Below are 72,089 nucleotides of genomic sequence, written 5' to 3' on the forward strand. Positions count from 1 at the left end.
TGTTCCATTTACTCACCACTTCAAAGACTTTGTTCTGTCTCCTGACGAACTGCACCCGGTTCCCAGTCGGGGAACGAGCGTTTCTTTTCTGGAAGGGGAAAAGGTTATAAGGGGTGGGAGTTAGCTTATAAGGCTGTTCGTATCTCGCTGTGTTCCGTTTTTGTAATTTGATGGCACCTGCAGAATGTTACGGGCAACCATTTATTAAACTGGACATTTGACTAATCGTGACACTGTTTCCTTCTATTTTATTTTATTTTGCTTTATTTTATTTTATCTTATTCTATTTTATTAAAGTTTATTTATTTATTTTGAGAGGGAGAAAGAGAATGAGTGGGCTGGGGCAGGGAGAAAGGGGGGCCAAGGATCCAAGGCAGACTCTGTGCTGACAGCAGAGAGCCCGACGCAGGGCTTGAACTCACGAATGGTGAGATCACGATCTGAGCCAAAGTCAGACGCTTAACCGACTGGGCCACCCAGGCGTTCCCCCTCCTTCTATTTAAAAATTTTTTTTTAATGTTTATTTATTTTTGAGACAGAGAGAGAGCATGAATGGGGGAGGGGCAGAGAGAGAGGGAGACACAGAATCGGAAGCAGGCTCCAGGCTCCGAGCCATCAGCCCAGAGCTGGATGCGGGGCTCAAACTCACAGACCGTGAGATCGTGACCTGAGCTGAAGTCGGACGCTCAACCGACTGAGTCACCCAGGCGCCCCCCCCTCTTCTATTTTAAATAAATGAGCATTTACTCTCATAGAGTCTTAGCTGGGGCCACCTTCGAGATGGTCTCTGGGCCATTAATATTTTCTTGGGGAGTCTTGAGAAAAATACAATGCCCACGCCGCACTGCATACCCACCGAATCAGAATCTCAAGGGGTGGGACCAAGGTGCAAGGCTAGTTTTAAAGTCCTACAAGTTATTCCAACGCAGCCAGGACTGAGAAACTGCTCTAGTCTCACTATTTTGTTTTATGGATAAAAATACAGAAGTTAAAGAGATGAAGTGATTTGCCCAAGGTCAAGCTGCCAGTAAGTAGATCTCATCCCTAACTTTTCTGACTGCCCATTCACTGTTCCTTCCACTGTGCTCTCTCGTCTCTTCTAGAGCTTAGAGTTTTGCTGAACATTGCAGTTAGGTGATTTTTTTTCTTTCAAGATTTTACTAATTTAACTAATTTAAACTCAAGTTAGTGAACATATAGTGTAGTATTGGTTTCAGGAGTAGAATTTAGTGATTCACCCCTTACATTAATACACAGTGCTCATCACAAGTGCCCTCCTTAATGCCCATCACCCATTTAGCCTATCCCCTCACCCACCTCCCCTGCAGCAACCCTCAGTTCATACTCTGTATTTGAGCCTCTTATGGTTCACCTCCCTCTCTGTTTTTATCTTATTTTTCTTTCCCTTTCCCTATGTTCACCTGTTGTGTTTTTCAAATTCCATATATGAGTGGAATCATATGGTATTCGTCTTTCTCTGACTGATTTATTTCACTTAGCATAATACACTCTAGTTCCACGCACGTCATTGCAAATGGCAAGATTTCATTCTTTTAGATGGCTGAGTAATACTCCATTGTGTTTGTGTGTGTGTGTGTGTGTGTGTGTGTGTGTGTGTATACACTTATATAGCACATCTTTATCCATTCATCAGTTGGTGGACATTTGGGCTCTTTCCATAATTTGGCCATTGTTGATGGTGCAGTTCGGTGATTTACAGTTGAGGGAGAAGGGACAGAGTCCATCAGTTAAAGATGGGTGGGGAAACATCTAAGGACTCAACTCAGTCAAGGGTTCTCCAGGACATGGCTCCTGTCTAGTCTTATTGGTGGTGGGACAGTCGAATGAACTTTCATTGCTAAAAGCAGTACTTAATACTATAGTATATGTTAGCTCCTCATAGAGCAAGTCAGTTGCTCCTGACTGAGTTTCACCCATGAAAGAATACATTCATGAATAAGTGTTCTCACGTTCAGGAATTAATCATGCTAAAGCAAATGATAGGGTATATCAGTGATTGTTCATATTTGAGCAGGGGTGGGTGTTAGGGTGAGGACTCACAGGTTCCATTTGAGAATTTGTAAAAGCTATAACATGCTCCCTCTCCCTGAAAAATCCACATACATAAATGTTGCATGTAATTTCTGGAGATTCACAGACCGCCCCCCCCCCCCCCGCCACCCCCCGGCAAGTTCATCCATGGTCACCAGATTAAGATCTCCTGGACTAGAAGCTTTTGAAGCTCTATTTTTTTTTTTTTTAGTGTTTCTTAAAGTGTAGTTCAGGAACCACAGAAATCAGAATCACTTGGGGGTGCTTGTTTAAAAAAACGGATTCCAAGGACAGCCACAGAACTACTGTTTCAGAATCTCTTACGAATGAGGTATGGGAGTTTGTATGATAGTAAGCTCCCTAGATGATTCTTTGGGACACTAACATTTGAGAATTAGTGCTTTATCCCAACGTGAGATTTTTACAGTTTTTGAATGCTTTCATTTGTTTGCTATTTTAGGTTTCATCTATTCAACTGTCAAGATACCAAATAGTATGCTTAGTCTGAATTCATTAAAGAATAGTCACATGTGGATATGCATAGGAAAAATAGCTGGAAGGGTAGATCAATAACCATCTCTCTCTGGGTCTTTATTTTTCCCCTTTACCCTTCTATTTTATTTTTTTATTTCCTATTATCTTTCTTTCTGTATTCAAAAAAGGTTTTTTCTCTTTCTGAGTTTAACTCCTCCATTTGAAAAACAGGGTGTTATAACTAGGGCGAACTTCGAGGCCACGTCTTGCTCTGGCTGTCCGTGACACCATACTACCCTCAGCGCCCTTGTGCATTTAATAACACGAACTGCAGAGCTAACAACAGTGTTTGGAGTAATAACTGGGTACTATTTTTATATATATTATGTTGTGATGCCTAGCAACTGTTTCACTCCAGTAAAATTACTCTCTTCTTCCTCAAGGAGTTGGAACTGAAATAAACTCTACTATCTGTACCCCCCAAAAGTTAATTCTCTCTTTTAAGCCTTAGAAAAAGCCGTCCGCGCATATCTCTTAGGCGCATAAGAATGATTGTGAACCAAAAAGCCAGGGCGTGGTCGCCCCGCCCACCGGCTCCTACGTCACCACCCTTCTCGCGGCTTTCAAGCGTGGAGATTGGCTAAAGGCAAGAAAGAGCCCCGCCCCTAGTCTTATGACCCGCGCTGAAGCGCCTGTCCTGGCGTTTGCGGCACTTGTGGTCGGTGGTCCGCCCTCCTCTTGCCCGGGTTCCAGCAAGCTTTTTCCCTGGTGTTGCTGCTGTTGTTGCCACCGCCACCGCCACCGCCACTGCCGCCGCGCCGCCGCCGCCGCCTCCTTTGCGGAATCATGGTGTGCTTCCGCTTCTCCCCGGTTCCGGGCTCGGGGCTCGTTCTGCTCTGCCTAGTCCTGGGTGAGTTGTCGGGCCCTCCTGCTTAGTCCCTCAGCCTGGGCCCGGGGCGCCCAGTTCAAAGGCCACAACCTGCAAGACTGGTCCGGGGGGGTGGGGGTGAGAACCTGAAAGGCTGACACTGGGCGGTGGCGCTTGGCCCAGGGAAGCGAGCCGTGACCTAGAGAAGGCCTGACCGAGGGATGGCGGGGAAGAAGGGCCCGTGAGACTAAGAAGGGGCAAGTAAGGGGGGGTGGGCGCCGAGGGAGTAGGTGGGGAAGAGGGAGGAGTGGAGCACATCCGGGTAGAAGGAGTAACTTGGGGAAGATACTGAGGAGTGAGCGTAGGTACGTGCGATTCTGGGGTGGCAGAGACAATCAGGGGAGCCTTGGTTTCTCAGGATCTTAGGGGCGAGAGCAAAAATTGGGGAGGGAAGAGACTATTGCCTGCGTGGAGAAACTTGGGGGAAGGGGGGAGGGTAGGGGCAGATATGACAGTAGAGTCTGAGGGGGCAGTGAGAGGGCTGGGGGCGGTTTGTGGGCAGGAATTTGAGGCTGTGGAGGAAGGGTGATTGAAGAGACGAGGAATGATGCTGTATTTGAGTTTGGTAGCTCGAGTTTGGAGGGGTAGGGACCTCGGGTGGCCCGGGGCAATTTCCAGGCAAGAAAGCACGGAGGTAAGGTCTGGAAACGAAGGGGATGAGGGGGGACTTTGGCGGGGAGTGAAGATCTGACTTGGAACTGTTGAAGATGTCGATTTTCTACCAGTCGGCTATTTCCTCCCGGCCAGATCCTGATTTAAACAAACAAACCAAAAAAGAAAAACCTTAAAAATCCTTTAAAAAAATCTCCAGCTCTTTCAGCCGGGAGGGTCTCCTAGATGTGAGGTTTTGGAGTCTTCGTATACTGCCTCTTTGCCTTCAGAAGGTTGTGTTCGTAGCCACACAACTGGCCTTTCGCTTCATTTTCGGAGGAGGACCATAGGTAACTTGCTCAAGATTGGGGTGTTACCAAGTCCTAAGAATGGCTGGATGAATGTTGGCTGATTGAGTTCTACCACCCTCCCCCAGTGATTGCTGAGTCCCTGAGGGCCTTAATGCCTGAAAGGTGAACCTTGACCAGAAGGTCTCTTCCTGACCTGATTCATCCTGTGCTTGCTGCTATCCACTGACTCTTGCTGTTTGTGACCAAATAAATGAACAGAAGGAACAGACCCAGATGGGAGTGGGGAGGAAATAGACATAATAGCGGTCTGAGAAGGCACTGAGAGGTACACATTCTAACTCCCATTTCAGTGGAATAAAATCAGCACCTGAAAATAGTGGATTTTCAAACAGTGGACATTTGGCAACATCTGGAGACGTTTTTGGTTGTCAGACAGATGTTTTGGTTGTCAATCTGGGATTGCTTTTGGCATCTAGTGGGTAGAGGCTGGGATGCTGCTGAACATCCTATAATGCACAGGACAGTGCCCCCAACAAAGACTCATCCACCTCAAAATGTCACTAGTGCCAAAGTTGACAAGTCTGGCTCCAGAGTGATAGTATTGGAAGGGTTCTTGATGATCTAGTCTAGTGATTCTCAAGGATCTTTTTGAGGAGGCGTATGTCAGATACAAACTTATTTCTAAAGTAATACTAGGAAGTTACTTGTCTTTTTCACTCAACACTCTTCACCAGTGTACAGTGGAGTTTTCCAGAGGCTACATAATGTGTGGTGACATCACCGCTCTGATGGCTCTGATGTTGTGTTGTATTCGCTTCTCATTTTTGATTTCAGATATGGCCAACGCCAGTAGCCATAACTCATGTAAACCAAAGCTGTTTCAAGTTCTCAGTGGATAAGAGAGTAAGGGGTCCTGACACCAAATGGTTCAGACTCCCTGCCCCTAGTGCAGCTGTCCACACAGGGCAGGAGACGCCTCCATAGCCCTTGTGAAAGGGGGCCACGGAGGCTTCGCTCGAACACAATTCAAAGCTGTCACGTTGGAGTGAAGCGCTTACTGAGGGGCCAGTGACCCTAAGAGAGGATTGTTTACAACGAAAAGCACCTTAGCAGTGATGGAACACATCTGACCAAGGCATCCGTTAGTCAGTAGTTCACTGCCAATTGAATCTGCACAAACACAACGCTGTTATTGTTTAGAGAAAGTGAAAAAAAATAATAGTTGTCTTACTTGTTGGCTTTTGTGTCATTAGATTTCTTTTTTACTGAAAGCTTTTTTGTCTTGTTTTTACAAAAGCAATGCTTGCTCAATGCAGAAAATAAACAGGCAAAAAGAAGCACATAAAAGAACCCATCAGCTCATCTGCTAGTTTGCCATTTATTGATTGGGACTAACTAGATTCATCTTCTTGGAAGATTTCCAAGATCGATTTCCTCCACCTGCAGGTTTAGAACAGGATTTGGAGAAGTAAACGTTCATAATGTACCTAGATTAGATTTTTAGAAGGTATCAGGATGAAATGGGAAGCATTTCTTGTATACAGCTGCTTTTTCTGACAGCTGTTGGTTCAGTGTGGGGCTCAGACTCCTTCATGTGGCTTTCGGTCTAAGAACTGAGCAGATCTTGAGTTGCTTCATGGGTTTGGCACATTGCCTTTTTTTTTTTTTTTTTGAGCGAGAGAGAGTCAGTCAGTCAAGTGGGGGAAGGGCAGAGAGAGAGGGAGAGAGAATCCCAAGCCAGCCCCAGCTGTCAGCATCAGTGCAGAGCCCGGCGAGGGGCTCTGACTCGCTAGCTGACCAGTGAGACCGTGACCTGAGCCAAAACCAAGAGTCCGACACGCAGCTGCTGAGCCACTTGGGCGACCCCGTGTACATTACTTTTATATATCGGAGTGGATACCAAAAATTTTTCAAGCAGTCAATAAATACTCATAAAAGACCTGTTGTGACTCTTGTGCTGCTCCTGGGTTCGAACGGAGGGGAGGTTCTGTCCTGAGTTTATAGTCTCATTAGCTTGAGCACTCAAGCTGTGCCAGTTTCACTCTGTAACTATCCTGGCTCCAGAGGGTAACTCTTTAAAAAACAAAACAAAACAAAACAGCTGCTTTACAGCAAGCGGAGAAAAGAGTTTGAAGGGTTTATGCGTTGGTCCTTTTCACAGAGATTACATTGTGCTGTTTATTTGAGTGAATTCTAACTGACTAGGGAACTTTCTGAAGAAAACCTATATGATTTTTCTGAAGAAAAGCTGTGTAGATGCATTATAAAGAGAGTAGTAGGTGAAACTCATTTCTGAGCATCATTGTCTTAAGGGTCTTTTCTTTGAGACCTCAGAGATTTCAGAATTCTTCTGTGGTTATTGATTTTTGTAACTAGTTTGACTCCTGGTTTTGATAGGGTTGATGCTTCTCAGGGTGGGAAAAACCTCCTATAAATATCCTGACTGTGAACTTAAGGGGTAGGAGCCCCTCCCTCCCTCAAGTGTTTATCCATTGCCTGGTGAGCAGAGACCTGAGTGTTATGGTTGGGGGGGGGGCAGCCAGGTGACCATCTGAAGGAATAGGAGTAAATCTTGTCGTTCCCAAACTCTCAGGTTTTTAGACTAGCCTGTTTTCCACTTTGTTTATTTATTTTTGATGTTTGTTTATTTTTGAGAGAGAGAGAGCACAGGAGAGGGAGAGGGCCAGAAAAACGGAGACAGAGGATCCTGAGCTGTGAGATCATGACCTGAGAGCCAAAATCGAGTCAGATGCTCAACCGATTGAGCCACCCAGGTGCACCCCCCATTCTTTTTTTTTTTTTCCTTAATACCATTGCCAGTCAAGTCTCCCCTATGGCACTGGTCTCCGAGAGTGAAGACTCTTATGGACTGTCATTTCCCATTGCCTACTTAGCACAGCACTTGGTACGTAGTTAACCCTGAGTGAATTTTTGTTGAGGGTATTCATTGGTGGGTACTGGGGATGATTGTAAATTAGACCAGCTTGGTCTCCTTTTTCTTCTGCGAATCTTAAATTATGTTTTGCCAAAACAAATTTTTTTTGTGTCTTTGGACTTAGAACTTCAAGATCAGTGCTAAACAATACAGATAGTTTAAACCAATTTACTGAACTATAATCCCATATAATAATGCTAGTATCTTACTTGTACCCCTTCAGATATACCTACATAGTAGTGAGAGTTAGCATGGAGAAGCAGGAAAGTCCTTGGTGAGAATGAGAATAAGGTTTTCACAAACAACCAGTCTCTTCCCTTTTGCAGGTGGTCTAAAAGAGAGAAAGTAAACATGGGATCTTTCTGTAACCCTACCACATTTTGTTAACCTGATTACTTTGATTTCAAGGTTCTGCTAAAATTATTTTAGCTGTAACAAAGATACTTGAAAGGACAGGCTTACTGTTTGGCCGTTAGTCATTGGTTATCACATCCGATAGGATTCTGGATATTCAAATATTTGAGTGCAGCTTTCTTCCCCTATATCCTTGGATGGAATTTGTGATCGATGATTATTTCACAGCACTGTAGCTGACCTAAGTGATCCTTCCTGCAGGAAGACTGCTCTTCCTCCTGTAGTGACAAAAGCATTCCGATCATAATTCCATATTACAGTGATCAGAGATTGCCTCAGATCCAAAAGCACACTTTATAAGTACTTGTTGGTATGTTGCTGTGCATTGCAAAAGAATTCTGGAGGTCTGCCAAACACCACTCACTCAGCAATAAGCACTTTCCATTAGTTGAATAGTGTTGAACCTTACTTCCTTACCCACTCTCTGATCTTAAAAAAAATTATTTTGTAGCTTAAAATCGTTTCATTACTTTTCTTTTCAAAAGAGATGTACCAGAAATCAAGAGTATCAGCAACTGAATGGGTGATTGTACTTATATTAGGAAGCATAAATGAGGACTTGTAAATGAGGAACAGTTAATCTGATTTATCAAACCTGGGGACAGAGGAGAAAGAGTACGTAGATACGGTATGCCTATGTCCCTTTTTTTTTTTTTTTTTTTAAGACCCTTTGCCCAACATCATTGTGAATGGATCAGTTTGACTTCAGGAGTTCATAACTTAACATGATGAAAAAAACCTATAATTAAAATTTGGGAAGGATTCCTTTAGGTGCTTGCTACGTTTACTACAAGGGAAGCTTGTAAGCTGGAATATCCAGCTTGCTTGGCAAAGTTCTCTTAGCTCTGAAGGGCTCGCATGCTTTCGAAGAACCTGTTCAAGAAATACACACTCCAATTCTTAGCGAGGATAACTTGCCCAGAGTCTCATAGCTAATAAATTGGACTGACTGATTTGAATTCTAGCTTTTCAGTGCCAAAGATGGGGCTCTTAATCGCCTCATTATATCGCCTCTTAGATTATTGTTTTTTATTGGTTATGTTGTACGACTAGTATTATGTTCCCACCCCGCCCCGATTTTGTTTACGAATATATATATTTTTCAACTATGCTTTGGGTTAGATAGACTTGTAAAAACCTAGCCACTTTCTGCAGCATCTCATGCTCGGAAAAATAAGTTGAGTTCTATAAGAGCCTATAAATGAACTTTTTGGAAATAAGATTGAGAAGATATTTAAATTTGAGAAAGTTGACTTTGAGGCATGCCTTTTTCTTTGGAGAATAAACTCTTAGCTCTGTAATTACACACTCTAGGATATATTCAGCTGTGTGGGTTTTTTTTAAACATTATTTAACTAATTTAATTATTTTTTTATTTGAGTATAGTTGACACAGCCTTGGGCTTTTTAATTTTTTTTTTTAACGTTTATTTATTTTTGAGACAGAGAGAGACAGAGCATGAACAGGGGAGGAGCAGAGAGAGAGGGAGACACAGAATCTGAAACAGGCTCCAGGCTCTGAGCTGTCAGCACAGAGCCTGACGTGGGGCTCGAACTCATGGACCATGAGATCATGACCTGAGCCGAAGTCGGACGCTTAACCGACGAGCCACCCAGGCGCCCCAGCCTTGGGCTTTTTAAATTCTTTTAACATTTATTTATTTTTGAGAGACAGAGGGAGCACAAACAGAAGAGGGGCAGAGAGAGAGGGAGACACAGAATCTGAAGCAGGCTCCAGGCTCTGAGCTGTCATCACACAGCCCGAAGTGGGGGTTGAACTCACGAACCGTGAGATCATGACCTGAGCCGAAGTTGGATGCTTAACTGACCAAGACACCCAGGCACCCACCCTTGGGTTTTTTTTTTTAATGCCATAAAGACTTTTAAACAAAAACGATTTAGCTATGCTAAAAGAAAATACAGCAATAAGGATGGAAATGGCTTTCTGGAGACTTTTTAGCAAAGTGTAAATGTTTCAACTATCAACTTGCCTTGTGGGAAATACATTATTCCTAGCTTGAAATTCATGTCAGAATTTATTGAGGCGAAAACTGACTTGGGGGTTGAGGAAGAATCCAGAAGACTGATAGGTTAGGTTCATGATTTGGCAAAACTAGAAGATTTGCCTTTTTGTAATTAGATTAAGCTATATTTCAGGTCCTTGTTGCAGGATATTTTTGCATTGATATAATCAGTCAATATTTATTGAGAAACTAATATATATTCAGCACTATTAGGAATGAGAGGAGATAGAGGAAAAGTAATAGACATGGTCTCTCCGACCATGGCACCCGTGATGGATGACATTCATATAGAAGGCCCACTCCTAGGGGCTGTGGCATAGATTGGATCATCTGTTGGTAAGGGAGCATATTGGAATTCAAATGAGTGGCAGAGACATTATCAAAAGGGAAACTTGAATCCAGATATATCATTCATTCACAGACTTGGGTCCTTTTTTTATTAGTTAACAAATTACCTGCTGTATACAGTAACTTACTGTGACACATCAGTTGGTTGTGAAGTTACAGTTGAAGACTGCTGTTTTGGAGCTTGTGACAACAGAGGGGTTAGGATTTACAGGCATAAAATAAGTGAATAATTCAGAATAGTACAAAAATATACTGAAAGGTGGGGGTATGCACTATGACTGCTCTTCAAGGCTTCTATAGTTCAGGAGATCTTTGTGGAGAAAATGGCTGCTGAAAAATGGATAGCTTATCATTCCAGGTTCTTAGTTGTAAGCAACAGAAATAAAATCTGATAGGGGCACCTGGGTGGCTCAGTTGGTTGGGTGTCCAACTTTGGCTTAGGTTATGATCTCATGGTTTGTGAGTTTGAGCCCCACATCGGGCTTTCTGCTGTCAGTGCAGAGCCTGCTTTGGATCCTCTGTCTCCCTCTCTCTCTGCCCCTCCCCCGCGTGCGCGCACGCGCGCTCTCTCGCAAAAATAAACATTAAAAAATAAAAGAAATAAAATCTGGTAGTTTTTAAGCAGAAAAAGAATTTATTAAACAGTTATCAGGACATATGCATAGCCTTTGATCCCCCGTTTCATTCTTAGATACATACCCAACAGGCACACATACACACATGTTCACCGACGTGTCCATTTGCATTAGGACCAAACTGGAAACTATCCAAATGCCCATTTGCAATAGCGTAGATAAGTAGTGGAGTATTTACCCAATAATAGAAAGCTATGTGTACAGAGTGAGAACGTACACACTGCAGTTACACACACCAACCTGGGCGAATCCCACTAACTTAATATGCAGTGAAAGAAGCCAGACAGAGAGGAACATAGCGAGTGCTTCCATTTACATCAAGTTGAAAAACAGGCAAAACTAACCTGTACTGTTAGAAGTCGGGATAGTGGTTGCCCTTGGGAGGGAAAAAGTACCTGGAAGGGGCTTCGGGAGCACTTGGAATGTTCTGTTTCTTAACCCAAGTGGATTCAGCTTGTGGAAATTCTTTGAGCTGTGTGCTTAAGGTTCCATGTACCTTTCCCTTTCATATGTGATAGTGTGCGTCCCTCTGTATGTTAGGCATCAGTAACATTTTTCTTTATAAAAACATGCATATCGAGTGGCTCGGAATTACCAGGGCTCCTGGCTGTGGATGTCAAGGCCTGGCCCAGTTTCCCCGTCATGTCGCTGAACTGCACGAGCGCCGCCAGGCGTTGGACTGCAGTTCGCGCACTACTGTCACCACCGCCAGCTCTGCAGGCCTTGTTGCCTGGGACCTTGATCCTGCTGTAGCAACTGCCACCTGAGGGTGACACTTCCATTCCTGGCTCCATTCCGCCGCCCTCCTATCTAAAATCTGGGGCAGATGCCTGTGTTAGGTGGAGCCTCGTCCATCCTTGCTGAAAGGGAGGCTGGGAAAGCAAGCATCTGACATTTTCAGCTTTTACAGTAGGTGGTGACATCTGCCAGAAATTATTAGAAAAAGGCAGGGTCTGAAGGTGTTGCACATTTGGAGGCAGCCCGAAAGAGAGGCGGTCCTTCCTCAAGTGAACACTTAGATCTATCGGTAGAAGAAAAGTAAATCTCAAAAGTTAGGGACAGTAGAAGCCTAGGGGTAGAGGTTGAATAGAGCATGGCATTTGGGTCCAGTGGAACAAGTTTAACCAGATTAAAGGGTGTGTTCTGGGAAAATGGTTTGAGAGAAGTTGAAGGAATAGGGTGGGATGAGATCAAGGATTACTTTGAAAGTCAGCTGGAGGAATTTAAATTTAATATGGGACTTTTGGAGCTAATAAAAGTATTTGAACAAATGTCCTGACAGGAAGAGGTATTGAAGGACCATTAATCAGGGAGCATTTCTAGGGACAGCTAGGAGGCGTCTGTAGTAATTTAGGGGTGGGGTGGTGGATAGGGAATAGAAGTAAATGGCAGGGGCGCCTGGGTGGCTCAGTCGGTTGAGCGGCCGACTTCGGCTCAGGTCATGATCTCACAGCTCGTGAGTTCGAGCCCCCATCGGGCTCTGTGCTGACAGCTCAGAGCCTGGAGCCGGTGTTGGATTCTGGGTCTCCCTCTCTCTCTGCCGCAACCCACTCGCATTCTGTCTCTGTCTTTCTCAAAAATAAATTTAAAAAAAAATTAAAAAAAAAAATAAAAGGCAAAGTTTGGATTTGAGAGGATTTGAAGGGGAAAAAAACATCAGTAGAACTTCACGAAGAGAATGAAGTAGAAGCTAATTCCCAAAAATTTTTAAAAATATTTTTTTATGTTTATTTATTTTTGAGAGAGCTAGAGAAAGAGAGAGAGCATGAGCACAAGTAGGGGAGGGGCAGAGAAAGAGAGAGACACAGAATCCAAAGCAGGCTCCAGGCCCTGAGCCGTCAGCACGGAGCTCCATGAAGGGCTTGAACTCACCAACTGTGAGATCATGACCTGAGCCAAAGTCGGACCCTTAATGACTGAGCCACCCAGGTGCCCCTAATTCCCAAGGGGGAATCCTCAAGGTCCTGCCTTTCCTTTACAGCCAGAGAAGGGGAGCAGTTTAGAGGAAGGAGAAGAGTGAATTTTCGTTTTGGAATTGTTGAGTTTGAGGTGATAGATATGGAGTAAAAGTGGTCCCCGTGCAGTTGGAGATGTAGGGGAAGCCAGGAAGCTCTGTGAAAGGGATAGCTGTCACAGGAAGAAAGGCACTAGAACAGAAAGTGCTGGAGCCCTCAGGGCACTTCTCAGTTCTTATTTTTAGGTTGGCAGCTAGACTATCTTGAATTTAATGTAGTGGTAAATTTGAACCACAACCTGTACCTTCTGCTTCATGAGGTATGAGGTCTCCCACATGGGTACACACTGGTGCTATTACTATTTTATGCCATTTTCTTTCTGTTCGTTTAATATCTCTGAAAAGTAAAAGATTAACTCACGTGAGGCTTTTCTTGGTTATGTCTAACAGTTTTGAACGCTTTGAATACAAGGAGGATCTGTTAAAGCTCGGGACTTTAAACAAGACCAAGAGATGGGAATGTAAGCTGATGCAGCCACTCTGGAAAACAGTATGGAGGTTCCTCAAAAAACTAAAAGTAGAACTACCCTACCTACCCTGCCCTACGACCCAGCAATCGCACTACTAGGCATTTATCCAAAGGATACAGGTGTGCTGTTTTGAAGGCACACATGCACCCCCATGTTTATAGCAGCACTATCGACAATAGCCAAAGTATAGAAAGAGCCCAAATGCCCATCGATGGATGAATGGATAAAGAAGATGTGGTATATATATATACACACAATAGAGTATTACTCGGCAATCAAAAAGAATGAAATCTTGCCATTTGCAACTACGTAGATGGAACTGGAGGGTATTATGTTAAGTGAAATTAGTCAGAAAAAGACAAATATATGACTTCATTCATACGAGGACTTTAAGATACAAAACAGATAAACATAAGGGAAGGGAAACAAAAATAATATAAAAACAAGGAGGGGGACAAAACAGAAAAGACTCTTAAATATGGAGAACAAACTGAGGGTTGCTGGAGGGGGTGTGGGGGGGGGGATGGGCTAAATGGGTAAGGGGCACTAAGGAATCTACTCCTGAAATCATTGTTGCACTATATGCTAACTAATTTGGATGTAAATTAAAAAAAAATTAAAAATAATAAAAAAGAGAATAAGCTTGTCTATAAATACAAAAATAAATTTTTGGAATTTTGAAAGAAAAAAAAAAGACCAAGAAAGACAGCATATAAAACGCAGGCTTCCAGTTGATCAGAAAAATTAGAAGCCAGGGGCGCCTGGGTGGCTCCGTCGGTTAAATGTCCGAATCTTGGTTTTGGCTCAGGTCATGATCGCACGGTTCGTGAGTTGGAGCCCAGCGTCGGGCTGTGCACTCACAGCATGAAGCCTGCTTGGGATGTCTCTCTCCATCTCTCTGTGCCCCTCCCCGGCTTGCCCTCTCTTCTCTCGCTCTCTCAAAAAATAAATAAACTAAAAAATAAACCAAAAAAGAAAGAAAGAAAAGGCAAGAGAAAACAAAAAGGAAAATTAGAAGCCAGAGCCCTCTGTTCCACTACCAGATAGCCTTGGATCAGGGACGACAGCTCCGTTCCATATTGCACTTAGAAAAGAATGGCTACAGAACCTGCTCAGGCCTCGGGAGGTCTGTTCAAGCCTTAACCAATACATTTAAGCACTCAGTAACCACACGCTTCAGCATAATATTCAGGGTTGCAGGACAGCCTGGCTTCCGGAGCATCATGACCACAGGCTTTTGTGTACAACTTGAAAGCTGTTGCTGAGGCACGCCTTCTCGCTAGTCCTCTTAGGACTTGATTCTCTGTAGTCCATAGCATGTCCCTGCTTGTAGATGACGCCGGATTGCCCAGCTATCATTAAAGGCTGTCTTAGCAGGAAACTGCTTTTCCCTTGGGTAATGTGGGAGACAGTGAAGAAAGCTGGTTGCCTGTCATTTATGCTGCTGGTGTGTTTGCTGGCACATAGTATTTTTAGTTCTTGGGCTCTTCAGTTTAATAGGGAATGTCCCTGTGTTGAACCTAGTGTAGATGAGAGCCAAGTTAGCTCAAAAGCCCCATGGCTTTTCTGTCCTGGTAAGGTTTCTCTGCCTAAAGAGGTAGCAGGTTGAGAACACAGGAAGTGACTTTGAATCCATGTCAAAAGATTCATCAGCCTTTCTGATTAGTTGGATTTTAAAATGGAGCCAAGTGATGAATGTTACATTTATAAAAAAAAATCACGTTTTGCTTATGGATCTAACAACCTTTGAAGGTCTGTTCTTTTGGTCACATGGTACACATGCTTACAAAGAGCCATCCCACATCTTCACATCAGAATAAAATAGTTCATGGGGCGCCTGGGTGGCTCAGTTGGTTAAGCATCTGACTTCGGCTCAGGTCATGATCTCACAGTTTGTGGGTTCAAGCCCTGCGTCGGGCTCTGTGCTGACAGCTCAGAGCCTGGAGCCTGCTTCAGATTCTGTGTCTCCCTCTCTCTCTGCCCCTCCCCACTCACACTCTCTCTGTCTCTGTCTCTCAAAAATGAATGAACATTTAAAAAAATTAAAAGAATAAAACAGTTCAACAAGACGTCCATGCGTCATAGGCCACATAGCTTGTGACCGGGTTGAAGGCAACAAGACCATAGAACATCCGATCTGTCATTATTTTTGCAGAGAAAGTTCCATCAGCTGGTTTGAGAGAGACCGTTTAACGCCCCCTTCTGAGCTCCCCCTTAACCTCCTTTACCTTAAAAACAAAAGTCTAATGGGCAAACTATAATTGCCTAAAACAAAACTAGCCAGGCACAGGCGAGTGTGGCTATGACTACTAGGCGGCATCCTAGGTCAAGTAACCATTCCTTCTGGAAGGGGTAATGCTAACTTTTTGAATAGGAGTCCACTAAAAATACAAAGAAAAACCATCACCAAGATACCAAAGGACTTTGTTTCATCTTAGAGCTGGTTGAACTTCAGTGGTGGATAGGGGTCGTTTTTATTTTAGATATGTTTTTGTGGTACAGTTTCACCATCTTATTTCTTTTTAATAAATCTAGGAGCTGTCTCATCTTACGCATTAGAACTTAATTTGACAGATTCAGGAAAAGCCACTTGCCTTTATGCAAAATGGCAGATGAATTTCACAATACGCTATGAGACTACAAGCAAAAGTTACGTAAGTATTTTTCTTTTTTCCTTGAGGTTTCTAGTAGAAACTCAGTTCCATTCTTTATCCTTTACATACACTTCTATGGATGAGATTTCATATGTTAACTGACTTAACGCTTCAGTTCTGTGGGTTTTTTAAAAACCTAGATACCTGAAGGTATTCTGTGTAGTGTTAGAAGGAATATTTTACTTCCTTGGTTCTTTGGAGTTTTCCTTGCAGTTGGTTAAGGGCACGTGATCCAAAGACTGTGTGGTGTTCATGCCTCACCACATCGGTGCTGCTTTAACATGTACTGACATCAAAGCATTCCCATTTCTAATAGTTTGCTGTTATAATCTCCTTTGGGGGGGGGTGCCCTCTCAATCTTTTTGTCTTACTTTCTTTTGGTTAAGGTCCTGCCTGCTTATAACCTGATTTAAAAAAAAAAATCAAGAAGAGAAGTTTAGGCCATTTTTCCTTTTCCTTTTGTCCAGAGGACTGGTCTGTAGATGAAGAATCTGAGACTGGTTTCCACAACAGGCCAGCCAAAGGGCAGCCTGGCCATGGGGGGATGTGTAACGTAGACTGAATTGGCACATTCGACGTAAATGCCTGATGGTCATTTCCGCCTATGTGTTCCTTACCCCCAAACTTCTTTTTCTTTTAGAAAACTGTAACCGTTTCAGACCTCAGCACTGCAACATATAATGGAAGCACTTGCGGGGAAGACCAGAATGGTTCCAAAATAGCCGTGCAATTTGGATCCGGTTTTTCCTGGGTTGTGAATTTTACAAAGGAGGGGTCTACTTACTCGATTGACGGTATCTCATTTTCCTACAACATTAGTGACAACACAACATTTCCTGATGCCAAAGATAAAGGTAAACTTAAGAATTAGATTTGTGTTCTGTTCTCTTACTCTTTATTAATAATACAAATGTAAATGACTTAAAAGTCATCTGTATGCATGACTGTCTTCCTAACTAGAATGGAAAGTTTACGTCTTTGTTTCCGCCCCACATACAGCAGTGTTCAACACAGTGATGATATTTGCTGTCATTGTTTGCGTACTCTGTTTTTTTTAACTTTTTAAAAAATGTTTCTTTATTTATGAGGGCCAGAGCACAAGCGGGGGAGGGGCAGAGAGAGAGCCTGAGACACAGAATCCAAAGCAGGCTCCAGGCTCCGAGCTGTCAGCACAGAGCCCGATGCAGAGCTCGAACCCATGAACCATGAGATCATGACCTGAACCGAAGTCGGCCGCTTAACCGACTGAGCCACCCAAGTGTCCCTGAGTGCTTTACTTTGTACTAGGTAGTACCCTAAGTGTGTGACTAGCTGCGTCTCAATCCACAGCAGCAAGCCTGGGAAGTAGATACTGTCTCAACTTTACAGGTAAAGGGAATGAGGCTTAATGAGATTAAATAACTTTCCCAGAGGTTACACAGCTAGTAAGTGGATGAGCTGGTGTTTGAACCAAAGTCTGTTAAGCTACAGAGTTCATGCACTTGACTATTATCATTTATTTCATTCAGTAGTGGGTAGTTCATCAAATCTGAATGAATGAGAAAATCCTTTAGCTGATAACTATTTTAAATATGTACAAGTTCAGTAACCTGAGATCAGCAGAAATGCTTCATCTTTAGATCTTTTTACCACTTAGATAAGATTTTGACTGAAAGCTAAGTGATTAAGTAAAGGCAAAGTGAAGTCAATCCTGTTGTTATTTTGAGACAATTTCAGGTCAAAACGAATTTGGGAAAGCATTAGTAATAAGGCATTCTTGTAACTCTTAGAATCGCAATGTGTACTAGATTTTTTTTTGTACTAAACATTTTGAAGGCATGGATAGTGGAGGTTTCAGTTTTGTTAGGGATAGAATTCTCTCCTTTCTTTCCCTTCTACTGAGATTTGGGTTAACGTGGTAGCCGAGCATTCTTCACAGATAGGATTTCATTCTGACCCCCAAAACACAGGCAGGTGACCTTCAGTTGTGAGGCTTGGGGGGTGAATGATTTACTGGGATTTATGGACATCAAAAGGCCATATTTTCAAGACCCAGAAGTGAATGAGCTCATGTAAAACTTGGGAGGTAACACGGACTGAGACCTGGAAATCAGTCCTAGTTTTCTCTTTCCTAATCTTAGTTTGAGAGGGTAACTAGAGCGAGTCTGTTACTGGTTATCTTACATATTTAGCCTCGTGCCTGACATTGTCTTTTAGAACTAGTATAAGACTTGCCCCTCACCTTCAAGGAGCTTTAAAACTAGTTGGGGACACAAGGCAAAATTATTTTTCCAAGTTATATGGAAAAAAGTAGAAAGCATTGAGATAGTGTGATTTGTTGTTGTTTGTGATTTTGTTGAGGGGGTGGCAACAGGAAGAAAGCTGTAGACCCTCTCTCTCAAAGTACAGAGTAAACTTTGCAGATGGTATATACTTCCCGAGCCCGTCTGTGAGTGCCCATGGTTAAGAGTGCCTGATCTGGGGCTTAGTCGATTAAACGTCCAACTGCGACTCGGATCGTGATCTGGTGGTTCATGAGATCAGTGCAATCTCAGTGCCCGATTCTCTCTCTTTTGGGATCCTCTCTCTCTCTGCCCCTCCCCTGCTTGTGCTCTCTCTCCCAAAATAAACAAATAAACTTAAAAAAAAAAAAGTGCCCTCACAAGTGGTCTCATTAGGAGCAGAGAGAAAGGAGAGGTCAGTGTGCGTTGGAGGGGTGAGAAAGCTTGGTATAAAGAAGGACCCGAGCTGAAAACTCAGCTAATGGTCGAATTTGGGTAAGTGGAGAATTTGGGCAGAGGGTTTCCAGCAGGGGGAAGCGTAGCATGTGGAGCAGTGTTTGGAGAGCTGCCTGACTAAAATAGAGGCTGTGTGTGTAGCAGAGGGGAAATCAGGCTGTTTGGGTGCAGTGGGTCTAAATTATAGGGGGCCTCGGAAGCCAAGGAAAGGCATTCAGCTTGACGGGGTAGGCATCGGGGAACTGCTTTAGGTTTTGAAGCAGGAGGATGCCATAACCAAAGCAGACACGGTAGTTTATAAAGAATTTTCTGCAGGATTAATTTGGAAGTGAGGAGACTGCAGGCAGAGATGCCAGCTTAAGAGGCTGTTCTGGTCACCGAGGGATGACGTAATGCGTGCCTAGACCAAGGGGGCGGCAGGAAAAGGACAGATCTGACAGATCTGAATGGAAAAACTAGGGACTCTAAACACCTAACTCACCTCCTTTTTATTTTAAACATGGGGAGGATGCAGTTTTTTATTACTAACATCTCTATACTAAGATATTTGAAACTATTCGGAATTTAAAATGGTTTCCTTCAATGGACTGTTGGGTTTTGTTTTAGTGTTTTATTTTTAGGTGTCTGATAATTGAAGTAAGTTTGAAGCTGCTGTTTTCTTTAAAAATTTTTTTTCATGATTAAAATCCAGAAAATTGCAGAGAATAATAGACCTCCGTGTACCCATTACCCAGAATTTATTAAATTGCCTTTTTTTTCTTATTTGCCTCATCTTTTTTACTTATTTGAAGAAATAAAACCTTACAGATACATTTGAGGTTTCCTTTGTACTCACTGCGACCCCAGAGCCATTTTCCTCTCTGCCTCCCAAGAGGCAGCCACTCTTATGAATGTTGAGTTGTAGTCTTGCTATGCACGTGTTCATATTTGACGAATACACACATATTCATAAATAATACATAGTTTAAAGAATTCGTAGTCTAACTGCAGGATGTCTACAGATTGTTTTTAAGGTCTGTCTATGTAAGATAGGTCAAGTGTCCATTCATTTATGTTGACAGTGAGAAATGATTTTGGGGGGAAAAAATGTTCTAGTCGTTGGTTAAAAAATGTTTTTCCCTGTAGCCATTAGGGGGCGCCAAGACAGCATTATTTGTCTGCCTTGCTACATGATGGAGAGCATGGAAGGCAGCCTGTGTTAGGGACCTTAAATACCTTCCTTCCTTGCCGCTTCTCCGCAAGAAATGAAGCCATTTGGGTGGATGACTGTGATCATAGTCTTTTAAAGTTTCAAAACTCTTCGGAATGGACATAGCTTATTCCTTTCACATTCTGAAGATTTCCTGAAATGGAATAGTCTTTAAATGCTATCCAGGAAGAGGTTTCAAAAGCTCATTTTAGTTACTGCAACTTCCTCTGGGATAGTAGCACAAAAATAAGGATTTACTGTAAAATCCTTGATTAATCCATCTTTTTTCCTTCCTTGAGCACTAAGCCCTGTTTTTTTTTTAAGTTTATTTATCTATTTTGAGAGAGACAGAGACAACACGAGTGGGGGAGGGGCAGAGAGAGGAGGAGAGAGGGAGGATCCCAAGCAGGCTCCGCACCACCAGCACAGAGCCCGGATACAGGGCTCAAACCCACGAAACCGTGAGATCATGACCTGAGCCGAAACCAAGAGTTGGATGCTTAATGGACTGAGCCACCTAGGTGCCCCAAGCCCTGTTGCTTCTACCTTAGATATGTTTTCAGTTTGGCCTCTTTGCTGTTTCTTCTGCCACTCACCATCCTAATTCAGGCAACCCCTTCCCCTTTTCCCTTAACCGGGTCAGCAGCTTTCTAAGCACTTTCCCTCTTTTTTTTTTTTTTAATTTTTTTTTTTTTCAACGTTTTTTTTTTTTATTTATTTTTGGGACAGAGAGAGACAGAGCATGAACGGGGGAGGGGCAGAGAGAGAGGGAGACACAGAATCTGAAACAGGCTCCAGGCTCCGAGCCATCAGCCCAGAGCCTGACGCGGGGCTCGAACTCACAGACCGCAAGATCGTGACCTGGCTGAAGTCGGACGCTTAACCGACTGCGCCACCCAGGCGCCCCAGCACTTTCCCTCTTAAATGACTTTTCTTAAAAGTTTTTTCCCCTGCCCAGCCCCCACGATTTTGCCATCTTCCTGAAAATAAAGGATACGTGTGTTATTTATTTCCAGCTTTAAAAACTGGAGCTAACCTTCCACTGCTAACAAAACAAAGCCTAACCTGTCCTCAGCTCATTTGGTTTGCTTCGGTGTGTGGCCACCTGCAGCTCGTCTTTCCTTCTTAACCCCCATCGCGTCTTTCCTCTTACTCCCTATGTTTCAGCCACAGTGACTTTGTCATTTCCTCAACGCGCCATGTGCTTTGTCACTTGAGGATGGGGTTAAGACAGGCAGACGGAAGGAGAAGAAAGTCTACACGTGTATTTACGCTATTGCTTTTCTCCTACCTTCTTGGAAATGGCTGGTGTTAATCTTGTTTTACAGGGATTTTGACCGTTTATGACCCTGTGCGATTCAGAATTCCATTGAACAACATCTTCAGATGCAATAGTTTATCGACTTTAGAAAAGGATGATGTTATCCAGTACTATTGGGATGTTCACGTACAAGCTTTTGTCCAGAATGGGACAGTGAGCACAAAAGGTGAGTACTTAAAGTATAGATACTTGGGTCCTGATTTAAGGTTGGAGTATACCAGCTGGCTTTAACTGAACTTGTTATCTGAAAGCATTTTTTTATTTTTTTAATTTTTTAAACATTTATTCATTTTTGAGAGACAGAGTGTGAATGGGGGAGGGGCAGAGAAAGGAGACACAGAATCGGAAGCAGGCTCCAGGCTCTGAGCTGTCAGCACAGAGCCCGACGCGGGGCTTGAACTCACGGACTGTGAGATCATGTCCTGAGCCAAGGTCGGATGCTTAACTGACTGAGCCACCCAGGCACCCCATGAAAGCATTTCTGTCCTGAGATTTGTTCATGGTTTACGGTGGACTGTAAAGTTTTTGTAAAGAGTGACAATTCGTACTCTTGTGGAACTTGCAATTTTTTAAAGTTTACTTATTTATTTTGAGGTGGGAGGAGAGAGAGAATCCCAAGCAAGTTCCACACTGTCAGCATGGAGCCCAATGTGGGACTCGAACTCACGAACCGTGAGATCATAACCGAGCTGAAACCAAGAGCCAGATGCTTAACCAACTGAGCTACCCAGGCACCCCGGAACTTGGAATTTTAAGTTGATGACGTACCTGTTATAGGATGGTTTTTGAAAAATGTTTCACCTATAATGTTTTCAGCTGATCAAACCTAATCTTTGTTTGAACAAATCCTCAAATAGCTTGATCATCAGCTCTTTAGCTTTTGATGATCTAAGACCACAGCTTAGGTTGTGATCTTAGATGATCACAGGATGATCTTAGGATGATCTTAGACCAACCAGAGGTTGGGTCCTACTCAGTTAATAATAGCAATGGTACTTGTCTCCTGGCTACCATGGGGCTGAAGTTGAACATTACTTACGAGAAGGTTAGTTGTCTATTTTTCTTGGTACGTTCTTCTCGTATTTCCTTTCAAATACGGTATATCCTACGTCTGGCCCAAGAGTCCTGTTACTAGACTGATTCTGTTTTAATATACGTACTGCCGAAGCGAGCACCAGACCGATTCTGGTTTTCGTTTTAAACTTTATTTATTTGTTTTGAGACAGAGAGGGGGTGAGAGTGCGAAGAGGGGAGGGGCAGAGAGAGAGAGGGAGAGAGAGAGAATCCTAAGCAGGCTCCGCGTTGTCACAGCTTGTGTTCGAAGCTTGAATTTTATAAACTGCTTTTGTAACTTATATATGACTTTATGGAAATGCCGTAATTTCTCATTCACGAGCTCTGGAAAACTACCAACACTGCCTAAGGGGAGTTTAAAATGTGTCTGATTTGCTGTAGGGGTGCTACCAAAAAATGGGTTTACCATTTGAACCCTTTAATGATCTCTAAACTTTTTTTCTGGTAAACACTCTCCTTCCTTATAGTGGCTGTGTGCGGGGAAGAAGAGGGTGGGCCTAGGTAGGAGTGGAATGTTTTCAAACTTAAATCTCTTCATGTGTCTGGGTGGGTCAGTCGGTTAAGCATCCGACTCTTGGTTTTGGCTCAGGTCATGGTCTCACGGTTTCGTGAGTTTGAGCCCCGAGTCGGGCTCTGGGCTGGCATCAGGGAGCCTGCTTGGGATTTTCTCTCTCTCCCTCTCTTTCTCTGCCCCTCCCCTGCTCGAGCTGTCTCTGTCTCTCTCAACATAAATAAGTAAAACGATTTTAAAAAAGCTTAAATCTCTCATCTTCACATCAGAGGCAGGTGAAGTTCTTTGGGAATAAAGGGACTTAAGGGTCTACAAATGGGAGTGTGTGGCCACGTGTAAGTAGATACGGCGTTTGTATGTGTCTGGTGTGTCATAACCCTTAGAGACGGTGTGCATCTGAAGCAGCAGTTGGGGAACCTCTGTAGTATCAAGGTGGCCCCTGCCCCTAATGTAACCTTTAGACTTCTGTTGTGAGAGATATTTTGTTCTTTCCTGGCCTTATGAATTGAGGAAAAGTCCCCTTTAGTTTATTTTGTCCTTTGTTTCTTTTAGAATTTCTGTGTGAAAAAGATCGAACTTCAACCACTGTGGCGCCCATCACTCCCACCACCACACCGGCTCCTACCACAACGCCCATTCCAAAGGAAAAACCAGAGGTTGGGTCCTACTCGGTTAATAATAGCAATGGTACTTGTCTCCTGGCTACCATGGGGCTGCAGCTGAACATTACTTACGAGAAGGTTAGTTGTCTATTTTTCTTAGTACGTTCTTCTCGTATTTCCTTTCAAATACGGTATATCCTACGTCTGGCCCAAGAGTCCTGTTACTAGACTGATTCTGTCTTAATATACGTACTGCCGAAGCGAGCACTAGACCGATTCTGGTTTTCGTTTTAAACTTTATTTATTTGTTTTGAGACAGAGAGGGGGTGAGAGTGCGAAGAGGGGAGGGGCAGAGAGAGAGAGGGAGAGAGAGAGAATCCTAAGCAGGCTCCGCATTGTCAGCACAGAGCCCATTGCAGGGCTCGATCTCACAAACTGTGAGATCATGACCTGAGCTGAAATCAAGAGTCTTACTGAGCCACCCGGGCGCCCCTAGGCCGATTCTGTTTTAAACAGAGATTTGATGTTGACTCGTTGAGGTTTGATTAGTTTGGAGTTACACAAAGAGTTAATGTCACTGTCAAGGCCTTGTCTTGGCCAGCAGGAAACCTAGCTGTATCCAGGACTCCTTGGGGTTTGGATTGTATTTACCATCAGCAGATCGGAGTACAAATAGTTGATCTTTATTTCAGTCCGTTTAAAATATGAATCCTTCGCATTTGTATCTGAAGCGCAGTGTAGGTTGATGATGCCAGGAACGGCGCAGCTGTGTCTCCAGCTCTTTGATGACTCAGGTCGGAGAGATGCACTCCTCTAGCTGCAGTGCCCCACCGAGGCTACAGAGGGCGTGCCGGCGCCCAAGCCCGTTCCCGGAGTCTGGCGACTTAAACAAGCTAGACAGATGGCCCTTGTGCTCCATAAAAATGTGTCTTGTCATTTGGCTCATTGCTGAGGAAGCTTCCCTCTTGTTTTTCTCTCTTTTTTTTCCTTAAAGTTGTCTGAGTCCTAGCTTGAGAGCCCGTGCCAACTTTGTTTGAAAGTAAGACACCACGAACCTAGGTATCCAGACAAAAGGAATTTCTGTTCTCCACCGACGTGGCGGATTAGAGTATAAGGTTTTGCCGTGGACTCGTATGGTTAATGTGTACTTTTCTCCCTCTCCTTCCACGACAGGTTGCTTCGATTATTAACATCAACCCCAACACAACCGACTTCACCGGTAACTGCCATCCTCAGAGCGCTCTGCTTAGGCTGAACAGCAGCAACATCAAATTTCTTGACTTTGTCTTTGCCGTGGTGAGTAACAGACTTTTCTAAGATTAGGTTCGTTTTGGGGCGCCTGGGTGGCTCAGTCGGTTAAGCGTCCGACTTCGGCTCAGGTCACGATCTCGCGGTCCGCGAGTTCGAGCTCCGCGTCGGGCTCTGGGCTGATGGCTCAGAGCCTGGAGCCTGCTTCCGATTCTGTGTCTCCCTCTCTCTCTGCCCCTCCCCCGTTCATGTCTGTCTCTCTCTGTCTCAAAAATAAATAAACGTTAAAAAAAAAAAATTAAAAAAAAAAAAGATTAGGTTCGTTTTCTTAGGAACACATCTGAAAGTCTAAACAGCTGTGTGTTTGGTGGGGGGTTGGCTATTTAGCTGTGTTTTCCATTTCAGCACTACTTAATTATAAAGTGTAGTCCATTGATCAGCTTTCATCCCTGAGAGTCACCTCAGTGGTCCGTGGGCAGGACTCTTGTATTAATGTTCACCAAAAGTGACCGTTCTGCCGTCACACAGACTTTAGGATAGAAGCGAGAATTAACCCACCCCCCCCCCCCGGAAACTCTGTAATCCATCTCATATAGATATACTTAATCATAAAGTATGTGTGAATTTATATGTCATGTATTTTATAAAAGATAAAAAGTAGTTTCCATAATATTTTTCTCTATTACTGGTTAGAAAATTCGTGTTTGCTATAATATCTTAGTGTTTTTTGGAGGCTCTACTGTTTGTCACAGTACCAGCATTGATAATAGTTAACATTTATTGAGTACTTGCCATGTGCAAGGCTCTGGCTTAAGTACTTAACACACATAAATTCATTAAATCAAGATAGTTTATAATGGCAGTGTTCAGGATTTTGTTCATGCTCAAATCCAGGGCTGAGCCCTGGGAACCTTCTGCGGAGCCTGCTTAAAATTCTCTCCCTCCCTCTCTCTCTTCCCTTCCCCCCACCAAATAACTAAACTTAAAGTGGGATGAGTGATAGACCAGAAGAAAATACAAAGCCTGTGGGAGTATAGAGGAGGCAGTGGTTCATTTTGGGTGGAGGAGAGTCAAGGTTTCATGGAAGAGATGACATTTGAGCTGGACCTTCAAGGATGGGTTAGATTTATACATATGGAGCTAAGGGGAGTAAGTACAGGTACTTTCTGGGTAAAGGAACACAGTCAAGACCAGCTAGGAGAATGAGGCATGTGGCATGTTTAACGAAAGATGGGTATGGAAAAGTAGTTGGGACAAACTGTGAGGAGCCTTGAATGCCAAGCTGAGATGTAGCCTAAGTCAAGGAGAGAGATAGCCTCTTTTATGCTTCCTCCTGACATTTCTCTGCGTCTCTCCCTTCCATTTTCCTTCCCCATCTGTCACCTTCCTTCCTGGCCCTGATTCCAGCTTGCATGACCTCTTACCTGGATTGTTGAAACAGCCTCCTAACTAGTCCTTCCTCTTCCTCTCCTCCCTCAGTGTTCTTCTGCATCAGTGTAACCTTCCTGCAGCACAGCTCTTCCCCAGAAACCTGCAGTGGTTCTGTTTTACCAACAAGATACCCTCTAAATTCCACGGCAGTGTATTTCCAGTGTCTCCCCCGGCACCCCCCGCCCGCACCATGCAACGTAACTTGCATGTCCGGCTTTGTTTCCTTCTCTCCCTTCTCATGAATCCCACACTCCCCTCACCCTGTGCCCTGTGCACTTTCAGTGAGGTAGGAGAGCATAGTAGTAATCAGTACATAGGCTCTGCAGCCAGGCTTCCTGGGTTCAAACCCCACCTCACTGACTACCAACCATATAGCCTTGGGGAAAATCACTTTAACATCTCCCTACTTCGATCACCCCATCCCAGACCGGGGCATTATAATTATTCGATGTGAAGTTTTAAGAACATTGCTTGGTACTGAGTACGTTTCAAATGCTAGCGTACTTGTGACGATGCTTATTTTCTGGTTACCTTAGCTCATGCTGTTGCCTTCTCGAATACCCTTTCCTGCTTGTTTCCTGATTGAGTCCTACTTAGTTCAAATGGCCTATCCCTAAGCTTGTATCACTTTGCTTCTTTCCTACTTGGATGTCATCTGTCTCCTTTTAATTTTTATAACTTGTCACTGTCTTTTTTTTTTTTTTTTGCAATATGGTTATTTCTTTATGTATTTATCTTATCTTTCCTGGCAGATTGCAAACATGGTGGGGGTGGGATCTGAGTCTGGTTCACGTGGCCGGCTCCCTGGAGCACTTAGATAATGTTGCCTTGTACATGCTAAGCACTAAAATAATTAGAATGACTGGCTGATCAGATGAGTGCTTCACAAAGATAATAGCAGTGAAGGAAAGATCCCAGCTGGAGAGGCTGAAAAGGCGGGGAAGGAGCCCAGTTAAGAAGAGACTGTCGAGATCCAGGCTAGAGGAGGCGAGGGCTCAGCAAGTGACACGAGGAATAAAATGAGGGGCTGAACTGTTGAGTGTCGAAGAGCCATGTGACTACACCTTTGGTCCAAAAATGGGAACAAAATGCAGAGGAAAAAAAGATTCTGTCATGTTTTACTTCGTTGCAGTTTATTCTCTTGGCCCGGGGTCTAATCTGTGGCTTTATTTTCTGGATAATAGTATTAGATTGCTTTTTGTCTGTAGATATTAACTGTACCTGTAGACAGTTGCGATGTGTTGATTAACTCGAAGCTCTTTTCCTAACAGAAAAATGAAAACCGATTCTATCTGAAGGAAGTGAATATCAGCATGTATTTAGTAAATGGCTCTGGTAAGCAAAGCATTGGCCTCGGGGAGAAGAGTGGGCTGGGTTTCACTGAAGAAATAGAAACCATAGCTGTCTTGTTACCAAATAGTACCTTATTTAATGCAACAGAAGACTCTGTGTGGAAATTGTACCTCGACCACACATGAAGATCAGTAACTTAAGTCTCCCTTATTTTCGAAGTGTGGTGGCTAATAGTCAAGGATGTGACTGATTTTTTTGACCATAGAAACCTCTATAGAAAGATAGGAAACCTAGTGGCCATAAGAATGGCTTTTTGTGGGTAGACCCTGTACCCCAAGCTTCCATACTTCCCTGGAAAATTCTGAGGACTGTCCCATTTCTTAGGTCGACAGGATGAGATGTTACTAACAGGGGCGCCCGGCTGGCTCAGACGGTAGAGCATACGACTCTTGATTTCAGGGTCGTGAGTTCGTGCCACACATTGGGCATAGAGCCCACTTTAAAAAGAAGTTACTAACATGTCTGTTTTCCTTAAAGTTTTCAGCATCGCAAATAACAATCTGAGCTACTGGGATGCGCCCCTGGGAAGTTCTTATATGTGCAACAAAGAGCAGACTGTTTCAGTGTCTGGAGCATTTCAGATAAATACCTTTGATCTAAGGGTTCAGCCTTTCAACGTGATGGAAGGAAAGTATTCTACAGGTAAGAGCTGAGCAAGTTCTGTTGATAATTTATGTTCTCATGTTGACTGATAGGTGGCTTTTCCTTTGGCTCATGGGCATCGAAGCATTGAAATACAGAAATACGAATTCACCTCTTGTGACTCTGTTGGAGAGTTCGCATAGCCTTGAGCAAGTTGTGTGAACTGTATTTGGCTCATCGGTTTGCTCAAACTAGATTTTTTTGCGTGGATCTGAGAACCGTTTGCACCCAAGTTCTTAAGGCTAAAAACTGATGGAAGCTTTCAATGAGCTTAAGTGAGCTTAAGGTATAGACACTCCTAGGTTTTAGTTTGTGAGAAGGATGGCAGCTTTGAGCATCTTGGATCTGTTTTTGGGGGGCCATCTTCTCATCGGAAATGTTTTCATACGCGAATAAAAGCAGTTGGGTCTTATTTTGTTAAGACAAAAGATTATGATTAGCAAAGCCTCAAATACCACGAGCAGTGTTTTGGTCAGCCAGAATGATTTGGAGAGTTTTTAAAAGCATGTGCCAGTGTGAATGAGGTTTTTTTGGAAGATCTACTCAGGGCTAATGGTGGTATTTATCAGATTTTTTAATGAAACCTTTGTGGAGGGCTCAGTTCAGTGTGTTGATATGAATATGAAAGATGCATTTGGCATTACAAGATTAACATTTGCACACAGGGGAAAAAAAAGTACATAAAATTCCTTAATTGACTTGTCCTTTTAGACTGATTACCTAAAATTGGGGGTTTGTGGATCACAGCTCTGCTGAGCAGAGCCATTCAAACCGTCTGCATCCTTTTTAACAATTAATTCTCTGGTTTAGAAGGAAATGTGGAAGCTGTGTTTAAAAGCAAATGTGCCATGAGCCCCTGAACCGCTTTTGCAGTGGTGCTGAATCTCCCTGCCTGACCTGGTTAGGCTAGGGTAAGTGGGGGGCCTTTATCCCACCATTCTCGTGACCAGAGAGGTCAGTCACACTTAGAAATTGTTTTGAAGCCTTCCTTTTCCCTCGTCAGTTTTGCTTATGTACTACGATTATTTTGATCCTTTCATAGTTTTATTTTTGAGTCTTTATCTAGCTTCCCTACATTGTTACCCTAATTTTAGGCCCAGATTTGTGTTTAGAATTGAAAATCATTTTCAGTGTGATAGTAGCTCGGGTCTGCTTAGCTAGTCAGCTGTAATAGAGATAGAGATGGGCTGCGTTCCTTCTCGGATCTGAAACTTTGGTTTTTTTGTATGTAGAGTTAAAAATGGTACCCAAAGGAATATACAGCATTTAATCCTGGTAATGGATGTGTAATATACTCATGGAGCTAGGTTCTTGACCATGGGTACCCATAAATATGATATACTTGACTGTAGAGGAGGAGGAAATAGACTTGCAGTAAGGTAAAAGAGTGTTGATTGGATTCTACTGGATGGGACTACTCTCCAGAAATAGACAAGCTAGCCCGTGTGGGCTGCCAGCCCTGGGCAGGTTGATAAATGCAGTAAACACACACAAATTAGTAAGAGGTCCCAGTTTCTTGACTTCTGTAGCCATTAAAATCATACACTCTAGGTCAGGGATCTGCAAAGTGTATTTGTAAGGCACAGACAGTAAGTGTTTTTAAGTTTGGAGGCCATATGGGCTCTGTCACAACTGTTCAGTTCTGTTGTAGCATGAAAACAGCCACAGGCAATAAACAAATGAGTGTGGCTGGGTTCCAATAGAACTTTATTTATGGATACTGAAATCTGAATTTCATATAATTCTCATGTGTCACAAAATTTCTTCTTCCTCTTTTTTTTTTTTAAATCATTTAAAAATGTCGAAAAGCCATATTTAGCTCTTGGGTCAGATTTGGCCTCCAGGCTATAGTTTGCTCTCTGCTCTAAAGGATTCCAGAGCCAGCACGGTTCTAATCCCATGATTAAACTTTTCTGATCTGTGCTCAATTTCCCAAAAGACTCTACCACTAAGAGGCTAATCTGGCCATGTAGAAATGAGCTGGATTAACTCTCTTCATTTCTGGTAAAGTAACATTCCTCTATTTTGGAAAGGACTTGAAATATGAAACACGTACATGTATGTATGTGCTTACTCAGAGATATAAAGGAGTACAGTATATATGTATTCATATACGTGAATACCTATATTCATACACACACGAAAGAAAAGACCAGTAAGTTTTAGGATTTTAATTCTAGAGCAATCCATAATTTTCTGTAGCTTTATCATTACAATATACTTGTCTTAGTTACTTAACGTTGATTTCGTAAGAGCGTTTCTGACTTTTGAATCAACATCTTTTACTTTTGGACATTCATTTTTGATTATACTCATTATTTGTCACACACTTTTTCTCACCTACAGCCCAGGAGTGTTCGCTGGATGATGACACCATTCTAATACCAATTATAGTTGGTGCTGGTCTTTCAGGCTTGATTATCGTTATAGTGATTGCTTACCTAATTGGCAGAAGAAAAAGCTATGCCGGATATCAGACTCTGTAATACTGATCCATATGTGATCTCTGTTACAAAATAACAAAGCAAGTACAAGTTCCAACATGCAATACTGTTCAGTTTGAGGTATATTTTAGTTGCAGTTCTGATCTTAGAATGGGTGGTGTGGGGGATTTCGAACTTAAATAAATAGAACCCCCCCTCAAAACTATAAACTACACATTAATCACATGATTTTGGGTCTTTCCCCCCACCCAGCCAAGGAATTTAAAACTTATTTCCACGGCAAAAAAGCATGTGTGAAATCACCTGGGTTATTGGTTCTACTCTGTTGTCTTGAATTAGTATTTCTGCATATTTGCTGTAGGTATTCTGGTGAGCAATCTACAGTTCAGGAAACAGATTTCAAAAAGAGATTTTTTTTTTCCTACATGGATTCAAAATTGACACAGTGCATCCTACAGTGGATTTGTACTTGCTCCTTTTGCATTTTTTTGTGATTTTGTTTGCAGGTTAACTTAGCTACCTTGGCATTGCTGCATATTTGACCTATGAGAGATATGCCAATAGATTTGAACAGGGTCTGGTATTATGTTCTTAGCGTTGAATGCTTTTCTAATGCCTTTTGAATACATTTGTATTTAATGTGGCTGTAATGACAAAAGATACAAAAGCTGTATAAATTTTGGAATAGGTGTTAATCTTGTTTAGTCCTTTTTTTTTTTTTTTTAAAGAAAAAAGTGGATTTCTTTCAATCTTTTAATGGCAAGACACAAGACTATTCCAACTGGGCATTTCAATCCATTTTCTAGGTGCTTTAGAGATAATTGCTAGGCAGTGCCAGTTTGGGGCGTTAGACCTTTGTACCTGTAAATTGGCCTCTACACGCAGTGCAGAAATCAATGTGGTTTCTCTTTAGCCTTGCAGTATGCTTCTCGGTGGTAGTATGCTCTTTCTTTTCTTGTGTTTTTTTTCTCTTCTCCTTTCCTTTCCTTCTCTTTTTCTTAAAGAAGAAATGCCAGGATGTCCTAGAACCCAGACAAAGAAGTGCACTTACACTTAGAAAGTAACTCGCACCTAACCTAAAAGTCTTGGTCTTCTCTTAGTCCATTAAAAAGTTCTGCTTTCTTCCAGCTTGCATCGATTGCTACAGCATTTACTAATTTGACTTTCACATTTAAATGGTTCTGTGCTAATCAAAACTTAACGTTATTATTGTTCATTATGGTGGAATCATTACTAATTCATGTACTTTGTGTTCAGTTTTGTGCCCTGGAGAGATGCACCAATTGTCCACTTATCATGCACTGCCTAATGTTTATATGAGAAAGCAAAACATTTCAGCTTGATAGTTAACACATCAGGTAGTTTTCACTGCTCTAGGAGACCTTTTTTTTGGTATTGGAATGGCTGAGCAAATATTTAAAAGTTTTTAGTATGCAGCCATATATGGGAGGGAGGTTCCTGTGATTTTGGAGTGGGAGATTATGTGCCCCCACATTCACTAGAAAATGGGATATGTGGGTTCCAAACTATGACTGATGTTAAATTACTTTGGTAGTCTGGCTATATACACCACACACACACACACACACACACACACACACACAGGCAATTGCATGTTAGCATGTGTATGTCTATAGGTATCTTTCGAGTTATGCTGGAGTGGCAAATACTTTCTCCCACTTAGATTTGCTCTCTGCTTAGAGTAGCCTGAAACTCTTACTGGCTCAGAATCAGATTCTTGGCCAGCCCCTCCCTTAAAGCTACATTGAGCTGCATTGCCAGCTTAAGGCACTTTTTAAAGACTAAATATAAATCTGATTTTTAAAAGTTATTTTTTACTTTTAAATAGTGTTCTAGTGTAGGATTGTTAACCTTATATGAATAGATAATGCTTGTAAGAAAATGGGCGTTAGATATTTCTCATGAGTCAAAATAAAGCAGCTTTTTATTTGAAAATAAAAACCGGAAGCACAAGTGGGTGGCGCTTGCTTAATGCTGTTGATGTTTCTAAAAGTTTTTACATTTAGATTATATACCTAATTCATATTAAAATACCTCTAATTAGCACTGTTTTGTAGAAAATCTGACTTCATTGAATATTTTTGTATTTTACATGGGCCAGTTTATATCCTCTTACTTACACTATTACTTCCTATAGCCACATGTTCTTTGTACCTTTTGTAGTTTTGTTCTTTGTACTGGGTTTACACCTTGCTGGTCTCACATGCTATTTGGTTCTAGGTGTTTCTCATGTTTTAGCATTTGTATAAAGAAACTGGTCCATGTAAATACTTTTCATGTTTTTTTCTCATATGTTTAAACCACTAGTTGATGTATGGTGTTTAGATATTTGCCTGTCCAATTTGCTCAACATACTGCTTCTAAAACAAACAATAAAGATTCTTTTATTTCTTAAGGAAATTTGCTCACATTTTTTCCCATTGGTTAAAGTAAAACTTTTGTATACTTTATGATGACGATTTCTTCCAAAAGGGAAAACTTTAGAAAAGCTTAGAAGTGGAACTAAGTTATTTCCAAAATATTCTGTGTATTACCATCTGGAAGAGTGGTTCCGTGCATTGGTCTGTACTGATGCTGGGCTGGCTACAGATTAAGAATCACCTGGGAAGCTTGTTAGAAAAATTCACATGCCAGCCTCAATTCCTAGAAGATTTCACTTAGCATATCTGGGTGTGCGTGTGTGTGCACGTGTGTGTGCGCGTGTATGTGTGTGTAAGCGCTCCAGTAAGATCTGGCATGTAGCCAATTAGAGAACCAGTGATCTGGAATATTTATTTCATAGGAAGACCTTTAGAGTATCTCCCTGTTCACTTTTCTTTTTTCCTTTATTTATTTTTATTAAAAAGATTTTTAATGTTCATTTTTGGGAGAGACAGAGAGGGGCAGAGAGAGAGGGAGACCCAGAATCCGAAGCAGGCTTCAGGCTCTGAGCAGTCAGCACAGAGCCCGATGTGGGGCTCAAACTCATGAACTGTGAAATCATGACCTGAGCCGAAGTCGGATGCTTAACCGGCTGAGCCACCCAGGTGCCCCTCTTTGTTCACTTTTCTCAACTCTCTAAGTTGAGGCTGATATTTAATATCTATAGATAGTAGCTGTACATTGCAGCCATACAAACCCAGCTATTGATCTGAACCAAAATAAGATTGGGTGCAATCACTCTCTCAGATCACCCTAAAATACTTGAATCGTCCAATTTTCACCTAGCTTCCCAGTCACCTAGTACACACAAAAACTTGGCAACCTGGCGTTGCCAACCTAACTTTCCTCTGGATTGCCCACTTCAGCCATGTGACTGCCAGTTAATTGTCACAACTTCCAGCTACTAGCTGCCATGTGACTTTGGCCAAGCTGCTTAACTTCTGGGGTCTCCATTTCTTCATCTGGGGGCTGAGGGCTTTAAAATCCTGTTACTCTTGATTTCTTTGAGTGATAGTTTCCATTTCAGTGAAAATTTTGAGTATTTTTAGAACAAATCTGAAAAGAAGCTACTAGATATAATCAAGAGCATACTTTATATACAGCGTAAAATATACCATCTGAAGCTTCTTGCACTTTTCGGGAGGAATTCTTGTAAGACTCAGATATTTTTTAAGATTTTAGCATTTCATCTTTGTTTCTTTAAGTAGATAATGTTAAATTATCTTGGGCTCCTCTTGCTCCCACCCATCTCTTTTATTCTGGTAACTAGCTTTCTGCATCAATAATTACCATATCTTGTTTTTGAAAACTAGCATAGACATGTTTGGGTAATACTGAGTAGCTTCAAGTATCTTCAGGTTCATGTGATACACTTCAAACAGTTTGTAGAACTAAAAGGTATATAATTAGGTGTCACATAAGACTATGATTCTTAGGGCACCTGGGTGGCTCTGTCAGTTAGGCCTCCGACTTCGGCTCAGGTCATGATGTCACGGTTCCTTTGGTGAGTTCAAGCCCTGCATCGGGCTCTCTGCGGATAGTGTGGGGGCCCCTTCAGATCCACTATCCCCCTCTTTCCCTGCCCCTTCCCTGCTTGTGCACCTGTGCACTCTCTCTCAAAAATAAACATTAAAAATTTCTTTAAAAAATATGATTCTTAATGCTGATTCTTCCAAAGAGAAATTTTGAGGCAGTTGGTTTTTAAGATGAGTTTGTTTTATATTTTGTCACAAATGTATATCTCCGCTTTCCGACTGAAAACTGTTCACTGAAAATAGTTTTTGAAAAATTTCTGAGCTAACAGAAAATTGAGGATTAATAGAATTTTTAATCTATATGAAACTTTTCATTGAAATTTCAGCGGCCGTGAAACCTTTTTATCTTTAAAAATCTTCAGTGCTTCAGTAATTAATTATTGAACTCTTCCACAAATACACTCTTTGTTTCTCCAGAAATATTTTCAGTATGGGTCTCAAGTCTACATTTTGCAAATATATCAGGTCAAAATGACCTGAGAGATTTTCTTTCCTTCAGGATGTGATCCTGTTAAAATTACTGTTTTCCAAAATTTCTTTCCATCACCTAAAGAATTTTTAAAGGCTGAATTCGTAAAATCAATAGTTATTATAAATTAATACTTCACATACTAATTGAGAGCATTTTAAGTAAGTGACAGCATCGAGAAAGGTCTTTGTATTAGTGGAATTGCCTTTTTGATCTACTCTGGGAATATTTGTCTTACATGAAAGCCTTATTGGCAGTATTTATGAAAGTCGTTTCAGTACTAGGTCAAATACCCAATTTGGGAAAGAGAGGACTATGAATCCATTGCCAGAATAAGAAATTAATCTGCTAATGAATTTTTTAAAAACCAAGTTATATTACATCCAAGGCATAATACTTTATGGTTCATGTCACCTCATAGTTTATATGCTGGGTGGTAATTTGGGAAATTGAAGGGGAGGAGTCAGCTCACCGGGTGCTCCTGCCCATATACTCACAAGTCACATCTGGCAATCTCCGCTATCTGGATCTCTAACAGAACCAAGAAGCAAGTAAAAAAGATCATTGAGCTGGCAGCCAAAGCCGGTATCATAAAGTCCATAAACTCCAGGATTGCATCCTGTTCCCAGTTATTGCCCCAGAGGCTAGCAAAAGCCTGGCCCATTTCTTAAATGTAGGCACAATCAGAATTGCCTTGTAGCCTGTCCATTCTTATTTCGACACAGTTCTAACGAGCTTAAGTATCTGATTTCTCAAACCCTGGTAGATTGCAAGCTAGGGCAGTAAGAGGCAAGGAAATGGAAAGTAGAAGTGATGGTTCAACATCCCAGCTGCCTTCCTCTGCAGGTGTACCTCCATCTGTACCATTGCTTCCTCCTCTCCACTCTCGGTCGCTTTTCTTTTCCTGCTCGGTGCTTCCAGGATCCCATTTCACCTGCCTCCTAGGCGACTTTGTACCATTGTCTTCAGTCAATTGTTTGTTTTGTTGTTGTTTGTTTGTTTTAACTTTTTTTAAAAAATTTTTTTAATGTTTATTTATTTTTGAGAGAGAGACAGAGCATGAAAGGGGGAGGGGCAGAGAGAGAAGGAGGCACAGAATCGGAAGCAGGCTCCAGGCTCTGAGCCGTCAGCACAGAGCCCGACGCGGGGCTCGAACTCACAGGCCGCGAGATCGTGACCTGAGCTGAAGTCGGACGCTTAACCGACTGAGCCACCCAGGCACCCCTGTTTTAACTTTTTTTAATGTTTATTTATTCTTGAGGGAGAATGAGAGAGACAGAGTGTGAGTGGGGGAGGGGCAGAGAGCGAGGGAGACACGGAATCCGAAGCAGGCTCCAGGCTCCGAGCTGTCGGCACAGAGCCCGACGCGGGGCTCAAACCCACGAACCGTGAGATCATGACCTGAGCTGAAGTTGGACGCTTAACCCACTGGACCACCTAGGCGCCCCGTCTTCAGTCAATTGTTAATGGCTCTTTCCCTTGGTCTACAGACTGTATTTAAGTCTCTTCCACCCTAAAGCTAGCCTTTGTTCTTCTAACTACCTACTTCCTTGTCCTCTCTTCTAAACTTGTCAGAACGACTACTGAACGGTTCCCCATCCCAAGTCGTTGATCTCCCAACCGATCACTTTCCTTTTGCTCCTAAACCTATAGCAATTGGACTCACAGCCAACACCTTCCATATTGCTAGAGATCCAGTAGGTTCTCTAATATTTTTCACTATTCTTCCATGCTGATTGAAGCTGTTTCCTTCCTTGGCTTCTGTGGCACCACTTTCTACATGCCTTTTCTATTTCTTTTCCTTGCTCCTTTATTCCTCAAATATTAGTGTTTCCAAGGGTTTTGTCTCTGGTCCTTTTTTAAATTCTGTTTGCCCTTGCTGAGACATAAATGTGTCCCTGGTTTTTATTGTCACTTAGGTTCATCAACCACTCGGTTGGGACACAGGCAGGCATCTTAAACCCAGAAGATCCAAAACTGACCATCTCCCTCTTCCACATATTTCTCTCCACCCTGCCCACACTCACAAAAATAAAATAGATAAATTAAAAAAACCCAGCCCACACACATAAAAATAACTACAAACAAATCTGAATGCACAGATTCTCCCTCCTGTATTCCCTATCATGATGAACGGCACCAGTATCTACATAATCACTCAAGTGTGGAATTGAAAGCCATTTTATTACCTCCTACCACACCCCCAATATCTGTGTGGTCAATTCTGCCTTCTCATTGGATCGCTAGTCTGTCCCTTTCTGTATCTGTGCTTCGTTAACCCGGTTCGGGACCATATTATTGGTCTTCTGGCCTCTAGCAATAGAGACGCCTCCTCACTTCCAGTCCTGCAGCTGCCGTAACTTCCAAAACAATATCCTGGTTAAAATCTTACTACACTGTTTTTTTCCCCCATCAGTATGAGGCCAGGCTACCTAGAGCATAGAATGCCTTTGTGAGCTGGTCCTGGAGTCCTTTTTCTGCTGCTTTTCCAGCCAAGAGTACCTCTTGATCCATCCTAGCTATGCCAACCTGCTTGCATTTCCCCTGAAATGCCATGTTTTCTTGCCCTCCATATTTTGGTATGTGCTGTTTCATATACTTGGAATGCCCTTCCCGCATTATCTGCATGGTTAATTTCTACTCATAAATTTTTTTTGGAGAGGGAGGAGAGGGGCAGAGGGAGAAGCAGGGGGAGAATCCCCAGTAGGCTCTGTGCTCTCAGCACAGAGCCCAACACGGGGCTCGATCTCACGAAGCACAAGATCATGACCTGAGCTAAGAGTCTGACGCTCAGCTGACTGAGCCACGCAGGCGCCCCGGTTCCTGCTCATTCCTCAGTCACCAGTGTCACCCCTTTCAAAGTATGCCTTGTGTAACAAGGCCGAGTTGAGTGTGCCTCTGAAACACTTCCATGGCCCTTTGTGGGCTGCCGCCCCATCACAGCACATTTTGAGATCCTAACCCCTGCTTTTCTTGTCTGACTCACACCAGAGGCAGGCAGCTATGCTATCAGGGTCAGCTTCTCCTTTCTGCTCAATGACCTCAGGTTGCTACGTGTTGAGTTCATATGTCTGCTTTGTATGGCTGTTCAGTTGGCTCCTTGCATTAATGCTTCACAATCTGCAGTGTTCTGGGCACTCTGCTGCTTCTACATTATAACAGTTGGCCTCTGAAAGCTCACAGCCTGGTCATCAAGGAAAGATTCATTCTGTGTATCATTATCTTCCGTTTAAGAAACCTGGGAAGTGTATGTGATCAGTTTATGTACCTTTCATCCAAAATGACTGCATTTGCAGGGGGGCGGGGGAGGTCCTTAAAAGTGTACGATTTGGTTATTTGGAAAATCGCTTTGGTGGAACATCTCATTTGCCGATAAGGAGTGCCAGTGACTTGTTCCCTTGGCGTCAGAGACAAATACGCGTGTCAGGAAGTGCTGTCATTTTAACCTAACATTTGCAGATTTGAAATTTTGTCACTGTTTCTGTTCTCAATTGTCCTTTCTCCATGTCTAGCTCAAGACTGCAGTGCAGATGACGACAACTTCCTTGTGCCCATAGCGGTGGGAGCAGCATTGGCAGGAGTACTTATTCTAGTGTTGCTGGCTTACTTTATTGGTCTCAAGCGCCATCACGCTGGATATGAGCAATTCTAGAACCTGTAGTTTGATTGATTATATAAAAATACATGCACATAAGATTTTTTTGCCTTTCAATTTTGAAACACGTTGCTCTCTTAAGACTGATGTGTTGAAACTTTTGAAATCAGTCCCAGCATTTAGAGATAAGTCTTTATGAATAAAAACTATTCTCTTTTATCAGCTTAAAATTAAATACTGTGTTTACTGGTCCTGAAGACAAGCTGGTTAAAAACATTGGTGTGTGGTGTGTTAAGGTCTACCCTTTTAGAGGCCTTGGCCAAATTTTGATCCTAACCTCAGATGCCTTAAACTTATTAACCTGGCCATTATAAGAATAAAATATGTAGCTGTCTCTTAATGGAATTAATAAATCCTGTTTCACTACCAGTGTTCTGTTTTAATATTAGAACTATCCTGATTTAAACTCATCACAGTACTTTTGCATATAGCTCATTCAATAAATATCGATGTGACATAAATGCCCATCAAATATGCTCAAACTTGGTTTTTAGTCGAATGTCCTCAAGACCATCAACATTTTTTAGGTTATGTGACTTGCTGTTTTCTTTGAGTTTGATTTAAGGATGAAGCCAGGATCTCAGGCTTGTGACTTTTCCCTGAGTGAAAAACAGACCCAAGAGACCACAACAGAACTTTAAACTGGCTTCAGAATTAAAGTTAAAAAAAAAAACTTCTTTTTCTGCAACATAGACTGAAAAGATTCAAGCGTATTTAACCACTTGCCTTGTTTTTCCTTGTGTTTTTCTTTTCTTTGGATGCCTGATTAGCATTGAAAGATAGAAATATTCTATGAACTAATTAGGACAGATTGTGTTGTGTTTCTCTACCTCATCTTGTTGATCTCTAGAGCATTAAAATCTATTTAGTGTTGTCATCAGACTGGTACTTATAAAATGTAAGCTAACAGCAATCTCAGAAGGGAGGCACTGAAGCATAGCAACTAGGCTCTTGCTTCTTCGAGAAGGCCCCCGTGGGGCAGAGCATAGATAGGGGGGTAGAGAGAAGCTGTTGCCATTAAAATGAGCTAGATAATCAGCCCCTATTGAAGCATACTGCTCATTATAAGTACAGCGTGCATATTGAATGTATAGACAAATGAGAAGGAAGTTTAACCAATGGACGGGAGAAGACATTCACACTGAAGTGATTATTTTATTAATTCATTCTGTGTATATATTGGCTTGTTCAGAATTTCTGTAACTCGCTGATGACAGTATCTTCGTACCCAGCCATCTGTTTCTGAAGGCTTTCAGTGAAATATAGTAAATCCTTCCAATAAAAGCTATGGTCATTACTGAAATTCATGTACTCAGTACCTTTAGCAACTGGTTTCTGTTTTGTTTTGTGTGTTTTTTTTTAATTAATGACAAAAACACAAGAGGAATAAAAGGTAAAATTAGAGGAAAAAGTGCAAGGTATTACTCAACCATATATCACACCAAATATGTCATGTTAATCGCATTAGGTTTATACTGGAAAGGACCCTAAAGACTATTTACTCTAACCCTATAATTTTATTTTATTTTATTTCTTAAATTTTTTAATGTTTGTTTATTTTTGAGAGAGAGAGAGAGAGAGAGAGAGAGAGAGAGAGAGAGAGAGCATGAGTGGGGGAGGGGCAGAGAGTGAGGGAGACACAGAATCTGAAGCAGGCCCCAGGCTCTGAGCTGTCAGCACAGAGCCTGACACGGGGCTTGAACCACAAACCACAAGAGCATGACCTGAGCTGAAGTCCCAGGCTCCCCTCTAACCCTATAATTTTAAAGTTTTGTGGGTTTTTTTTTTTTTTTGAGAGCAAGAGAGAGCATGAGCAGGGGAGGGGCAGGGGCAGAGTGAGGGAGAGAGAGAATCCCAAGCAGGCTCCATGCTGTAGTGCAGAGCCCGATTTGGGGCTTGAACCATGAGATCATGACCTGAGCGGAAACCAGGAGTTGGACGCTAACCAACTGAGCCACCCAGGCGCCCCACCCTATAATTTTACAGAAAAGAGGGTGACTTCATTGAGGTTAAACCATTATTATTAGCATTTTGATCAAAATTGTCCCAAGGAAATCTAGTCACTCAATAGTAAAACTAGCTTAAACATAAAATTGTGACATTAGAATGGGGCACTTTGAGCTTCTCTACTAACTACTTTCAATAAATAACACATGATACCAACTTTAAGTACTTTTTGAAGGCACTGAATATTGGCTTTTCCAATAAAAATATAGTGAACACTCTTATTTTGATCCCTGCTTGCTGCTTCAAAACCTAAACCTTGGATGGGATCATAAACATGGGAGGAAAAGAGAAGGGAATGAATACTTGTTGACCATCTGATGTGTGTCAGATGCTTTAGAAAGCCAATTGTATTTAATCCTCAAATACCTTAAAATACAGGTATTATTATCCCCCTTTTACTAAAATACAGGTATTATTATCCCCCTTTTACAGATGAGGAAAAGTGAAGCCCAGTTTAAATAACTTGACCAAGATCCTTTAAATCCTTACTGAAGTAGTCGAGATTCGAACTCGGCTCTGTCTGAATCCACAGCTCAAAACCTACACCACACATTGCCTTCCTGGTGGTCCTGGAATGGACTGCCATGTCTCGGGTTCTACTGTTCTTCCAGGCCACTGTTCACTACCTGATACCTGTGTGAAAGAAACATTATGCTGCATTTTCTTGATCCAAAGTCCTTTTTAACTTAAATTGTATTACTCCTACAGAATTCTTACTTACATTTTGATGATAGTTGTGGCAAGGGAGAAAGGGAGTGGGAAAACACACAGGCGGTGTGTTAAGTGCAGATGACAGCTCTTTTCCTGGTGCCATTAGACAAACAGAAAAATTTCCCGTGTTAGGCAAGTACAGTTCTTTTCTTGTTCATCCCTTAACTTCTGCTTTCTGTACTGAGGAATTAGATGTGATTTGAGATGAAGTGAAAATGAGAGATATCGGAAGATCAGTTCCTTAGAGATATTTGGGTGAATATCAAGAAGATAAGGACGTGGGGGTAATGCTATTAAAGACTAATCTACATTCACTTTCGAAATGCTTGTTTCTTGTTGGCTCATTTCTGCTTAATTGTATTCCTTACTAATTTCCTTGCTCTCTGTCTGTTCTTTTCTAACAGCTGAAGAATGTTCTGCTGACTCTGACCTCAACTTTCTTATTCCTGTTGCAGTGGGTGTGGCCTTGGGCTTCCTTATAATTGTTGTCTTTATCTCTTATATGATTGGAAGAAGGAAAAGTCGTACTGGTTATCAGTCTGTGTAATCAATTAAATCTAGTGCTTTTTTTGCCATCAGAAGTTACATTTCCCTTGGCGAGGTGCCAGGAAATGCTGTGCAATTGATTGTTGAAGATATGCAGACTAACTTCAGTGAATTGCTAGCTAACTTGGGCATGAGTAGCACTTATTTAAGAAAAAATGTATTAGGACCATTCTTTTTTCTATTTTTTTCTTCCTTTGTTAAAATGTAATTGGAAGAAAAATTGTGGGTTAGAGTATGTTTTTTAGTAAATAACGATTTTAAGCCTCTGGATTCAATTATGAAAGCATTTCTACGGAAGAATAATTTTGTATGTTGCGGTTACTGGTATTTTGCTTACTTTGACGTTATTTGCAAAATCAAGGCTGTTCGAGAATTTAACTTGCTTCAGGAAATAAATTCAAGAACATAATGAATTCATTTTCATTGGTGGCAAGCATAAAATTTGGTTCATTAAGACTTCTTTTCCTCACCTCCTAATCATGATTATTTAAATCTGTTTAGTATTTTTCTGTTAAAAAAGAAAGTAAGAAATGGCTTCAGAATATTGTGCTTAATAGCAAAAGTCTGGCTGTTTTCATCACTGTTAGTGGCTACCGTATTTTAATAAGGATGTCTTTTTTTTTTTTTTTTTTTTTTTTTTGCCTTCTGCAGTTTGGACTAGATTGATTATCTCAGACTTGACATTTATGCTGAAGGATGAATGAAAATCTTCAGCTTTAAAAAAAAGTGTTGATATAGGATGGCTTATGGTTTTTTAGGGTTATGATTTAGAATTTTTTTTCCCTTGAGCCTTTACTTGTTCAGAAAGTTAATTCATCCTCAAAAAAAAACCAACCCAAAACTTACATACTTCGTGTGCCTCCTGCAGTCTCCCATTCCCTATACGAATACGTTCCAATGGACATTTTTAATGTATTGATTTCTCTGTTCACGCAGCAGCAAGTGCTAACTCTAGAGGCTAGTGGGCCCTGAAGTGACATCGGTAAGAGGAATGCCTAGCCAAAGCTGGACTGGGATTATACTGTAAATTTGTTGATCTTGATATAAATTTGTTGATATTGATATAGACTTGTATCCCTGTAGGGACCTCTACTGACTCTGGCTTCTGGAGTAAGGTACTGGGAACCATTCATCCCAGGGCCTGCTTGATGGGCTAGGCTGGTGAATTGCCCTTTGATTTGGAAGCACAGTGTTGTATTCCTCCAGGGCCCAAATGGCTGCTTTGCATACCTGTTATTAGCCTAAGGCAGATGTTTATTTTATCAAGCGGTGGTTTTATCTCTAACTAAAACCCAAAGTCTCCAAAGATCTGCCTTCACTTCAGAAATGTTCCATGGATTAAGAAAATGAAGCCTAAACCTTGAATAAAGTTAGTTTGTTATTAAATTTTGTTTAAAAGGAAGAAGCTTCATCCACATCTTTCTTTATTATCTTATCTATATGTTCGTCTAGAAAGCATATGTTCCAATGTGGCATAGAGTCAGCTTGCTCGATTACCTCTCCCTTAGAACTGTCTAGCTCTGACTTGCAGATTCCAGCTCTCCTCTATTTGCTAAGGGTAGAAAGAAAGTTTTCTCTTAAAATGTTCTCCCGCGAAAACAATTGCTCATTTGTCATTTGGTCAAAATGATGGCAGCATAAAGAACAGTGGCTTCGTTTCAATAAATATTTTTGAGATGATTGTCTAGAAAGCCCGATTATTTAAATCAGCTTGTGACCTTGCTAATAAGTATGTGAACTGGAAATTGAGAGACATTCAAAATTTTGGCTTCATTTAAAAGTTTTCTACCTTCTGAGTAGATAATCAGCAAACGTGTTTAATTCTTGTTTGAGAATGAAGATTAAAATACAAAATATTAATGGAGGGTTCAAACAAAAGCTGCTTCAATTCCAGTCAAAGACAGGAAGCCCCCAATCTGTGAACTGAGTATCAGCTTTGCTCACTGGGGTCATTTTTATGTCAGTACAACAGCGGATCAGACAGTAGGACTTTGAACTAGGGTATAAAGGATTGTTTTTCACCTAAGCTTCTTTGGAAGAACTGATGCTTGCTGCTGCCTAAAGTTTTGATTATATCAATTTAGTGAACTAATCAGTACCTGCAAAATAAAGCATTCTTGTGGTAGTCCTGTTTAATCTGATATGTGTGATTCTTAGACCAGTGGATTAAAAGACAATAAAGATTATGCAATCCGTATCACTATGGATAACTTCATCTTGATTCCATGTGCTCAGCCTTAAGAGCTTGGATTGATTTGTATAATCCGAGTTCCTCAAATTTTAGTCTCTTGAATTGTCAGTAGGAATCGTATGATTTCATAGGTCCTGCAGATTAACCAAGTGCCATCGGGAAGAAGGCACCAGGAACCTTTAGTACAGACGCTTCAAAGATGGGGGCCTGTGTGGTCATGAAAATTCCAAGGAAACACTGAAAATAAAACATGGAAATCTAACAAATATAAAAGTTTCCAAATAAACATCCTTTCAGCCTATGTCTGCTTTTCCTTGATGCGCTGTACTCATTGTTGAAGTTCATGGCATTCTGAGCAGGGTAGACCTCGGGGATACGGCACGGGCAGAGGAGGAGCTATCCAGTTTCTGAAAATTCCTTTACATTCCTTAACCTGGTCTACTCAAACGGTAGATCATTGGATTAAATGACAACACACCCCTTTTTTACAGAGGGTGCGTTTTGGATGGCAGACGGAATTGAACACTGGCTCTACAGCTCCTGAGTAATAGGGCTTCATTTTCTGATTATGAGATGTTTAGTGACTGTTAAGTAAAGAAAAAAAAAAAACTTACGTGCATTTGTGGGTCTGGGAAGGGGGTTCTCGGCACAGCCCATTTTTCTTGTCTCAGCTTCTTCACTGAGTATATTTCACGATTCTGCACCTCACTGGGCCTCTAAAAGAAGCACTTTAAGTTTACTGACAGCAAGAAGAGTGGTTCTATGTATGTTGCTGGGAGAGCTACCATGTACCAGAAAGTCAACTTGGAAAAAGGAAAGGCAACGTTCATCTTTATCAGCTCGGTGCGACCACTCTGAATGCCAGAACCGCCTCTAGAACTCTGAGGCAATGTTTTATTTGCTCTTGGCTTTTGCCCTCTGTATGTATTTTAATGGCGGCGTGCCCTTGAGGCCCTTTGTTTCAAGAGGTCTCCAGAAGAAACGGGAGACGTCATGCAACACAGTGCATTTTTAGCAGGAAAACTCAGGCATGGGTTCATTGAGTTGTTGCAGAGCCGCGCACTTTGACACACATTATTTCATTCTCAGAGCAACCCGCTGAGGTTGTGCAGTAACGCTCCCGGTTTGCAGATGACCTGACTAGGTTGGTTACTTAAGGGAAGTCACACAGGAAGTAAGTGACAACACCGACATTTGAGCTCAGCTCTGTCTGCCTTCAAGACCGTGCCCTTAACCCCTAGGCATTCTGGTTTCTAAGAAACCATAGATTTAAAAAAACAAAAAACCAAAAACCGTGTGCCTTACATTAAATGCTTCCAGAAATCTGACTTTTGTACTCTTCTATCCTGTGTGTGGTCGTTCTGTAGATGTTCTTCAGTATTCTTAAAATAACTTGAGTTTTGTCCAACCCCCTTTGAGGGGCGGACAGATGCTGTGGCAGCGCGCCTTCTGAAAGATCAGAGCAAGGCCAGTTCGTGCTGTGCCTAATCAGTAACACTCAGCCCTGAATGTCGCTTTTTTCAGAGGAGCCCCATCTAGTTATTCTGATCATGTATCATTATCATTCTGCCCTCAAACTGTTCTGCACCGTGAATCATTTTGACTGTGCATTAGTGTGTTTAAGAGACTAAATGGAACTGTCTCTCCCCTCACTTTGCCTAAATTAATACCATCCCCCCCCCCGGCAGCCGTCCCCAGGCTTTAAGTGCGGTGTAGCCGTGACACCCAGCGGCCCTCGATAGGTGGTTCTGAGCCCCGGTGTGCGGTTCCTACTCTCAGATCTGGAGCCTGTTTTGAAAAGATTTCAAGAAATGTGTAGCCACGTACTTAAATCAGTGCCCCCCTTCTTAGCTCGTCCGTTGCCCCTCTGTACCCACCCCACTTCAGCCAGATGGCCCGCCCGCTATTCCTCAAAGCCCCTAAGGGTGCTTGAGGCCCCCGCACCTGCTCTGCCTTAACCTGAAAAGATCTCCCCTTAGCTTTCCTCAGGGATCACCCTGTCATCCCACTCAGCTCTCCTTTCGAATGCCCCACGGTCCGTGAAGCGCTCCCTGACCACCCTATTTAAAATGGCGCTCCCCACCCCACCCCCACTTTCCACTCCCCTTGCTCTGGTCCCCTTACTTCTCATCACCCATCTCACCACCTGACACCCTGCACATCGTACTTGCTAATCTGTTTCATGGATGTCTCCCGCTGGAAGGTAAACTTCACGAGTGCGGGAATTTTTGCTGTGGTTTACTATTCTGCCCCAGTCCCTAGAATGGTGCCTGACACATGGTTCACACTGAATAAATATTTCCTGAACATATGAGTGGTCGTCTTGCGTAAGCGCTAAACATTTATTAAGCACTTAATACTTGCTTTCATCACATCTACGATGCCATCAGTTGTAAGGCAAATGCTGCCAGTTAAACTGGTTGTGAGAACCCCATGGGTTTCAGATATAAAAGTGAACAAACGTGGGGTGCCTGGGTGGCTCAGTAGGTTAAGTGTCTGACATTTGATCTCGGCTCAGGTTGTGATCCCAGGGTCACGGGATCAAGCCTCACGTCAGGCTCTGCATTGAGTGTGGAGCCTGCTTGGGATTCCCTCTGCCTCTCCCCCCGCCCCTCTCAAAATAAAGAAATAAACATTAAAAAAAAAGAACAAATGTGCATCTGAAAATTGATGTGTGACAGGCACTGTGGAGAGTGCTACACCATCTACCTGTAGTCCATTGAGCGCATCTGGGATTCAGACGCAGAGCTTTTCGGTACTCTGCCGTGACAGCCTCCCTGTAGTATGACAGGGTTCTTGTGTCGTTTTCAATTCCGGAAACAGAAGCCTATGTCTGGTTGCCATACGTTTCACTTTTAAAGCAGACAGCGTTTAGCATTCAGTTTCCTTTCTTTTAAATGCTTTATGGTATAGCATGGCAGGTGTGCGAGAACAGAACCCGAGTCCTGGCTCTTACCACACAGTGGCGGTACGACCTTGGGCAAGTTACCTAACCTCTAAGCCAAGGTTTGTCCATCTGTAAAATGGAGATGGTACTATTAGCCATCTAGTAGGGTTTTAAGGAAAACTAGATAACACGATGCCACCAAATACATTAGTAAGGCAATAAACATGGGTTTTTAATTTTTTTAAATTTTGTTTATTTTTTAATTTTTTACTGTTTATTTTTGAGAGAGAGACACAGACCACGAGCAGGGGAGAGGCAGAGAGAGCGGGAGACACAGAATCTGAAGTAGATGCTAGGCTCTGAGCTGTCAGCACAGAACCTGATGCAGGCCTCGAACTCATGAACCGTGAGATCATGACCTGAGCCGAAGTCGGACGCTCAACCGACTGAGCCACCCAGGCGCCCCAAACGTGGACTTTTTAAATGATATAGATGGAGATCTTCTTTCTAAAGATGATAGATGTCAAACAAAATATTTAGTTGGTAGATGTTGAATTTTTAGACAAGATCACAGACACAGGAAGTAGATTAGGACTGAGATAAAAACTCTGGGAACAGAAATTCACTCAAACTGGGTTTAAAAACAGAAGAATGAACTATGAAGTTATAGGGTAAGTCTCCCAGAATTCAAATGAAGGAAGTACATCTGGGATTCAAAGGAACAGAGAGTTAAATTACAAACCTTCACCTGAGAGAATATACAGGTGATGACTCCCTGGGAAATTTAGAAAAAGATCGATGAGTGATAACTTGCATTGCATTTTTTTTTGAGAGAGAGAGAGCGAGAGCATGAGCAGGGGAGAGGAATATGGGGGGGAGAGAGAGAGAGAGAGAGAGAGAGAGAGAGAGAGAGAGAATCTCAAGTAGGCTCCACACTCAATGCAGAACCCAACACAGGGCTTGATCCCACAACCCTGAGATCTTAACTAAGAATAGACCAACAGTTTTAACAGACAACAACTTGTGTGTGTGTTTGTGTGTGATGTTCTTTTCAGATCAGAGGGGAAAAAGTAGAACATTGTAGCTGAGGTACAAGGTTAATTACATTTAGACATCTCCCTCACAATAAGTACCAAAATAAATTCAAGACTGATTAAAGGCTTATATTTTGGGGGGAACCTGGGTGGCTCAGTCACATTACGTGTCCGATTCTGGATCTCAGCTCGGGTCACGATCTCACGGTTTGTGAGTTTGAACCCCACGTCGGGCTCTGCACTGAGATCTCGGGGCCTGCTTGGGATTCTCTGCCCCTCCCCACTCATGTGGGCACTCTTTCTCAAAATAAGTAAGCTAAAAAGAAAGACATTTTTGAAAACTTTAAAAGATATAGAATCAAATATAGATGGCTGTAGATCTTACCTCAAAATAAAGAAGGCCTTCCTAAGAAGAAATACCAGTGGAAAAGATCTCAACATCTAAAAATTTAATACTTCTGATCATCAAAATGTCACCAGGCACAAATTTAAAGACAACCCAGAAACAAGGAAAAATACTTGCAATCTTAAGTATAACAAAAGGTTAGGTTACTATCAAATACAGGGTAAGATGAATATTCCACGAATGAACTTGAATAAGGACATGAATAGCTAAATCATGATAGAAGAGTATAAATGAATAAGTAACTTGAAATACTGTTCCATCTTCCTAGTAAGCAAAGAAAGAAATTAAAACAAGTATTTTTCTAACTCGTTAGGATATTTTTGGTGATGACATTCACTTTTAGCCATGGTACAGAATATTGTGCATACTAATACAATGTTGAGTGTGAAAATAAAAATTTTAAAACAATCTAAATGCCCAGTAAGATAGAACTAGTTAAGTAAATGGAAATATTCACGTGACCGAATGTTACACGGTCATTTACAGTCACATTCTTGGGGCGCCTGAGTGGCTCAGTTGGTAAAGCATCTGACTGGCTCAGGTCATGATCTCCTCATTCGTGGGTTCAAGCCTCACGTCAGGCTCTGTGCTGTCAGCTCGGAGCCTGGAGCCTGCTTCGGATTCTGTGTCTCCCTCTCTCTCTGCCCCTCCCCAGCTTGCACTCTCTCTCTTAAAAATAAACATTAAAAAAATTTAATAATATCACATTCTCAAGGGGCGCCTGGGTGGCTCAGTCGGTTAAGCATCCGACTCTTGGTTTGGGCTCACATCGTGATCTCCTGGTTCGTGGGTTCGAGCCCCACATTGGGCTCTGTGCTGACAGCGAGGAGCCTGCTTGGGATTCTCTCTCCCTGTTTCTCTGCCCCTCCTCCATGTGCTGTCTCTTGCTCTCTCAAAATAAATAAAACTTAAAATGTATTTAAAGTCACATTCTCAATATGAATATGAGACTGCTCATGTCTTACTGTGAAGGGAAAAACAAGTGTTGGAAAGAACTACGTACCATTATTCTGTTTCAGTAAATAAATTCATATATATCATGTCTGTGAGGGCTTCTCGCCCTCCTCCCACCTCCGCACCCCACCCCCCGCCCCCGTGCTGGGCACAGAGTCCACCACAAGAGGGGTCCAGATTAGAACCAGCACTTGTGCAGCCGAGGAGGCTACCAAAAAGTACGTAACGTGTCCCATTTGGTGTGTGTGCATATACATCCATGTACATGTGTCTGTATGTATATCAAACAAATACATTAAAATATAAACAGCAGTCAGCCCCAGGTTTGGGGATTGTGGGCGGTTTCAGCTGCTTTTTATATTTCTGTTTTGGTCAATCCAAGAGAGCGAGTGTGGAATCTCCTCGGTTCTCTCTGGCCATTCTGCTCAGAGAGGTGAGCCGGCTCCGTGAGGGGACGAAGCCTCTACTCCTACCGGATATCAGGACTCTCCCCTCATGGGGAGCACATTTAGTTCAAAGAAACATGCGTTGCTTTCCCACTGTTTCTTAGTGCGGTCACCCGGCCTCTCCCGTGCTTCCCGCGCGGCCCTGCCATCCCCGGAGCGAAGCGGAGGTGCGTTTCTCGTGGCCCGCCGCCGCCTCCTGTGACCCCTGAGCGGCCATGTCCCCGTCTCTCCACTGTCCCCCACGCTGCCTGCAGAGGCCCCGCAGGAAGGGTGCCACGCGAGCCGTTCCTCCGCAGCCGAGATGAGTGGCAGTGGGAGCGGGGACGGCCCCGGGCTGTGCAGGTGGGGCTGCGAGCCGCAAGTGCCCCACAACGCTCGTCTTCTGTATCTCTGTCCCTGCACGTCTCACCAGGCTGACGCCCGTGGGAGCCATGGCCACAATCCTCTTCTTCCAGCACCTTCTTTCCTATCACCAACACTCCCTAGCCACCGAGGCTGACTCGTGCCTTCTCCCGCCCCTTCCCCCTCCAGCAGACTGCCTCTGTGACTTAGGGTCCTTTCACTACGGCCAATTCTACCAGTCAAGGTATTGACAGACCCTGTCAACGGCTATTAGTTGGGAAGGGCAGAAGTTTGAGGCTCGGTAACATGGTAGAAAGGGCATGGAGTTTGGTGCCAGGCAGATCAGGACCTAGGCTTCACCAACTCCCACCTGAATGGTTTGGGGTAAGTTATTGACTTGCCATATCTGTAAAATGGGACTAAAATATCCTCCTCGAAGAACAATTAATAGAGGAATCTACTATACCTATACTTCACAGAGCAGTGACTGTCACCAGTGGGATAATGGCCATAAAGTGTCACATAGTCGGCACTCAGTGGTGTCAGTGGGCACTCGCTGGGTATCCTTTACACCTGTTACCCCATCATCACAGAGCAAAACAATAAGGATAGAAGAAGGGAGCCAACACTTTTTGGGGGGTCTGAGAAATTCAGTAGTTTGTTCAAGGTCACACAGCTAGTAAATGGCAGAATAGGTATATGAACCCAGGTCTCTCTGGCCCCAAAGCCCAGGCTCTTCCCTTAAATAGCTTCACTGCTTTTACGTGCATGTGCCCGGCCCAGAATCAAGGGATAACTGAGAGCCAACCTCAATGATTCTGGCCAAAGATTTCTGGAGGTTTTTATAAAAAAAAAAAAAAAAGCCCTGCAACAGTGGGTAAATCACACAGAGCGTTTGAGGAGCTATTCCCAGGGAGGAGTCTGCTTTCGCACAGATCTGAAGACATTCCGATGGACAGCGGAGTGAGTTGTGAAGCCCTAAATGAACCAACCGTAATGAAATCTAGGGTGATTTGTTCACATTACGCTATGGATTACAAACAAAGTTTCTTGAACTTCAGCAGGCACCAGAAACCCCTGCTAGGCCCTACTCCCTGAACTTCTGGAGTCAGGTCTGGGGTGGTGCTCAAGAATTTGCATTTGTAACAAGTTCCCAGGTGATCCTGATGCTGCTGGTCCAGAAACCACCCACTGAGGACCACGAGATAAAAATGTGCTGTTGGGGCACCCAGGTGGCTCAGTCAGGTAAGCATCTGACTCAATTTCGGCTCATGATCTCCCGGTTCGTGAGTTTGAGCCCCATGTCGGGCTCTGTGCTGACAGCATGGAGCCTGCTTGGGATTCTCTCTCTCTTCCTCTCTCTGCCCCTCTCCTGCTCGTGTGCACTCTCTATCTAATAAAAAGGAAAAGAAAAGAAAAAGAGAGAAAAGAACAAAGAAAAGAAAAAAGAAAAAGAATATACTGTAACATTCCCAAGTCCCACCTGTGTCCCATCCTCCCCAAATCCCAGGGAGCTATGAGCACACACGAGTATCACAAAACCAGCCCGTAACCCAGAAAACCTAGCTCTGGGTTGATGTCCTTGATGGTTCTCTTCCTCCCTAGGGCTCCCTTCTAGTAAGCAAGGCCTGCCGGTTATCAGGACTGAGGGGAGAGAAAAAGCTGGTGGGGTAGGATCAGTTCTCTGCCCCTTCCCTGTCCCTATACCAAGCAGGCAGCCAGGCTCCACTCCGTTTGCCTCTGGGAACATTTCTGCCAGAACCTGGCTGTTTTCCGGAATCTGAGCACCTCGATGGGATTATGCATAGGAGGGAGGGGACAGTGCCTTGCGGGACAGAAACGCAGAAGGGAAATTTCTGCTCGTTGGACGTCTAGGAGACGGGGCCTCGGGGAAATGGCTTCTTGGTGCACACGGGGAGCCTGGACACAGGCATTCGGGCTCCCGGCCTAGACAGAAGCCCCCTCTCCACCTCACCTCTAGTGCCCCACGGGCCCAGGAGCAGCAGAGAGGCCCGCCTTCAGGGGACTGTGAGAGGACGCGGACAGTGAGAGGCGCAGGGACGATCACAGTGGACTGAAGGCCTCAGGGACGTTCCTCCTCCTCCCATTCTTGGGTGACCGGCCGGAAGAGGAGAGGCCCCCTAATAGTCTGTGGGATCGAACTTTCCCTCACTTCGGTGGGACCGTGGGAAGATGCAGGTTTCAACTGCCTGCCCCGAGGAGACACAGCACCCAGGAGACACGGCAGGCCGGTGCACGCTCTTTATTGTTACGATCAGAAACCTCTGACAAGAGTTTGAGCTTGGTGGGCCGGGATTTCCCGGGGGAACTCAAGAACACCTTTTGTTCAGACTGGAGACGGTGGAACTTCCCACCCCCCCGGGGCTCCCCCCACCTCAGGGGAGCGGACAGCCAATGGAAGAGAAGGGGCCCGGGGGCGTTCCCAAAAATGTTGGTGCAGTTCTTTTTTAATCCAGTTAGCCTTCCCGAGAGAAGCACCGTCCATGGCACGACGTCTGCCCTCGGAATCCATTTTGTTCTTCATCCACTCTTGACTGGAAAGGGGCTTGGGATAGGGAGGCCCGAGGCTGAGGGCTCAAGTATGCAGCCCTTTCAGACAACCCGGAAAATAACGGTGCTTCTCAAGGGAGGGAATCAGCTGGACTGTCAGAAAAGTCCCGCCTTTACTTTTGTGAGGCTAATTTCGCCATCTTCGCCACCGCCTATCCATCTCCGTTGGGATTGATGCACTGGGCGGCACAGTCATTCCAGCCCTGCCACGGAAGTGTCTCTGATGACGCCTCCAGAATCATCGAAATGGATCTTGATGTTATTTCCACCGGGTCCGCCCCAAAGCCGTACTACGTGTGGGGCAAAGACCCCCCGCCCCCCGCCGGTGTATACGGGCTCTCAGATTAGGCTCTTCTGTCATCTAACCAAAGTCGTTCCGTTGGTTTATAGTGCGTGCACCAGACACCTAACATATAATTGTACTTACTAACAGATACTGACCAATTAAGAACTGTTTGTTCAATGAATTAATGAATGAAATTCAACAAACTCACTATAACCTATAAAATTTAATACTATCCTCCCACTGACCCTTTGAAATCTGCTGCCGCACCCTTTTTTGCAACAGAAGCCTCCAATGCTAACAAAATCTGTCTGCTTTCCCTTGTTCCAAGATGTGTGCCAGAATGTCGCCTTTTCCCTGATTTCTTCACACTCTACTAGCTCCAGGCAGTGGAGGTCTCACTGAGGTGAGGCCTGCTGGGAGCCAGCGGGTATTTCAGGAGGGTTCATTCACACGCTGGGAGCTGGGGTTTCTTCGACTTCACGGAAGGTTCCTGGAGCTTAGAGACACAAAGAACAGGCCCTCAGCGGTGAATGTTGTAAAAACAAATCAAGAAACAAATACGAACCCTGCTGCAGTTCACGGCGTAACAACAGCATTCTCCAGGAAAAGCGTCCCGGGTGTGTGTTCTAAACGTGTGATTGTTCTTAGCCGCAGGCCTGCTATTGTGGGAGAGAGGAGGTTAATGAGAACACATAAAAGAGAAAAAGAGTGTTTCCTCCCGACAGCCTCTCCAGGGTGTCAACCAGTCGGTAAGAGCCATCCAGGGTCCGCCACCTGTGAACTTAAATGCAGCCGGAGGAATTTGCCTTTAAATGATTAATTAACATATTCAATAGAATCTGGGTGTTGTATGGAAGCGATGAATCACGGGACTCTACCCCCAAAACCAAGAGCACACTGTACACACTGTATGTTAGCCAATTTGACAATAGATTATATTTAAAAAGAAAACACACATTACACACACACACACACACACACACGTGTAATATGAAACTGGGGAAAGAGATCCACCTGTGGAAATAGCTAGATTAAGGAATTAAAAATGGTTATTGCTTGATGGTAGGATAAAGAACAATTTGGGGCGTTTTTGATTTTTCTATGATATAAATAAAAGAGGCAGTTTTTGATCAGAGGGGGCTTCCAGAAATTGATTTCTCTTTGGAATATGTCTCCATTCTTTCCTACTTGCCTAAATTCGGTGAGGAGCTTGTTTGGGGTCAAGGCTTCTCACGTGGCTTAGTATACAGACTTCCTTGCATTCTTCCCCCCCCCCCGCCCCCCGAAGCCAAGCATCCCGAAAGCTTAATCGCGCCCTACGCTATGGGCAGTCCCAATCCCTCCTCCCCAGGTCTCAGGCGGGTTCTCCTTTCACTGGGTTTCAAAGGCTTTCTTACCATCTTCTTGCTCGGGCATCAGGCCCTGCGGTGGTTGCTTCATCGCGTCTCCGTGGCTCCAGTTGTCCCCTGAGGGGTTTACCAAGTGGGACCTCACGGGACCTTCCTCCTGGACGTGGCTCCTCTGGTCCCACGGCAGGGACGTCTCCTCCTGGGACCCCAACGCAGGCCACATGCCCGGGGGGCAGACGCCCCCAGGAGAACTCTGGGGTGGGAACGCCGCTCCTGACGCTGCTTCTGCCACGACTCTGGGTGGGGGAGGTGGGGGATGGGGGAACGCCACCGGGAACGGCATGGGGAACGGCATCGGCACAGGGGGTTGAACAACCTGGGCCCAGGGATACGGCGGTCTGGGCACGTGAAGCACGCCGGGCATCGTGGTCGCCGTCATCGAGGCCGTCCGGGCCTCGCTCTGCATCTCCGCATCCCGCTCACGCTGCAGCCGAGCTGCGGCCAGCACGTCGCTCCGCTCCTCCAAGGTCAGGGGCCACACCTCGGTCGCGGTCGCGAGCTGCTGTGTTTGAGGCCAGACCTGCGGGGGCCGCGTCTGGGTGTGGAGCAGCTGCCCGCGCAGGGCCTCGCGCTCGTCCAGCGCCTGCTGCAGGTGGTGCTGCGCGCCGCGCAGCTGCGAGAGCGCCTGCTCGCGCTCCTCGCGCAGCCGCTGCAGCTGGGAGGCCAGGGCCCAGGTGGTGGTCTCGCGCTCCTCCAGCTGCTCCTGCAGCCGCTGGATCCGGCGCCCCTGCTGCTCCTGCTGCCTCGCGGCCGCACGCACGCTCAAGGCCAGCGCGCTCCAGGAGTAGGCCCTCTTGACGGCGCGCGGCACCTGCGGGTCGGCCACGACGGACAGCAGCTCGTCTTCGATCTCGTTCCAGGGCCTCGAGCAGAAGGTCACGTAGAAGTCTGGACCGCCGCCATTACTGAGCACCTCTTCGTTGATGAACCCCACCACCTCGTTGTGGCGAAAGCCGCTCTTGGGGTCGCCGAAATCCACTGCCATGGCCGCTGCGGCCTAGTCAGCCGACCGGGCCGCCTCCGCCGCTGGAAGTTGGCCTCCGCTGCCGTTGGGCTCCGGATCCGCCCCTCACCGCCTGCCCCGTCGGTCCTACTTCAGTCCTCGCCCAGTCGTGGCCTCCCCTTCGGCCTTCCTCTCTCCCCCACCCGTTCTCCTGACACGGCGTGAGGCCGACGCGCCACCCTGGCCTTTGTCAGGGCGACGGAGTAGCACGTCACAGACCTGGGCTCTGAGTCATGGGCCGCAAGGCCTATTGGGACCCGTCTCTCGGGAGAGAGAGCCCCCTGTCTGGCAGGCCGGTTGGCGGCCGCACTGGGCTCTGCCCGATTTGCTTGGCACAACGCCTCCTACAGGACGGGCTGGGCGGGCGGCCGTGCAGGAAACTGCCGAGAGCACGGAGGCGACTCTTGCTCCCAAGGGCTTCTGAAGGACAACACCCGGATGCGCTGAGTGAATTTCTAACCTGGAGGTCGGGGGTGTGCGTGCATGGGCGGGGGGGCTCCTGTTTGGTTCAGCTCCCCCTCCCGTGGCTCTCGGGTGCTGTATCAAACTTTCCGTGGTCTCAGGGGGTCTGCCCTCTACTCTCCTCCTCCTAAGCGGATGACCTCGGAGTTCCTCTCGTGGAGAAAATCGAGTGACCGAGCCGTGGAGTCCCTCAGCTTTCCTTGCCAGACCCTATCTTCAAGCTCTAGACCCTAGTCCTTCCTATTTTATTTCCTCAGCGACTTCGATGCATCTTATAACCGTCGTATTTCTTGCATCCCCGCCCGCACCCCCCATTCTGTGAGACTGGACATTTTTCTCCCGTACAGTAAACCTGTTCGAGGTTCCTCTGTGCTTAGAATAATTTCCTCCCTCTGCGCCCTATCCTGGCCTTTCTCTCCTCCCATTGGACAGTAGTCTAGCTCTGTCCGCTTCATTGTGCTGCCTTCCCCATTCAACCTGCTGCACGTTGGTTTTCATCTCCCGAAACTTTAGCGACAGTTCTCCGTGAAAGCAGAGGGGTCCGTATCTCAGCACCAAAGCAAGTGGGTACTGTGCAAGTTCGTTTTCACGTGATTTCTCAGTAGCGTTTAATTCAGCAACCATTCCTTCCTTGATAGGCACTCCATCCTGTCTTGGTTTCCGTGATACCAAATTCCCCTGATGGTCCTATCTCTCTGGCTGATCTTTCATTGAACTGCCTGTTCTTCAGCCCACAGACCCCACGTTGGTGTTTTCCCAGTTTTGTCTTCAGACCTCTCCTCTTTTCATTCTGTGTGCTCTCCTTGGGTGAGCTCATTCACTCCCGTCATTTTAAACACTACTTGCAAATCACAACTCTGTATTTCCAACCTAGACTTTTGTTCTAATGATCAGAGCCATGGTTATGATCAGATAGTTATTAAGCACACAGTAAGTTCATTTGACAAAAAGTGGTGCAAAATATTGAAAAGTTCCCAGCCCTCGTGCTACTTATACCTTCTCATTGGTGGAATAATAAATAAAAAAGTAAGTAAATAAGCAAAGCAGCTATAAGTTGTGGCATGTGTTATCAAGTTAATATGTAAGTTGACGTGAGAGATAGAGACTACACAGGGGTTTGAGATTGTCCCCTGTAAATAAGACTTTAAGGAAGGTCTCTATGAGAAGGGGACATTTGAACTGAGGCCCAGAATTCCAGTGGCAAAAGTCTTGCTGTAGAAAATTTTCAAATCTTCAAGGAGTAGAAAAGATCCCAGTGTGGCAAGAGCCTGGTAAGTTAGGGAGGCAGTGGAATAAGATGATGTTGGAAACATAAATAAAAGTGTCATCTTGCAATGGCCTTGGAAGCAATATTAAGAAGATTGAATTTTAGGAGCGCCTGGGTGGCACAGTCGGGTTAAGCGTCCGACTTCGACTTCGGCTCAGGTCATGATCTCATGGTTTGTGGATTTGAGCCTCACGTCGGGCTCTGTGCTGACGGCTCAGAGCCTGGAGCCTGCTTTGGATTCTGTGTCTCCCTCTCTGTGCCCCTCCCCTGCTCATGCTCTGTGCCTCTCTCTCAAAAATAAATAAAAATTTTTAAAAAAGAATCATGGATTTCATTTTTTTTTTAGTCTTTAATCTAGATCATAGAACAGTACCTTCGACTATTTTTCTTAAAGATACTGATATTTTTGAAGAGTCCAGGTCAGCTGTTCTTTCTGTAATCTGGATTTGTCTGATTATTTTTTGGTGATTAGATTCATATTCAATACCTTTTCTTTTTAAAAAAATTAAAAAAAAATTGTTGATGTTTCATTTATTTTTTGAGAGAGAGAAAGACAGAGAATGAGCAGGGGAGGAGCAGAGAGACAGGGAAACACAGAATCCAAAACAGGCTCCAGGCTCTGAGCTGTCAGCACGGAGCCTGACGCAGGGCTCGAACTCATGAACTGCGAGATCATGCCCTGAGCCGAAGTTGAACGCCTAACCGACTGAGCCGCCCAGGCACCCCTAAAATGTTTTTTTAATGTCTATTTATTTTTGAGAGAGATAGAAACAGAGACTCGTGTGGTTTGAAACTCCTGAAACCAAAGGAGGAAGGACTCAGGGTTTCTTTCCTTTTCTTCTTTTCTTTTCTTTTTTTTTTTTTCTTTTCTTTTCTTTCTTTTTTCTTTATTTCTTTTCTTTTTTCTTTTCTTTTCTTCCTTTCTTCCTTTCTTTCTCCTTTTTTAAAATTATTAATGTTTTTTATGGTCTTTTTATTTATTTTTTATTTTTTATTTTTTTTAAATTTTTTTAATGTTTATTTATTTTTGAGACAGAGACAGAGCATGAACGGGGGAGGGGCAGAGAGAGGGAGACACAGAATCGGAAGCAGGCTCCAGGCTCTGAGCTGTCGGCACAGAGCCCAACGCGGGGCTCGAACTCACGGACCGCGAGATCGTGACCTGAGCTGAAGTCGGCCGCTTAACCGACTGAGCCACCCAGGCGCCCCTTTTATGGTCTTTTTAAATTTTATTTATTTATTTATTTATTTATTTAATTTTATTTTTTATTTTTTAAAATTTACATCCAAATTAGTTAGCATATAGTGCAACAATGATTTCAGGAGTAGATTCCTTAGTGCCCCTTACCCATTTAGCCCATCCCCCCCGACACCCCCTCCAGTAACCCTCAGTTTGTTCTCCGTATTTATGAGTCTCTTCTGTTTTCTCCCCCTCCCTGTTTTTATATTATTTTTGTTTCCATGTCCTTATGTTCATCTGTTTTGTCTCTTAAAGTCTTCATATGAGTGAAGTCATATGATTTTTGTTTCTCTGACTGACTAATTTCACTTCACATAATACCCTCCAGTTCCATCCACGTAGTTGCAAATGGCAAGATTTCATTCTTTTTGATGGCCAAGTAATACTCCATCGTACATATATAACACACCTTCTTCATCTGTTCATCCATCGATGGACATTTGGGCTCTTTCCATACTTTGGCTATTGTCGATAGTGCTGCTATAAACATTGGGGTGCATGTGCCCCTTCGAAACAGCACACCTGTATCCCGTGGATAAATGCCTAGTAGTGCAATTGCTGGGTCGTAGGGTAGGTCTATTTTTAGTTTTTTGAGGAACCTCCATACTGTTTTCAAGAGTGGCTGTACCAGCTTGCATTCCCATATTTTATTAATGTTTTTAATGTTTTAATGTTTTTAATGTTTATTAATGCTTTTTAATGTTTATTTATTTTTCAGAGAGAGAGACAGAGTGTGAGTGGGGAAGGGGTAGAGAGAGAGGGAGACAGAGAATCCGAAGTAGGCTCCAGGCTCTGAGCTGTCAGCACAGAACGTGACATGGGGCTCGAACCCCCAAACCGCGAGATCATGACCTGACTGAACCATCTAGGCACCCTTCTCTCTTCTCTTTAATGTTTATTTATTTATTTTGAGAGAGAACGGACACAAACAGGGGAGGGGCAGAGAGGGGGAGAGAGAGAATCCCAAGCAGGCTCAGCCCTGATAGTGCAGATCCCAGTGCGGGGCTCAAACTCATGAACCATGAGATCATGACCTGAGGTGAAACCAAGAGTTGGACTTTTAACCAACTGAGCCTTCAGGCGCCCCAGGACTCAGGCTTTCTAATTAGCTTGCCCAGATGTGGGACACAGGGAGAGAGTGAGGGTTGAGTCTTAAAAGCTGTCAGCAGTCAGACATCAAAAAATGGAGTCAGACTCTTCATTATAATTCATTCATTATAATTCATTATAATAACACTGGATATTTGGGTGATGACAAAAATGTACTATGCTTCATTTAATTGAATTTGGATTTGTTTAAATAAGCCATTATGTCACTCTATGAGGCCTGAAGCCTGTACCCTGTAAGGAAAGGGAAAGTTTCACTGAATATCTTGCTCAAGAGCCCAGTATTTTGTTTTCTGAGAAACAAAAATGTGTTCCTTGGTCACTATCAGTAATGTTTGGCGCTCCAAAGGGGATAAAGACTGTCTTGGTAGGGCCTGGGGTACCTGGGTGGCTCAATTAAGTGTCTGACTCTTGGTTTCGGCTCAGGTCATGATCTCAAGGTTTGTGGGTTCAAGCCCCACGTCGGGCTCTGTTCTGACAGTGCCGAACCTGCTTGGGATTTTCTCTCTCTCCCTCTCTTTTTGCTCCTCCCCCGGTCATGCTGTTTCTGTCTCTCTGTCTTTCTCAAAATAAATAAATAAACATCAAAAAAGAGAATGTCTTGGTAAGGGCTTGTATTGTGGTTTCAGGATATACGTACAGCCATGCTGGACCTTGATTGTACGTGGGGTATCTATGAGGCAAGGGTTCTTTACCCGAAAGGGTGAAAGCTCAGACGAGCAATTATTGTTGATGCATTGGCTGGACCAGAGAGCCAGACCACTGGCAACAGTCTACAAGTCTGTAAAATGGTGCAGCTGGGGCTGATTCTTGGCCAGGGAAAATCGTTTTGAGATGCACGCTAGAAGTTTGGCCAATTGTGTTGACCCTTGCGTCTTATCCTTTACCAGGAATGTCCTGGTTAAGGGACGAAAACGGTAGTTCTCCAGCGAACTTCTGTCACATGTGATGGTGACATTACCATCTGTAAAATGTACAAACTCCCATTACTGTTCACTCCGTTGATCCCAGGGGGCTCCCCAGGCAGCCAAGGGATCTGGTAGAGGGGTGGCTTCTTCCAACACCATGCCACCTGTCAAAGAACTGAGGACAGAGGAGGCCACGTGGCCTGCTGGTGGGATATGCCAGAGGGCCTAGGTTGGGCTCTGTGTTGCAAAGGAGGCCTTTGTGGTCCCGGCCAGCTTATGGGTACTGTTTCCACGACCCAGTGCATAGTGGGCGGCTGGGGATGAAGGATCATGGGCTCGGGGCCTGTGGGACCTCTGTTTCCAGGAAAGCCCAGTATGTGGCCAGCAATCGCTGTTCCTCTAGCATACAGCACAGGGCTGAGGAGGACAGGTTTCTGCACCAGAAGCCCTGAAGTAACTTATGGCCACTATGGGTGGTCCAGAGACTCCAGGAGTCATGAGAGAAGGTTGCGAAAGTTTCAACCATGGAAGGAGTCTGGTGGAAGGGCATTAATGAGAGTGGCTGTTATATTGCAATTTTGACAGAGTCTAGGGCCTCTTGTTGGAAGGGACTCCATTCAAGGTGGGCTGATTTTGAAATAACTGCATAAATGGGATTAAGGAAAATTTGTAAATGAGGAACGTGTTGCCTGCAGAACCCAAAAGGCCTAAGAGATGTTGGGCTTGTTGTAATACTGTGGGAGTTGAGAGGGTCAATAGTGTTTCTTGACAGTGTTGGGTATGGAGGGACCCTTGGTTTCCCAAATAATTTTCAGGAATTTAGAGATGGCAGAGCCTTGCACTATGTGTGAGGCAATGGCCCATCCCCCTTTCCGAGCTCCCTTGTGAGTATTTGTATGTCCCAAATAAGTGTGTCGAATGAACATCCTCAGGTGAGGACATCATGAATATAATGGTACACGTGCGCCCCTGGAAAAAACTGGATGCACTTAAGATAATGTCTGCAAAGACTGTGCGTGTTGGCAAGGCTACTGTGGTACTCCATAGAGAGCCAGATAAAGGTATATCGTGTCCGTTAGGAGGTGAAGGCAAAGTGCAGGGGGGAGAGACTAGAATAGACGCTAAACAAAACAATTTAGCCAGATCCATTGTGGAAAAATATTTGCCAGTTTCTGACTGGATAGAGTCCATGATTTCAATAAATTTGAATATGAGGCCCTAATGAGTGGGATCACAGCTCTGAGGCTGCAAAAATCTTTTTTGCAAAAATCATTCTTTCCAAGTTTAAGAACAGGTCAAATTGGACTGTTAAATGGAGGAGCAGTGGTTAACAATCACTCTTTCTCTAAATACGTTGTATATAAAGGGTTTCAATCCTGGAAGGCCCTATTTAAATTTACATTGGGCCTTATTAGCTTTTTTAACAGGCATGTAGAAGGGAGAAGGTGCATGTGATTTCATTTTTAAATTTTTTTAATGTTTATTTATTTTTGAGAGAGAGTGAGAGAAAGAGAGAGAGAGAACACGAGTGTGGGAGGTGCAGAGAGAGAGGGAGATACAGAACTCGAAACAGGCTCCAGGCTCTGAACTGTCAGTGCAGAGCCTGACGCGGGGCTTGAACTCAGGAGCCGTTAGATCATGATCTGAGCTGAAGTCAGACACTTAACCGACTGAACCACCCAGGCACCCCGTGATTTCATTTTTTAAATGTTTATTTATTTATTTATTTATTTATTTATTTATTTTGAGAGCAAGAGCGAGAGAAAGAGAGAGAGAGAGAGCATGAGCAGGGGAGGGGAAGAGAGAGAGAGAGAGAGAGAGAGAGAGAGAGAGAGAGAGAATCCCAAGCAGCCTCCATGCTCAATGCAGAGCCCAACTCGGGGCTTAATCTCACAACTGTGAGATAACAACCTGAGCCCATATCAAGAGTTGGACACTTAACAGACTGAGACACCCATGCAACCCCCCACTTTTTAAAAAATGGGTCTCACTTTTAAAAGCCAATTTGTAAGTGCCAAATATTTAATTTTAATTTATTTCCCATTAAGTCTGAGCATCTGGGTCTTTACTATTGGATATTTTAGGACAATGGGTGCTACCATCACAGGGAATTTAGGCAAGGCTATTGTCCTAATAGTTAAAATGAGGCATAACTGTCCTCTAGTTCATGTTACAGTAACTCCCCTAAGATTATAGGGGTTGTGCTGTTCAGATTTAGAAGGATACTTAGGTGTTACTACAATTTGCCCCCAAGTATTGATTAAGTTGCCAGTTGATGCATTTCAGCAGATATTAAAGTTAATCCAGAAGCTGTGTTGTAGAGGTGCAAAATCAAATCAGCACACTTCTATATTTTTTGTTTTATAAATTCTTTTAGTACTTTTTAGATCCTCATTTGGGTCAAATTGTGGACCTGTTTCATTATTTTGTTTCTTTCCCTATATCCAGATCAGATTCCTTCCCCCTCCCTTCTTTCCTTCCTTCTTTTCTTCCTTCCTTCCTGGTTTTCTTCTTTCTTTCTTTCTTTCTTTCTTTCGCTATTGGATATATATTGGAGAAGTTCTCTCTACCCGGCCTGCTTTTTTTTTTTTTTTTAAGTTTATTTATTTTGAGATGAGAGAGAGCATGAGCAGAGGAGGGGCAGAGAGAGAGAGGGAGAGAGAGAGAGAGAGAGAGAGAGAGAGAGAGAGAGAACCCCAAGCAAGCTCCGCACTGTCACTGTGGAGCCTGACTTGGGGCTCAAACTCACGAACCGTGAGATCATGACCTGAGCCGAAATCAAGAGTTGGATGCTTAACCGACTCAGCCACCCAGGCGCCCCACCCCCCCGCACCCTGCCTGTTTTTATAAATTTCTTTCTCCAGAAAACCTCAGATAAATATCATTAGTGTTAGAGCCTCTCCCATGGGAGTGGTTGCTTTATACAGCTTAAGGACCTCAGTCTTGAGTTTGAATTTGCCCTTTCATTATGCACAGGGGTGCTAGAGGGGATTTTCCTTATAACCCTGGGGATCAAGATCTTTATTGTGCCACAGGCAGCAGCAGCAATGACAACAGCAACAGCAATAAAACATTTTGTAGGGTCCTAGTGAGCCCTCTGCCTTTAGAAATGTGGATTCGATAACTAAAATATTTAAATAATAACTGCTTTTCTAGTAGTGACCGATCTTCCTCCACATGAGCAATCACTCAAGGGGCCTGTATATTACACAGGGTGTACTCTTTCCCATGAGTGCTCAATAGAATGGTAGCCAAATGCCTGACCGAGACACACAAACAAATGGTCCCAGGGTAAAACCTTTCTTTCTCCTGAGCCTAGCATTCGTCACAGCGTATGTTGGAATCAAGACAGGTGATTCATTCTAAGATGAGAACTGTGCAATGTGAAAAATATACTGGATGGGATTAACAACAAATTAGACATTGCGGAAGGAAAAAAATAGGAAACTTGAATATGTAGCAATGGAAACTATTCCAGATGATACACTCAGAAGAAAAGGCATCCAAAGAAATGAATAAAGCAAATCCTGTCACATACTACAACATGGATGAACCTTGAGGACATGACGCTAAATGAAATAAGCCAGCCACAAAAAGACGAATACAGTATGATTCCACTTATATGAAGTATCTAAATTCACAGAAACAAAAAGTAGAATGCTTGTTGCCAGGGACTGGGGGAGGGGGAAAAAGAAGAGTTGTTTTAATGAGTATGAAGTTTCAGATTTGGAAGATGAAAAAGTTCTGGAGAGCTGTTTCACAGCAACGTAGATATACTGAACATTACTGAACTATACACTTAAAAATAGTTAAGATGTTAAATGTTGCTACGTGCATTTTTACCACAGTAAAAAACTATTCTAAAGACATACTCAGAAATGTGCAAAGAAGGGTGCTTGGTTGGCTCAGTTGGTGGAACGTGTGGCTCTTGATTTCAGGGTTGTGGGTTTGAGCCCCACATTGGGTGTAGAGATTACTTAAAAATAAAATCTTTAAAAAAACAAGAAACATGCATAGAAATGTTTTGCCCCAGGATGTTTATTGCTATATAATTTGTTATATCAACAAAAAAATTGGTAATAACCTTAATGAACAGTTTGGAATTGGTTAAATGCATGTTGATGCATCCATACTCTGAATAGTACATAATGCATTTCAGTTATTAAAAGTCACGTTGCCAAAAAGAGGTAACGTTTTTAGTGTAGTGTTTGCAATATATGTAGAAGAGAAACATATGATGATAGCACAAAGACTAAAATGGAAGTATATTGTTGTAACTTCCCTACACTATATGAAAAGTTGTATAATGTGACTTCAAGGTAGACAGTGAAATGTTAAAAATACCTACTATGAACCCTAAAGCAAAGTCTAAAAAAAACCCAAATAAATAAACCAAGCAATATAGCTAATAAATCAATAAAGGGGATAATGTGGAATCATTTTTAAAACCCAATTAATTCGGGGGTGCCTGGCTGGCTCAGTTGGTAGAGCGTGCAACTCTTGATCTTGGGGTTGTGAGTCCAAGTCCCAAACTGGGTGCAGAGATTACTCAAAAATAAAATCTGAAAAAGACCCAATTAATTCAATTAGAGCAGAAAAAGAAGAAAGGGGAACAATAAGCAAGCAAGACCAACAGAAAACAAATAGCAAGATGGAGATTTAAATGCAATCATATCAATAATCACGTTATTTATAAATGGTCTGAACAACTCAAGTAAATGATAGAGATGGTCAAGAAAAAATGCATGACCCTTGGGGCACCTGCGTGGCTCAGTCAGTTAGGCATCCAGCTCTTGGTTTTAGCTCAGGTCATGATCTCCCAGTTCATGAGTTTGAGCCCCACATCAGGCTCTGCACTGACAGTGTGGAGCCTGCTTGGGATTCTCTCTCTCTCCTTCTGTCTCTATTCCTCCCCTGCGTGTGCTATCTTTCTCTCTCAAAATAAATAAACTTTAAAAAAAAGAAAAAAATCCAAAACCCAACTAGGTGTGGTCTGCAATAAATCACCTTAAATATGAAGACACAAATAGGCTAGAGTGTAAAAATTGAAAAAAAAATACATCATGCTAACAGTAATCGAAATAAAGCTGAAATAGTAGCTTTAATTTCAAACAGAGTAGGTAGCAGAGCAGCAAACACAAAGAAGACTTGAAAAGTATGATTAATCAACTGACTTAATTGATATTTATAGAATGCTTTTTCCCACAAACATCAGAATACACATTTCAAGTGATCATTTGTCAAGAGAGACAATATTCTGAGTTATAAAAGAAGTCAATATATTTAAAATTGTTCAGATAACATCAAGTATGTTGTCTCACCACAATGGAATTACATTAGAAATCAATAATAGAAAGATATATGTAAATTCCTGAATATTTGGAAACTAGGTAATACTACTTCTAAATATTTCATGAGTTGGGGCACCTGGGTGGCTCAGTCGATTGAGTGTCCGACTTCAGCTCAGGTCATGAATTCAAGCCCCGCGTCGGGCTCTGTGCTGACAGCTCGGATCCTGGATCCCGCTTCGGATTCTGTGTCTCCCTCTCTCTCTGCCCCTTCCCCACTCATGCTCTGTCTCTCTCTTTTTCTCTCGAAAATAAACATAAAAAATTTAAATTTTCCATGAATTAAGGAAGATCAAACAGGAAATTAGAAAGTGTTTTGAAGAGAATTAAAATAAAAGCACAACGTATCAGAATTACTGAGGTGTAGCTAAGGCATAAGCTTACTTAGAGGGAAACTTAATATTTTTAAATTTTATTTGAGAGAAAGAGAGAGAGAGGGAGAGAGAGAGGGAGAGAGGGAGACTGGGGGAGGGGCAGAGGGAGAGAGAGACAGAATCCCAAGCAGACTCCACGCTCAGCACCAAGCCCAACGAGGGGCTCCATCACACGACCCTGGGATCAAGAGTTGGACACTTAACTGACTGAGCCACCCAGGTGCCCCCAGGGAAGTTTAAACATGTTTAAATATGTTATGTTTAAATCTAAATATACTTAGAAATTTACAGAACTAAATGCTTACATTAGAAAAGAAGAAAAGTCCAATTCAATGACTTGAGTTTCCAATTAAGGAACCAAAAATATAAGAGTAAATTAAATGCAAAATAATTTTAAAAATCAGAACAGAAATCAACGAGGTAGAAAACAGTGAAATAGAGGAAAATCAATGAAATCTAAAGCTGGTCTTTAAGGAAATCTGATAAACTTCCAGACAGACTCACTAGGGAAAAAAAGGTGAAAAAGACACAAGTTACCAGTGTAAGGAACGAGAGACAGATTCATCACTACAGATTCATACAGACATTAAAGGGATTATAAGGGAACAACTTTATGTCACAAAAAACGACAATGCAGAGTATATTTTAACGTATCAAGAATATGTTGTTTCCTCTAAGTCTGGATCTGAATATCATCATTGGTGTTCCAGTTTGGGTTCTGCAGAAACAAATGCTGAAATGGAGTTAGGGTGTCAGACGTTTGTTAGGGATCAACACCCACGAAAGGCAGATGAAGTAGGATTGGGCCATTGGAGAAGCTGAAATGTGATATAGGCCAAAGACTTTGGTGATCCAGCAAAGAGCTTTGGAATGAATACTGCCAGTCAGAGTGCTCCCATGTCAAACTCACAGTTACTAGATGTGGGCTGTCGCAGGAAGGGTGTAACTTGGGCAAAGAGAGACTCTGCAGCTGAGGCACACCCTGAAGACACTGACAGCTATATGTGGTCTGCTGACTGCCCTTTCCAGAGCTGAGCAGCAAGTTTTTCCTTGAAGATGCATCTAGGTCGTATATGTCTTTGTCTACCACAATGTACCATTTGTGCCACTGGGATACATTTCTTTTTTTTAATGTTTTATTTAGTTTTGAGAGCAAGAGAGAGAGTGGGGGAAAGGCAGAGAGAGAGGGGCCAGAGGATCGAAAGTGGGCTCTGCGCTGACAGCAGTGAGCTTGATGTGGGGCTTGAACTCACGAACCGTGAGATCATGACCTGAACCAAAGTCACACTCAACTGACTGAGCCACCCAGGTGCCCCAGATACATTTCTTTCTGTATTTTGGTGGGGGGGGGGGGGCAGATTCTACCGGACTCTATAAGGTGTTTCCTCCTGAGGGGAAACTTAGAAGAGGGAGGTTAGTGTTACAAACTACAGTCAACCCTACAGACATTGGTCTTGGGTTCACAATTGGCGGTCATCATCACCTTCCTCTAATATCCATTTTAAATTCCTTTCACCCCCAATTACCACCTCTGTTGTCTCAGTGGCTCACCTACAGGTATGACCCAGGCCTTTGTCTTTGAGTGGCTTCAATCTTCTCACCACATCTTTCTCAGTCCAAGATGGCCACACCTGTCCATTTATCGTCCTAACTGGGAAAGGCAGTACCTAGAAATATTCAAGTGGATCACCTGGGTTCCACACACACACCTGTAGGGAAATGGCTCAACCATGGCACCCTGGAAACCTTGCATATATCTATGTAGGCCACATAGGCAAGGCTCAATTGGTTTGACCTAAGTCTTGGCAGAGCACCAAAGAACGTGGCAAGATAGAAATCTTGTGAGGAGCTGTCACAAGGCTATTTTGCATGAACTTCCCTATCTTGAAGGAGGATGCCATGAATCAGGCTCTTGTCTACTCTCTGGTTTCAGTGAGACATGGGCTATCTACCTCGGCCTCCTTAGCATATAGATACAGGCTCTAACACCTCTTAGCTGTGGTCTAGAATTGGTTCCTCCACAACAGTGATCTAGCAGTCTGTTATCTGACCCCTGAGGTTCAAGTGTCATCCTACGTGATTAGGGATGTGGGGAGCTGACACTGTGCTGATCTTGCTTATTCTATCTATGTGAATAACAAACTATGTGTATCCATTTGGACTTTTCTCCTTACTGGACAGATCTCTAACAGAATAGCAGTCTAACTTAGCAGATGCTTCTCCTTAGAGACTACTTTATCCTCCAACAGTTGCTCCCTGTTCCCATTGTACAATAGTAGCCTTATCTCCAGGGGCACCTGGGTGGCTCAGTCAGTTAAGTGTGTGACTCTTGATTTCGGCTCAGATCATGAACTCATGTTTTTGTGAGTTTGAGCCCATGTTGGGCTCTGTGCTGACTCTGCAGAGCCTGCTTGGACTTCTCTCTCTCTCTCTCTTTCTCTCTCTCTCTCTTTCTCTGCCCTCCCCAGCTTGTGCTCTCTCTGTCTCTCTCACAATAAATAAATAAACTGAAGAATTAAAAAAAATAGTATCCCTGTCTCCTAATGGTCTGGGTCAATTGACCAAGTTAAAATGGTGACTCCTCTTCTTGCCTGCTGGATCCTGGACATGAGGAGGTCAAAATGCCCAGGTGGCAGCCACCAATTGTAGTTCAATATGAATCTTCTTTTTCCCCCATTGGATGGAGCAGTGATTCTCAACTTGGGGCACTTCAGCCTCCCAGGGAACATTTGGAAATATCTGGAGACATTTTTGTTCATCACAACTGGGAAGAGTGTGCTACTGGCATCTAGCCAGGGATGCTGTTAAATATCCTACAATGTACAGGACAGCCCCTGTGAATGAAGAATTACCTAGCCCCCAACGTCATTAGTGGCACGGTTGAGAAATGCTGGGCTAGATCTAGTAGGCTCCCTACAGGGCTAACACCTCTAACTTTAGAAAGTTCAGAATTGCAGGGATGGCAAACACAAAGTCCCCCAAGTGTGTCTTTGGAAGTGATGATAAGTGTGGCTATTCTTGCTTCCACTCTTTGGTTCCTAAACTCATGTATTCTTCTAGTTGAGGACACACACCGTGTAAAAAAGTTTGATTCATTGGATTTAACGTATTCTGGAGAATAGGATTCTGTCCTCACAAACATTGCCTTTGAGTTGGCGCTTCAGCTGTTGTTCTTCAGCAGGCAATTCCATTACTTTGTCAGGATATCAGCTTTCTAGGGGGTGTCATATGGTATGAAACCAGTAGATCCCATCGTCATCAGCCCATTCTTGTATCTCCTTTGCTATAAAATGCATCCCCTCGTTTAATGCAATCTGATGTACTATCACATGCCAATTGATCAAATACTCTGTAATATCTCACATAGCAGCATTGGCTGGGACCTTGTGATTAAGAAAAGCAAACCCATACCAGGAATATGCATCCATTGCTGTGAAAATGAACTATTAGTACATCCAAGAGTGAAGTGGCTCATTGTAGTCAACTTGTCACCAAATGGTCAGTTGGACATGTAAAGTGATGATGCCATACCAGATGCTCCCTGTTGCCCTAATTGGCTGGCAGGTTAAAGGTTCAGAGGTAGCAATAGCCAGACCAGTCTTGGTGAGTATGAATCCGTGCCATTGGGCCCATATTTAGTCTCCACCTCTGCCACGAAAGTCACCTTGTTCGTGTGCTCAATATGCTGGCACTGAAGTGACTGGCTGATGTCAACTGACCAAGTCATTTTGTTTACTTGGCTTTTTAGTACCTCTTCCGTGGCAGACACTGTTTGGTGAGCATTAACAAGTGATACAAAAATCTTCACGCTTTGTCGACATTGCCACATGCTCATCAATAGCCCAAACTCTTTTGCCTGCAATCTTCCGATCATTTTCCTCCCGCTTCCCAACCAGTGGGCCGGGCCGTGTACCGCTGCCCACAGATCTTTAAGCATCTAATATTTTTGAAAAAGTCGTTATAAATGTATTTCACGTCCTCAATAAACTACAGAAAGGCTGGACATAATAAGTGGAGACATGGGAGATATAAAAAGGACCCAAATCAAACTTGTAGAAATGAAAACTACAATATCTGAGATGAACTAAGCACTATATTGGATTAATGGTAGATTACCAGTTGTAGAGAAAAGTGTTGGTGTACTTGAAGATATAACAATAGAAAATAGTCACAACGAAATAATTTAGAAAAAAAAACTGAAAAAAAGAGCAGTGTATCAGTGAGTTGTGAGAAAATTTCAGGCAAATATATATATATATATATATATATATATATATATATAGAGAGAGAGAGAGAGAGAGAGAGAGAGAGAGTTATGTATGTATTTGGAGTCTCAGAAAGAGAGGATGAAGTGAGGGTGGTAGCTGGAAGAATATTTGGAGAAGAGAAAATGGCCGAGTTATTTCTAAATTTTAGGGAAACAATAGGCCCACAGCTCCCAGAAGATCAGTGAACTCTCAGCACAAGGAGCATGGAAACTACGCGAGGCACAGGATGTCAAATTGCTTAGAAATAGTGTTAAGAGAAAATCCTACAAACAGTAAGGGGAAAAAAGATATGATATGTGCAAAGGTTAACATGTGGAGAAACAAGCCAGGAGACAGTGAAACAACATCTCTAAAGAAGTGAAAGAAAACACTCTTAATCAAGAATTCTGTACTCATCAACATATTTTTCAAAAACAAAGGCAAAAATAAGGGCTTTCAGGCATACAAAAGCCAAAAGAAACCATCTGCACTACCAAACATGTTAAAGGACGTTCTTCAAGCAGAAAGAAAATGATGCTATTTGGAAACCTGGGTCTGCAGGACCAAGGAGTAAAGACCCCTGGAAATGGCAACCCCATGATTAAATATACACGATTTTTTTTCTTATTATTTAAATGTCTTTAAAAAACTGTTTACATAAAAATAGTAAAAATGTGTGGTGGGGCTTATGACATATGAATAAGTAAAATGTCTGATAACAATGGCCAGAATGTCTGAATGAGAAAAATGGTAGAATATAACTTAAAGGTAGATTGTGTTGTGAAAGATGTAAACTCTAAACCAGTGGCTCTCAATCAGGGGTGATTTTGAACCCTGGAAGATTCAACAATGTCTGGAGACATGTTTGGTTTCCCAAACTGGTATTTATTGGATAGAGGCCAAGGATGCTATAAAATACACAGGACAGCCCCCAAAACAAGTAGCTGGCCTCAAAGGTCAACAATGCTGAGGTTGAGAAAAACCTGCTATAAATCCTAAAGCAACCATTGAAATAGAACTCTTCTTGTAGAAATTAACAAACAGATCCAAAAATTTACATAGAAATTAAAAGGATGCATAAAATCCAAAAAAACGCCCTTGAAAAGAACAGGGGCACCTGGGTGGCTCACTTGGTTAAGCATCCGACTCTGAATTTCAGCTCAGGTCATGATCTCACAGTTTGTGGGTTCGAGCCCTGCAACTGGCTCCATGCTGATAGCGTGGATCCTGCTTGAGATTCTCTCTCTCTCTCTCTCTCTCTCTCTCTCTCTGTTTCTGTCCCTCCCCTGTTCATGCTCTCTCTTCCAAAAGTAAGCTTTCTTATTTTTTTAATGTTTATTCATTTTTGAAAAAGAGAGAGAGCACATACACACACGTGTGTGTGGGAGGAGCAGAAAGGATCTGAAGCGGGCTCTGTGCTGACAGCAGTGAGCCCTGTGTGGGGCTCGAACCCACGAACCCACGAACCCACGAACCACGACACCATGACCTGAGCTGAAGCTGGATGCTCAGCCAACTGAGCCACCCAGGCACCCAAATAAATAAACTTAAAAAAAAGAAGAACAACAACAACAAAGTTGGAAGATTCACACTTTCCAATTACAACTTGCTACAAAGCTATAGTAATTAAAAGAGTGCGGTAACTCAAAATGGTTATAGATCTAAGTGGACCAGCAAACACTCTAAAACAGAAGAAAACATAGGAATAAACTTTATGACCTTGAGTTAGGAAAGAGTTTCTTAGATATGAGACCAAAAGCACAAACAACAAAGGAAAGACTCTATAAATTGGACCTCGCCCAAATTAAAAGTCTTTTTACTTCAAAGGATTCTATTAAGAAATTGAAAAGACAATCCATAA

The 72,089-nt window shown here is 43.3% G+C and overlaps 1 protein-coding gene and 1 long non-coding RNA gene across 2 annotated transcripts; one reads left to right on the plus strand and one right to left on the minus strand.

The window, feature by feature from the left end:
- Positions 1 to 3,199: 3,199 nt before the first annotated feature.
- Positions 3,200 to 38,848, plus strand: LAMP2 (lysosome associated membrane protein 2). Its single transcript, XM_081792561.1, is given in 10 exon segments — positions 3,200 to 3,215; positions 3,218 to 3,436; positions 15,731 to 15,849; positions 16,490 to 16,703; positions 21,084 to 21,242; positions 23,214 to 23,401; positions 24,437 to 24,559; positions 27,214 to 27,277; positions 27,773 to 27,937; positions 38,340 to 38,848. Coding segments are annotated over 10 exon segments (1,407 nt in total). The 3' UTR covers positions 38,480 to 38,848.
- On the minus strand, positions 27,773 to 30,394 carry LOC145713668 (uncharacterized). The gene is made up of 2 exons (XR_014136671.1): positions 30,278 to 30,394; positions 27,773 to 27,931 (listed from the first exon to the last, which is right to left on the minus strand). It is a non-coding gene; the product is annotated as an uncharacterized LOC145713668 (long non-coding RNA).
- Positions 38,849 to 72,089: the final 33,241 nt, after the last annotated feature.

Source organism: Panthera onca, chromosome X (assembly GCF_046562875.1).
Source record: "Panthera onca isolate mPanOnc1 chromosome X, mPanOnc1 haplotype 2, whole genome shotgun sequence".
Lineage (NCBI taxonomy): Eukaryota > Metazoa > Chordata > Mammalia > Carnivora > Felidae > Panthera > Panthera onca.